The following is a 55,562-nucleotide window of genomic DNA, read 5'->3' as shown; positions in this document are numbered from 1 at the left end:
ATAAGACATGATTAAAACAATTTTTGAAAACAAAACTAAACTTTCCAACAAGGATCAACTCAATATGTAGAGATTGACTCTGATACCAAATTATGAGTAGTACGCAGTGAAATGTATTTATGAAAGTTTTAGATTTTGTAGAAATAGATCTGTGTCATTTTCACCTTTACTTATTTTAGCAATTAAACAGTTAATCACATGCAAGTAAAATAAAGCAAAGTAAAGTTAGAGATCACACCAGGATTTTAGCGAGAAAACCCCAGTTGATAAAATACGTCAACTGTTATGGGAAAAACCTCGTAGACTTGTGCAGTCCAAAGTAAACCAATCCACTATGCTTAAAACAAGGTATACCGAGCTTTGACTCTAGATCACACCCTATCATTCTACAACACACCAACCGCTGACGATCCTTTGGCTTTGCGACTCCCCGTCCAACAGTAACTTGACCTCAGGCTTACACTTAATATTTGTAGAAGAGTAGCAGGTAGATCAGACAGTACTCCGCGAATGCTCCAACCCTTTCAAAGTGTGACTACGTTTACTTCTGTCCTTCAATTGTCTGAATGATATGGAAGAAGATCTGCTTTGTCTGATCGATATTAATACAACTGTATGATCATGATCAGGATTCGAACACCACAACTCTAAACTCTGTGTTTATGTGTATGTGTTCTACAAAGATATCAGAAAAATTAACTCTGATTTTCTACAAAAATAATCTTCCTAAGGCTTTGAATAATATCTGAATAATAATGTAAAAGCCGTGAATAAACCAATGTATATGACATGGTTTATATAGAGTATATAATGTTAAATCCCTCTGAAAATAAGGAAGAATTCGTGCATGGGATTTGGTACAATTCTAGATCAACTGGGAAACAATTCAGAAAAAAGAAACTGCAATTGTAGAGTAATTAGGACATCTTGAATCGATCCAAAGAAGCTAAACCGGTTTAAGTTTGGCAGTGACTCAAACTTAAACATCTTGAACCGTTTCTAGGAAGCTGAACCGGTTCAATGTTGGCAGACCTGAATTTAGAATTCTTTCATCCTTGTTTCATTCTACGCTGATGTACGACGAACATGGTAAGTGTAGAATGTCTAACCTTGTTCACACCCCTTCTTAAAATGGTGTCCTTACCCTTTTCTTCACAAAATTTTCAAGTATGGTAAGTTTGAACTCCTTCCCAGTTTTGTAGTCCCTGTCGAACTTGATGACTTGTAGAACAAGTAATTTAAATTACAATCCAATTTGAACTTGTTATGCCTACGATAATTGTCAAAAATACATTAATATCTCACTATATATATATTTATATATATATATATATATATATATATATATATATTTAAGAAAGTTTAGTATCATGAGTCGTGACAGAGCATTTGAATTTTAACAGGCTGAGCTAGTGAAAGGTGAAGTGCTTCATCAATTTTATGTTTCATGCGAGAAGTTAATGTTGATGAGGAGATAGCTCGGAAGCACATTAGAAGCATAATAAAGAGTGCATGGAAGAAAATAAATAATGAATGTGTTCCAAAAGCTGAGTCACTGAAACCATTTTTAAAGTACACTACAAACACGGCACGAGTGGCGAATTTCATCTACTAAAATGGAGATGGATTTGGTGTTCAAGACTGTGAAACTCGGGATCAAGTCCTGTCTCTACTCATTAAACCTTTCCCACTCCAACATGTCTAGAGGCGGTGTTTAATTCTCAGTTAAAACCAGTCCATTGCATGAGTTTTCGTCATTGCAGGGTTTGTCATACCTTAGCCTTAGGAGAGACGGCTTTGTTTTAAACTTGCTACCTCCAACTCATGATGGAAGTCTTGGTGGAAGTCCCGCCTTGTATTAGATATAACATGCATATCTCCTAAAGCATTGAGTTTTCAGTGAGAAGCTATCTGTGAAGTTGTTGCATCATAGGGACCTTAACTTTGAATGAATGGGTGTTATATTTTCAAAGTAACAGTCTCTCATTCTCAAAGTAAAGGTATTGTATATGTAATTCAAATTATTCCCTTTGCCCCAAACTTTGTGGGATGTTTGGAGAATCTAACTTTTTATGACAGTAAATTTTTATTATTTTTTTATTGCACCGAGAAATGTGAATTTTTTAATTCATCATTGCTAAAAGATAAAGGAATACTCTGTAATTAGTATAGTTGTTTAACGAAGTCAATGTCAAAAAGGATAGTTTGGTAATACTAAAAAAATAGTTTATCCATTTTTGGAATGAGACAAGTATGGTGGGACATTATAAAATAAAAAGATGGACAAAATTTTTGGGATGAATGGAGTATAAAACTTTTGATGATACGAGACCTTATGATTATGAAAAAGAAATGGAAAAGAGAGTACCGAAAATAAAAGTCAAAGTTTTTCCATTTGGGGTATGAGAAATACCATGTTCTTGATCCATAGAGAGATGGGTTTTTAAGGTAGAGAAAGGAAGTGCAAAGGAGGCGGTGGATACCCAGCGGGCTTTGGAAGAGGAATGTAGTGAAATGTGGGCAGACAATTTGCTGATCGATTCACCAGTGAGGACAATCTGCAGATCGCTACCGGAATTGATAAGGTTGCCGGAATCCATGGAGCCCATAGATCGGTGTGGGTAGGTGTGGTGGCGGTGAGGGAGGCTGAGGTATGGTGGGAGCGGCGGCCGACGACCTTTGCGCCTGCTAGTGCTGGTGGTGTTGTTGTAATGTGTATAACATATATATATATATATATATATATATATATATATATATATATATATATGTTAACAGATAAGGAGAGAGATGCATAGATGGTGTGATAGGAAGAGAAGAAGAGAAAAAATGAATAAGGGGCTATTGCGTCATTTTGCAAAATCTAATATTTTGTAATATATCTGAATTTAATATTGAGGGGTAATTTTGTCTTTTCATATGATTTAAGGCATTGTTTGGATGGAATTTCATAAAGAGGGTGTCATTGTCTAAAAAATGGATAAGTTTCATTTATGTATTCTTTTGGCAACCCTCAGGGACGCTTAGTGTTCTTTACCCTTATGAAAAAGATATGGTAAACAGAGTACCAAAAATAAAAGCCGAACAAGGTATCCTTTTGGCAAACCTCAGGGACAGTTAGTGTTCTTTACCCTTATGAAAAAGATATGGTAAACAGAGTACCAAAAATAAAAGCCGAACAAGGCGCTCCCATGACCGTTCTACTTAAAAAGCAAGGGAAAGTTAAGTTTAGCTCTTCCTCTCAGCGCTATGTTCTTGTGAACAATTCCATTTTACAGTATTTGTGGAATGTACTTTTTAGACTATAATGTCAACTACTCAACAAAGTGAGAGCATGAATACTTTTTATTTATTTATGAGGTTGTTCACTCAAAGATCACCTTTAGGGTCAGTTTGGTAGAGTGGAAATGGGAGGAAAGGGAAAGGAAGGTGATGGAGGGTGTTTAAAAAATTGTGTTTGACTAAAATGGGTAGAAGGAAAGGAAAGGAGAGGGAAGGCTTTGGAGGGTTATGTATAGCCTTGTACAATGATTTTTTTATCCTCTCAAAAATGGGAGAAAATGGAAGGAAAGTGAAGGCAGTGGCTGATGGAGGAGTTATGATGCCAATTTTACCCTCAAGATTACACAAGTTTATAAAACAATATACATACAAGTTAGTAGTTGCAGAGAGAATGAGAGACGGCGGCCAGCGGTTGAAGCTTGCGAACCGCGAACCCGAACTGGAACAACGATGATGGAAACTGAAAGATATGGGTTTTGATTTTTTGAAAAACTTCTGATTCTTGTAGTGCAGAGAGAAAGAGAGAGAGATGGAGGTGAGATTGGGCAGGCTGAAATGATTTGCCCTAATTTTTTTTCTTTTCTTGTGGCCCATTTGTATAGGAGACTATATATATATATATATATATATATATATAGATGGAGGCGAGATTCGGCAGGCTGAAATGATTTGCCCTATTTTTTTTTTTTCATTTTCTTATGCAGGTATGAGACTATATATATATATATATATATATATATATAATTCAAATTACATAGAAAGTAATAATAGTTTAACTGAATAAGATAATTCAAATTAATAATAGTTTAACTGAAATAATAATTCAAATTACAATACTGGAATGGAAATTACAAATGGAAGTTAACTTACAAAATTACTGATAGATATTGGATGTGTACAACATACTGGTGCTGTATTGCCATCCGGAATGATAAAAATAATACAAAGGAAATAAATATTACAATGGAAAATATCTCGAAACCGGAATTCTCTCTCTGAATCGAGCCTGCCTATCCAATGGGAGGGTTTTCGAATTTATAGCCAAGCTTCTGGACCATTGAAGGACTATTGGAGACAACTTCCCCGATTCTGCTGCATAACTTTTGGCTTTAGAAGATGCTTCTGACTTTCCTGATTGAGATGTTTCTGCTTTTTACAGTAGATGAATAGTGTTCACTGTTCCTGTCTTTTTATGCCGACAGCGGCGACACTGTAGATGAATAGTGTTTTGTCGAGGGACTGTAGAAATAGTGATTCTGCCGACGGGTACTGTAGCAAATAATAATTCTGACAAACACAATAAGAGGTTAAAATTATCCTTCCCTTCCCTTTCCTTCATTAATCAACCAAACACAATAGGAGGTTAAAATTATCCTTCCCTTCCATTTCCTTCATAACTAATGTTATTCTTCCCTTTCAAATCCACCGTACCAAACATTGCCTTAAGTATTATGACAATGCCTTAAAAACCAAGGTTGAGAAAGAAAGTAAAGCATGTTTTTGCATCTTTCAATTCATCCAATTCAACAATAATGATATTTTCATTGAAATGGAGTTGCAGAAAATTTACACCAACAATATTTTTAAGCTATTTAAGATAGAGTTGAGGTATTTGATTTATTGTAATGTCTCTAATGTTAAAAATATAAGGGCTAATGGAAAGTGTATTAGGAAAGATGGCATATGTTAGACCCTCAATGATATGGAAAGAAAAGCAGAAAAAATGAGTTTGATAAAAACTGTTTTATTTTGCACATTACTAAAACGTCACGTAAATAATAGTCAAAATTAAAAACATCAATTAATTTGTTTTGAGTTTATTTGGCCAAACTGGGCCGTCCACTCAATTTTGCAACATGGACTTTATCGATGGGTGGTCCGGACATTAATCCTATCGTCCTATCGTTGTCATGGTACTATGTACAGTAATAATGACTTTATGTGTCAACCAACTCATATGAACTCAAAATCCCACGGGTAATGGAGTGGTCCTCACTTCCTCTTCCAGTTTCGGAATTTTGGCTTCAAAAAAAATTGAATAAAAAAACAAGAGAAAAATAATTGATGTGGTTCTGAATAGACGCACAACCACATCAATTATTTTCCTCTAAAAATCATAGACAATTAGTTATAAGTATTTAAAGTGATATATATAACTTATTAGACCAGTCACATCACATGCAACCATCCATTTCATACTTTTTATTACTGATAGTTGCACAATGTTAATATTATTCTTATTCGTGAATAACACGAGATATTTTGATCATTCAATTTTATTTTATTATTTTATTTTGGATTGAATGAAATTCGTGGCTCGGGCACCATATGGTTATGATTAGCATGAATTTCTTTGAAAAAAATTATAGAAAATAACCATGTTTTGAACATCGTCAAGCTTACTAAAAAAAAAAAAGGTATGCAAGTTCGTAAAACCGTTCTAAAAATTATATATATATATATATATATATATATATATATATATATGAAAAGTTATGAAAAAATTAGGTGGTTATGAAAAGTAAATTTTCCTCAAAAAATTTCTTTTCCTACTAACCAAACTTCTAAAATATTCACAAAATTTCTATTTTCTTACTTGAAGATAGCATTTTTTATTTTTATTTTAAAAATTTAAGCAAATACAAATCCCCTCAATATTGCCCACTCGAACACTCAATGCTCTTTGGAGAGAAGATATCATGTTATTTTGAATTAATGCATGTCCATTGTTATTTGAATTTTTTTTAACTGAAATGACAAGGTTGAGAAATGTTAGGACCACAAATTTCTTTTATGGATCTTCTTTGTTTGTAATTTGTTACTTGGTAAGATATTTGCATGATTTCCAAACGATCTTTTAATAGTTGATAAATTTATAGGGATTTATTTCACCACAAATAATTGAAAATGTTTAGACTTTTGAACAGCATTTCTCATTTGTAACAATTGAGTTTTTTCTCCCACAAAACCTAGTGAATTCTTAAACGTAGTGGATTTTCAGACCAACTTGGTCACGAGTACGGCATTTGTGGAAGAAATTTTCCGGAGAACACATCAAACCACCAGACCTCATTAGGATCATGTGTGTTCTTCTAACATTTTATAATCTTGTCCGCGCTTAATTTTCTTAGAATGTCGTGTTGTTCATCTTATTTGTTAGGCCGCCTAGTTGAATCAACTTGTACTTCTCTTTAACCAAACCCAAAAAATAAAAAATAAAAATAAAAAAGAAAAACACTTTTACTTCTAATTTCTTGAATTGAAATATGTATCATTTTTATAACTGGCACACAACCGGACTCCGTAAAATATTTTTTCTGAAAAATAAAATATTTTTTTGTTTTTACTCTTTGAGTGTTTGACAAAGATTTATATATAGGTTGAGGTTGAATTTATCGGTTAGGGAATGTAAAATAACTTGTCAAAATTTGAAGAATAAGTTATTTTTGTTAAATTTTAATTTTAATTTTTTGTTTTTTACATCCAAACAAGAGTTGGAAAGAAGAAAAAGAAATATGCAAGCTGCTGGTGCTTCTTAATTTTATTTTTGCATTCTAACTATCTCTATAACTATTTGAATTTTGATTACGGATCTCAGGTACATGGTGACCTACCACGCTTGGTTCTGCATCTTCATGATGATGATCTCTCTGTCCGTCATGCTTGTCGGGTGAATGATTAGCATCAGCTAATTCTCTTCTTAATTTGAAATTTCTTTGGAAAACTCGTAAAGATGAATTTTCTCTGTTAATTTGACAGAAAACCCTAAAAAGGATTTCCCCACTGTTGGAATCAGAAGGAACATTTGCCCTCTACAGCACACACTCTTTTAATTCTGACCACCGGTATGGATTAAATATCTGAAATTCTCAATGTTTTCCATGTTTCGGGACCTTTAGCCTTTCTTATGGTGACAAAATTACACTAGAGTTCCTTTTGTGTTTTTTTAGAAGCGACTATGAAGACTTCGTCAGGGAACTCATATGGCCTCCAGGGTTGACACATACATGGCTTCTGCTATTCAGATTTAATCTCCCGACTTTCCCTTGTGTTTCAACTATTAGCTTGTCCACGTCTCAAGACTTTGTCATCTGCTTATTATGTGCAGTGAAGAATCAATGTTACTCCAAAAGGCTTTTTCCCCAATACCAAAAACTATATAAATCTGTTTGTTAGTTAGTTAGTTTTTTTTTTTTTTTTTTTTTTTTTTTTTTTTTTTCCTTGACTTCCATATTCATTTGCTGAATCCTGGGACTCCATGTTTTTCCTGATAGCCTCAACTCACATTTTTCTTTTTTGACCTTTTCTTCAACTCATTACTGTCCTATAATTTTTGGACTTGCACGCGATTGTAGGCAACTAGGGGGTTGTCAAATCAGTAAACTCCCAAAGGGTAGTTCATGTTTGTTGGCCTGTTGGGACATGACTATATATGTTTGTGTTTGTAATTTTAGCATATTGGATGTGTGTGTGTGTGTGTCTATGCACCTTTGTTGAAGTTTGTTTAGTTGTATACTATGTTGCATGGACTTCGGATGCGAGTATCTGGTGTGTCCAAGTTTAAACCTCCTGGGATCCCAAATCTTAAGACACAGGGAAATGTGTCCAAAAGTTGGATATGGGTATTGAAACATGTACTAAGCATATAAATACATTGTGTGTTATGTAAATAATGTAATGTTCGATGTGGTTGTTCGTTAAGAATATACTAACTATTGAGTTAAATTGACTGCCATGTGGTAGGGGGGAAAAAAAGTTTCTATCTATATCATAGATAGGAAACTCCTCTGCTATCAAATTTGAGCTTTTGTTTCTTCAATCATCACGTGTAAAGGACCAGGGTGTTCAATTTGGGTTCGTGTAATCGTGTGCCAGACACATAGCCCATACCTTTACCCATTGCCATGTTTTGTCTACGTGAAGGGAGATAGGAGAGTTTATGTAATGCAGGTTGGGTAAAGTCGTCATGCCGCAATGATTCATAAATTCCAAATCAACATGGCATTGTGCCCTTATTCTTTTGCCCACTCTGTGGACTTTAATTTGTTTTGATACAGTTGTTGTCGGTTTCTGTTGCACATACCTGAACCATCGATTGACTTTCACCCATTTTGTGCTGTTGAATTGCCTTGATCTCCAATTTCCTAAGAATGGGCTCATGTGTAATCTTAACCTTTTGTTGTCTTGTCACTCTTTGATATGAACATATTTCTCCTAGATTGGACTCATTTAGTTTCTTGACAGGTCAGCACTATTTGGTATTTAGAGTCAGTTTAGCTGGCCTTGATAAGCATGATTTCATCTTAAAAAGTGATACCTTCTCTAAATACTTCTTAGTCCGGATCCCTTGCAACCTTGCGGTTCCTGGTAACGTGCTGCATTGGCCTCAGAATCATCGAAAACGTCAGTTCCCGCAGCCAACCTTTATCATTTTATTTTGTCTTGCTTGGGGGGCTTGAAGTTTATTATGCCAAACCTATCAAGAGAGCACCAAATGCTGACAGTGACCAAGTTTACTGACTTTTTGGTGGATGTGGAGCCAACGAGTTTAGCCGTAACGATCAGAATTTCATCATTGAACTGTCCCTGATTTACACATTATTACATCTATTCTTCCAACTCACCTTTATCTTGCAAACTATAGGTTCAAATTTCACAATGTAGAAGAAGGGAAGAAAAATTCAGTGTTTTCTAGGTTATGTTCAAAAAAATTGGATTTTGATAATAAACATGAAAACTGAGTTTGGTTGTGTTTATAATAATGCAGGCTTTTGATGCTCCTTGGCCAGTTATTCAAGCAAATGCGATTTACTTCTCCAGTAGCTTGCTCTCTCTCTCAGATGATCAACGGATCTCTGTTCTTTATTGTAATCAGGTCTTGCTCAGATGCACGCAATGTCGGTTATATGTGTTTATTTATTGCCAAAGCAAATGCATTAAAATAAAATAACTTGTTTTCTCTTTAGTTGTTTGGTATTTTGGTGGGAAAGATGAGTCGCTCTCCGGAAGCAATTGTCAGAGCAACTTGCTTTTCAGCCCTGGGCCTGCTACTAAAATCCACCAATTCTCTGTCATGGAGATCTGCTGGGCTTGATCGTGTTGACTAATCTAATCTAGGCTCACAACATCAGCTTTGTAAATTAGGTTAGAGTATCTAATCTAGATTCTAGGTTGCTTCAAACTTGTGTTTGAAGAATCTATTCTAGAATCTAGGTTTTTATTTTCGTAAACTGATGCTGTGAGCCTAAAGCTGTAACGATTATTGTTGTAAATTGAAGTTGTGATCGGCGTGTAATTGGTCTATTGGATCTGTACTTTCGACAGAAGCGAATATTGTTGTACATTCACTTATAGTTTTCAATAATGGAAGTTAATTAGTATATATATATATATATATTTTTTTTTTATGAGAGGAGAAGATGCATATTTATGTCACTGGTATCTGGTGCTGGAGGGATTAAAATAGACAAGGCCAAAAATATCACAAGAAATGCAAAAATGACGCACACACTGACACGTTGAAGCTCTAAGGAGCATTGTCTCGAGACGTCAAAATTTCAAGGTTGAGATTTTTAATTGAAAAGGCCGGTTGGAGTCCCACTTCTCATTCTCTTTGATTTTCAGTTTTAGCATACCCACTAACCACATACACAAAATTTCTGAAACGGAGCCTATTGTGATTCATAGATTGATGAGCCAAAAAACATTTCACTCTAACCTAAATATATCCTCTATCTAGTACCATAACTATACAAATAAAACTCTTATAAAACATACAATAAATTATAGTTCTTTTATGCTCAGAATATATCCCTTAAATAGTGAAGTGGAAAAGAGCTGTGGACTATAAATTTTTGAACCAATTGACATCACGCAATTACTCGTAGTTGACTCGAATCACATGTGTCTGACTAAGAAAAGCAGTAAACAAACTTCTACAACATTAATTATTGTTATTATTAGTATTAAATAAATTGCGATGAGCCTAAAAGAGTATTAAAATGTTTTAACATAATTTGGATTTATCGAATGCCAACGAAAGAGAGACGTGTAAAGCTTCCCTATACATTTAAAGGCATGTCATTTCTACAAAAATTCTAAAGAGACAATTACCCAAACCTCACTTTCTTTGAATAAAAAACACTCTGCTCATGTATGCTCTTACGTCACTCCCTTCTGCTAAATTTGGTATAAACAGAAACCCTCTTCATTCACAACCAACCCTTTTGCAATGGCTTCACAACCACACCATCTTCACTTTGTTTTGATACCCTTAATGGCCCAAGGCCACCTTATTCCCATGGTAGACATGGCTAAGTTATTAGCCCAACGAGGCATTGTTGTCACCATTGTCACCACACCCCTCAATGCTATCAGGTTCAATGCCATCACCGATCGCGCAATCGAATCCGGGCTCCCCATCCGGGTTCTCCAACTTCGGTTTCCATCCGCGGAGGCCGGCTTGCCGGAGGGATGTGAGAGCATGGATACAGTCCCCTCTCAAAACTTGTTTAAGAATTTCTTCGAGGCGCTTGAAATGTTGCAGCAACCTCTAGAACAAGTGTTTGAAGAGTTGCAGCCCAGACCGAGTTGCATAATAGCCGATAAGCATCTTGTCTGGGCAGCTGATACAGCTAAAAAGTTTGGGATACCACGGATTAGTTTCGATGGGATGAGTTGCTTCACTCTCTTGTGTACACACAATTTACACATTTCCAAGGCTCATGAGGGTGTCCCTGGGTCTCATGATCTGTTTGTCGTGCCCGGTTTGCCTGATCATATCGAGTTCACTAGAGCACAGCTGCCCGGACAATTCAATCCAGGCGCATTTAATATAAACGATATTCGGAAACGAATAAGAGAAGCCGAAACGGGAGCACTTGGAGTGGTGGTTAATAGTTTTGAGGAGTTGGAAGCAAGATATGTTAGTGAGTATCGGAAGGTGAATAAGGTATGGTGTATTGGGCCATTGTCATTATGCAACACACAGGAGTTGGATAAGGCTCAGAGAGGAAACAAGGCCTCAATCGATGAGAGCCAGTGCTTGAAGTGGCTGGACAAATGGAAGCCGAGCTCTGTAGTTTATGCATGTCTCGGAAGCCTAACTAATGTTGCAGCTCCACAGCTAGTAGAGCTCGGTTTAGCCTTGGAAGCATCCAACTGTCCCTTTATTTGGGTGATAAGAGGAGGGGATAGAACGAAAGAGCTAGAGAAGTGGATGAAAGAAGGGTTTGAGGAGAGAACAAAAGGGAGGGGCCTTTTGATCCGAGGTTGGGCTCCACAAGTATTGATCTTGTCACATCCTGCCATTGGCGCATTCTTGACACACTGTGGTTGGAATTCGACGCTGGAAGGAGTATGCAGCGGCGTGCCAATGATAACATGGCCCTTCTTTGGAGAGCAGTTCTTGAATGAGAAGTTTGTTGTAGAGGTATTGGAGATTGGTGTTAGTGTTGGGGCTAAGGCTGTTGTGCACGTGGGTGAAGAACACAAGTGTGGAGTGTTGGTGAAGAGGGAGGAAATTAGGAAGGGTGTGGAGAGAGTAATTGGTGAAGGAAAAGAAGGGGAAGAGAGAAGGAAAAAAGCAAAAGAGCTTGGGGAGATGGCAAACAGGGCAATAGAAGAAGGGGGATCATCTCAGCTCAACATCACAATGCTAATCCAGGACATAATTCAACAAGCAAAAAATTGGTCATCTTGTTAGTTTTGTGGCTCTGTTTTGCTTCAAATACTTAGCTTGAGTAGTTTGAACTTTTTTTTTTTTTTCTTTTTCTTTTTATTTTTTTCAAACCCAAAAAAGCTCAAATGCAAATAGAGGGAAATAATCAGTAAGCATATCTAGGATGAGATCCAGTAAACACTTATTGTCATCCACTTGTATTCCTTAGTCTAATGAACCTTTTTGATTCATATAATACTGGTCCTAAAAGAACACAAGAAGAGAGTAATGTTACTTCCACTTGTGAAAGTTGATGTTGTGGATTGCGGATTGTAGTTGTGATCACTTGTTATTGGTGCACTGGTAACTGCAGTTTCTCTAATTTGAGACCTGATATATGGTGATGTTGGGATTTATATGCCCGGTATAGTAAATTTTTATTTGGATTAAAGTGACATATGTTTCTAACATATCTTAAATATTTATATTTTATACAATTGATGAATTCAATGTATTATATTTCGATTCATTATGGAATTAATAGTGTTCACTTAATTACAAGAGATATTTATATATGTATGTGATGTCGATCGATACATGAATATAAATAGTAATTATAAATTGTTCATAGTTAGTAATTATGGATGAACATTTAATTAACTAAGACTTGAACCGAGTTCATGATAGTTTGAGATATATTGCGAGAGCCGTCATATGCAATTGCTCTCCATAACAGTCATGATTTTTGACTCTCAAGCATGAGAGAAGTATAGACTATTTTATTAATTAATAATTACTTTGATTTGTTCTGCGGATACTTCGGGATCCATAGTTAATAGTTAGAAAGTTATATTATCAATATTTGTATCACTGTTACTTCTATTTCTTTTGTATTAATTTTGGTTGATTACAAATTAAATTCGAAGGCTTTCATATGTTTTAAGCAAAAATGTTTTCTATATATTTATTTCGTAAATTATTATTTTTTTGTCAAACAAACTTTTATTGTGATCAAGCCGGAAATAATCAAAGGTAACAAAATAATTATATTAATTATGTTGTCAGATTGATGGATTTATAATCCGATAAATAATTATGCATAGAGGGGTCAAAGTGCAACATTGACTTAGAAGTTATTTACTATTTAATTGGAGTACAATTAATTTCTTTTAGTGGAATAGAAATTAATTTATGAATTAATTGAATTGGGTTCATGGTTTAATGGACCAAACCAATTATTTATAGTAGCTAAGAAAATAGCAAGCCCAAAGGATTCTCACCCCTAGCCCAAGTTGATATTGGAGTCCTATTAGAATTGAGATATGTGAATTAGAGATTGAGAAGAATTTATTGTTTCCTTTTCTTATCTTTATATTGCCTATATATACATGGGTCCATGTAGATTTTAAAGTAGACTTTTGGAAAAAAACAAAAAAATATATTTTCTCTCTCTAGTTTTAGGGTTTGCTTTCTCTTCTAAATGAGGCTACCACAAGCCTTGCCTCAAAGGTCATTTATTGAGGTATATTGGTGATTCCTAAAAGGAAGATTACTATCAATAAGAAGGAGAAAGGATCTTACTAAAGGATCTATAATAAGTGAGAACATTCACTTTAGATGAAAGATTTAAAGGTTTACTCAAACATTTGATGTAAGTATTCAATCTGTTAATTGAATGATAAATCATATTTTATTTTTATATAAAATTTGTCTCTATGTAATGAATCAAGATCTATATATAAAAATCCCTTAAAAAGTTTTTAAAACTTGCACGTTTCCTAACATATTTTTTATTTATTTTAAGTCATTTAAAGGCGACGGGACTATTTTTCGAATTTTCGGAAGTCAAGACAATTTTTGGGTTCGGGAACTTCTTCTGGTTTTCTCGTTTTAGGTGAGGGGTATTGTAGTCATTTCACATGCATATGTATATATTTGTGTATCTATTTTGGTGGGAGATATTTTAGGAACCTTATTGGTATTGAAATGAATGTAAATGGGTAAAAGAGTAACTAACCAAAAAGTTACAATCACACACAGTTTAACAAGTGGCATGCCATGGACCACAAGTCATATGTTGACCAACACATCTTTTTCCTCTTCCTCCACTGCGGCCGAATCTCTCTCTCACTCTAAAGTTTTAATTTCTCTCTCTATATCCATATGTATCTATATTACATATTGCTTCTAAGCCATTTTTAAGAGGTTTAAACTATGATTTTGGTAATAATCATGAAAGGAAAATTGCAGACCATGAAGAGGACTTTCATTTAAGACCAATATTACAAGGGGTTAAGGATTTTGAAAATTTTGAGGCCTTAAGGCTTGTTTAGTTTGGCTAGTTTCTTTGAGGTTGGGGTTGTCTAAATTGTATAGTCCTAAGTCCTCGTAAGTGATTATTGTGTTTCCCTTATAAGCATGCTGAATTTTTACATAAATTGGTTGAAATGGATTATAGGTTTCATCTATGATTATTGCTTGTTAAGTTATTGTTTAAATTGAAATCAAAGTTATCAATGTGTTGCTTAGTTGTTAAAGAGGACTTCTTGTTAAATTGTTGCTAAAGTAAAGTCATTATTCAGATTGTAATTGTGTAGAATGATGGAAAATGTGTTAATGTTCACTTATCTTATTATTCTCTTTTGTGTTATGTGTCATGCTTACTTAACTTGAGGAAACACCATTTAGGTATCCTCTACTGAGCGGTAGTGCTCAACCCTCCTATCTTAAACATTTTCAGGGTTTTAGGAGCGGCGAAGTGGATGGGATGCCTTCACATGCTTATACGTAGTTAGGAAGTTTATAATTTGAAGTCCATGTATCCATGTTCAATGTAATTGGATTTATCTTGATATATAATGATGTAATTCAATCTCATTATGATATATGAATGTTATCTTATCAACTTAAGCATGTTTATGGTTGTTTGGGATAAGGATTTCATCATATCAAAAGTTTCAAATTCTAACCATGTGATGCCAAGTTGTTCAGGCCTTTAAACAATGAGAAAATCGTATTTTTGGGCCATTTCGATCGACCGGTAAGCCATTTCGGTCGACCGGTGTCATTTGGAATTGAAACCAATAGCTTCGGACACTCCAGAGCCACAATCGGTCGATTGGAGTGTCATTTCGATCGACCGATGGGTCATTTCGGTCGACCGGAATGGCATGTAGTGTCTGCTAAAATGAAAACTGAGACAGCTTTTAATCTCCGACTTCAAATGATTATATCTCACTCATTTTAACTTTAAATTAGGTCAAATTTGAGTCTAACTTCAAGGATTTTAAGTCAGCTTCCTAATGAAATTAATTTCACGCAAAAATTCCATTCACAGAGATAGTTATGACATTTTTAGTATGAACTACTCCAGAATTCTTTGAAAACGAAGAGGGTAATTGTGTGAATTCCTCATTCTCATGTCCAAGACTGTCATAGGTTGTTTGCACATTGAATAAATAAAAAAAATTAACGGGCCAGTGGTCTAACGGTATCAGCCTATTACTTCCTAAAGAGATGTCAAAAATTCAAATCTCATAAGAAACATGTATGTGTGAGTACCAATTAAAAAAATAAATAAATAAATTATTTTTTTTTTTCAATTTGAATCCACGTATGTGACCGGCGATTTTATACTAAGAATTCTATTTAAAGTCAAGTCAAAATCAGATTGTTAAGATTTTTGTATTTTTATGTAACTGTCATGTCCGTGATTTGATACTACGGAGTAATAATTTTTTGTCATTTTCAAAAAATATTTTGAGGGTAGCTAAATTTTGAGGGGTTTATTTCCCGCCACATAGAACACCTCGATCGAACCCCACCACCTGAGTACTAGGGGACAATGAGCATGCGCTGCTTGTTTGAGAACCACAAACTTCTTGTTTCTTGAATTGATCATGAAAGGCACACCAATGGTGTAATTTTTTTGAATCTGACTCCATGTACATCATGACCACATTCATTAAACATAAAATATCTTGATGCTACCTATACTAAAAGTTACCGACCAACCGTCAAACCTTTGTAGCAATGAGTTTGTCGATCAATACACTCCTGGGTTTCTTTTTTCTTCGTTTCTGAAGAAGATGAAATAGAAGTTATGAACATTCATGAATGAACAATATATAATTTTAAACTTGAAAATATTATTATTATTATTATTATTATTTAGATAGAGTGAAAAAATAAAAATAAAAATTTTACACTTTTCAAATTGTGCAAATAAAGACAATTTTAGACAGCATATGGGAGAGGTGGTGGTGATCAATTCTTCTCATCAAGGAGAAGAGGCTTTACTCATGAGTCAGTTGTTTAGTGGGCCTGGGGAGGACAGGCCCAGGATTCCGAAAAAGGCAAGAGGCAAATAAAGCTTAAAAAACAGAGCCTAAAGGATAATATAGTAATAGGTCCTATTGTACAAGCCCAGCCCAATATGACCTTTGTCTATATAAACATGACCAATGCATGTGTCAAGGCATAGTCTCTCACCGCTGCTAAAACATATCATGGATTGCACAAATGTAGCAGTGGCTGGTGATGACCAAGTGGTTCAGTGCCAGGCTGAAGACTTCAGGGCACATCAAAGCTCCGAAAGGCGATCCGCAAACTACAAGCCAAACATTTGGAATATGAACTCCTTCGGTCTCTCAAGAGTCAATACACTCTGAGATTGCCAACTTAATTCTTGGATGTTATCATATATCTATATCTATATATATATATATATAACATTTATTTGTACATTTAATGGGGAAAAAAAATTATTTGTATAACTTTCATTATTATAAACGTTTCCAATAGTGTTGTACGAGTACGTCTCAAGCAATTCGATAAGATGCCACTGTTTAAGGACCAGACTGGAGACAAGCATAACTTTTTGACATTATTTTCGTGCAAGGTGAATGCTAGCTCTTGGAACTCTTTCCTCATGCCCGAGCATGTGGGTTGGTTTTAAGAACGTAGTTAATTAATTGATTAAATGAACTTCGATCATAAGATAATAACAATTTTCTTTGTTATTGAAGGATGAAAAATATGGTACACACATGGAGAAGCAGAAAGAGGAAGTCAAGATCATGTTTGTGGAAGCACTGGACCAAGTGGCTACGTTGGAGCTAATAGACAGAATCGAAAAACTTGGTCTGTCTTACCTATTTGAGAAGGAAATCAAGGAAGCCCTAGACACCATAGCATCCATGAAGAACAATAGTTGTGGTGTAGAAGACAACCTCTATGCTTCTGCACTGTGCTTTAGGCTCCTTAGGCAACATGGCTACAGCGTTTCTCAAGGTGAACAAAATGAATTCACTTCTTAATTTACACTTCACAGTAAAGATATATCTCTTAGAATCTTCCTAAGTAAGTATATAACATTAAAGCACATGTTTTGAAACTCAGATATGATAAGAGGCTTCATGGACGACAAGGGTACATTCATGAAAGGAACACATGCGCAATTTGATGTTAAAGCAATGCTCGAGCTTTTTGACGCCACGAATCTAGGCTTCGAAGGTGAAAACATATTGGATGATGCTAATGCTTTATCTAGTGAAGTTATCACAAAATTGAGCCATGCAGTAGAGCTTCCATTGAACTGGAGAGTGCAGTGGTACAACTTGAGGAGGCAGATAATTGCGCTTGAGAAAGAGGATAACACAAACCCCATTTTACTTGAATTGGCAAAATTTAACTTCAACATGGTTCAAGCCATACACCAAAAAAATCTTGGCGTGACAGCTAGGTAATGACAAAAGAACCTCACATGCATGTAATTATCCGGTACAACTGCACACAACCACAAACACACATACACGCACAAAACAAAAACAAAAACAAAAGTAAGAGATTAATATCTTGATATTAATATTTCATTCAGGTGGTGGAAGAATCTTGGTCTGGCAGAAAATCTGAAGTTTACTAGGGACCGAGTGGTTGAAAGTTATCAATGGGCAGTGGGAGTTGCTTTCGAAGCTCAGTTTGGAAATTTTAGAAAATGGTTAACCAAAGCCATTACTTTTATCATAGTTATGTAAGCAATTACATTTCAAATAGGATTCATGGCTCCAATACATAAATTTAATAGAGAAAGACATACCCGATATAAAAACTATGTTTGAAGAGAACACTAGAGCGGAAACATTCTTCAACTTTTTACCTTTACTGCAATATTAAATGATGGATTTCAAACCTTTCTATCGCATATTTATAGAGGGCTGGGACCGTTCCATAATCGTTGTGAGAGTAAAAGATATGTTGATTCCATCAACCAACACACTTTTTACAAATAGACATGTTGGTTCCATCAACAAACACACCTCTTGATTACACACACACACATATATATATGTGACTATTTATTCTAAAGGTGGAACCTTTCTTACATATATGGTCAGTGATTAATATTATTTAATTATTGTTTGACTATTATTCGCTTATATTCTCCCACTTAGTCTAACAATAATTAATTCTAATCATTTCAAGATCAAAATAATCATTAAGTGTACTACAAAAGTTAATCCATATATTTATAAAAAAAACACCTCTATCATTCAGTTTGGAATACCTTCGAGTCTACTAATATGGGATCATGGACATCATTATATCATCAATGATATAAGACACCAATGGTCACTGATACTAACAAACTCAACTCCAACGTCACGTATATATTGCATGTGTATCTATTCAATACAATATTCATGCCATGCATCGGTCCTACCGTGGCTCAATAAGGACACACTATGTCTCAAAACAGGATACTTAAGTCACAAATTTTCCACATATGTGCACTAATATGGAAAATCTAGTAAATGAGGATAATAACTGTGATTACAAAATAAAATTGTCTTTACCTAAGCCAAATACAACCTCCCACTAACTAAGTAAATTAATATTGTCAAAGAGAAATTTGTATGCTTACTATACAACAGTAGCGGCAAACCCTTAGTTATGGGATCAACAATTTTTTGTTGGGTATCAATGTGCTCAATCAGACATTAACTAGTTCTGTATCCTCTAGTTCACAACAAGGTATTAACGGTTATAATTTAGACCAACTTGAACTCTTGTTGTTTCTTTAATACAAGACTGTAGCGGTATTGACCTAAAGTCCAAAACTGATATTTTATAAAGCATGAAATGTGGCCTTATAATATGCAAATAAACTCCACTTCTATCACTTATCATAATGGTAAAACAATACTTGAAGTGAATTTGTATACTGTTCTGACAACCAGCAAAGTCAGTTTTCACCACTCCTAGAAAGATATGGTTCTTAATTATTTGCAGATACCTTATAAATTTCTTTGTCGCGTACTATAAATCCAAACCAAGATCATTGTGATATTTGCTTAACTAGCAAATGTTATATTATAATTAACCATATGCAAAACCTGAGCATACATTAGGTTCCCAAAGGCGTAGAAAATGTCTTTTACCTAATACTACTATAGATATTTTCTTGGTAATTAGATTATCAAATTTCTCAACTTTTACAATGGGTACAATTCTATCTCTATAGTGTTATATGTCAAATACTTTCAGAACTTTATCAAAGTAGGTTTTTTAAATGTGGCAATTCAAAATTTCCCGAGATTTATTTAGGTGAAACTTAATGCCAATAAGAAGGCTTCACCAACACCTTCATCTCAAATGTTTGAGAAGTTAAATTGTTTAATCTCGTGTACAATAATGTCACTGTCATCCACATTTAACACTAAAGATGAATTTTACTCGTACTGACTTTGAGAATAACTAAGGTTGCACATTTACAGTTTAATTGATGGGAAGGTCAACTAAACTTTCCAGAGTTAATTAAATAATGCCTCAAAATAATTCACTCTGAATGAGATCAACATAACATATAATTATCTTTCCTTTGGACCAAAATTATCATATATTAGTCTCTCATTGGTAATATGACTTTCACCTTTGAAGCTAATTAATCATAGAAAACACAATAACAACTTATACTCCTTCGGGCGTAGTGAGTCATCATTGTGTCTTCTATACTAATTACCTCAATCCGCTTAGTTGGACAAACTCAATGACCCACCTTTGGGCTTGATCAAATCTTGTCTTTACTAAATGCCAACACAATCCTTTAACTTTAACAAAATAATAATTTTGTCACTAATTACAAATATCATTAAATTTTTCATGAATATGCCACTTTGGTGACAAAACACTCGATCAAACTTAACGACACTTGTGCTTAAGATTGCAAAATGATTCAATTTTCCCGAATGAATCAAAATACCATATACATATTACGCAACAATTTATAACATGAGACATATGCATAATTATGTATATAATTTCAATAACATGTATAATTTCATAAACTTATATGCTATGAAACTTTAAATTAATCATTAATTATGCCATGTATATTATCAAATATATAAAATATTCAACCAGTGATGATAACTTAAGAAAAGTGACATATTTATGAAAATTAATATTTAAGCGACAAAATAAGATCCAAAATTTTCAAAATTTACACATGTTATAAATATTAAATTAGCGACCCTTATTGATAGAGTAAATGAGGGTGCATGCAACACATGACTCTGGGTGGAGAGATATAACTATTGGTTTAAATTCAAAAGACATGCATGTTGGTTTAATCCCAAAAGACATGACTATTAATTGCGACTCAAAAGACATGATATACATGTGTATATATATAACGAATCAACGTTAGTAACCCAAACTAAAACATGTAACGGTACGTTGAAACATATAATCCTTCACAATCAGTATATTAACTGCATGTTGTTGTTGTCATGCACACTCCAATTGAGTTTATAGCAAGACAATTTAGTTTATAACAAAACACCTCTATAATACCAGACGCATAACTCTTAGTGTATAGACTACAAAGCCTACGTAGCATCTGTAGGTGTAGAGATATTTCTGTTGGTTCAAATCCAAAAAGACTGTTGGTTCAAATCCAAAAGATACGTGTGTTGGTTCAAATCCAAAAGATACGTGTGTTGGATCAAATCCAAAAGACATGACTAGTAATTTGAACTCCAAAAGTTATGACTTTTGAGAATATTTGTAACCCAAACATGAAGCATGCAATGGTACGTTGAATATGATTAACAGCCTACAACTGTCTTAAACAATCATACACGACTCTGCATGTGATTAACAGACAACCTATGAAATATTAACGAATGAGAAATATTCATTTTAGCGGATATAAACACCAGTAACCAAAGCGTTGGTGTGCCAAGAACACCAAAAAATATTATTGTACCATAAATATTAATGACATTCACGTTGTTGTCCAATACATTTTTAAAACAACTGTGACACTCTAATAGAGATTTGAATATGACACAAAATGACATTCACGTTACGTTGTATGGGGGTACTGTTTCATTTAGAACAGTCATAAACGGTCGTGACTCAGGATATTATGGAGGGATAGCCCCCCACAACTGAAATATTAAAACCGATACATGAATGATTGAGATTTATTTTGCTGTCTAATGGGGTATGGATACCCAAAGAAAATGTCACATTCACACATTACTGTGTAACATTACGGTCTAATGTTACATGTATTGACACCCAAACCAAATTGCTAGTATAACATGATGTACATGGTGATATTAATTGCAAGCATGTTTCATTTACAACAAATATATATGTACACGTATAAGAGACAAAGTAACCACATATGTAGTGTAAGTTTACCCACATATACGTAACCTTGTTCCAATCTGGTGGCAATAATTTGATTATCACTTTTCTATACTACTTTTCAATAATTTATCCAATTGTGTGTATATATATAAGGGGCAATGAAATAATTGGTTTACTTACATGATACAGAAAAAGTCTTTCACATAAACTATATAAGAGAAACTATATAAGTAAATATATATAATTTCTTAATAACTAAATATAGTATCCTTCATCATCTCAAACATATATTATACATAAATCACAATATTTTTTTGTTTGAAATAGATTAAATTTATGAAGTAGAGTCTATGTAAGCTCTGATACCACATGTAAGCAATTACATTCCAAATAGGATTCATGACTCCAATACATAAATTTAATAGAGGAAGACATACCCGATATAGAAACTATGTTTGAAGAGAACACTAGTGCGGAAACATTCTTCAACTCTCTACTTTTACTGCGATACTGAATGATGGATTTCAAACCTTTCTATCGCATATTTATAGAGGGCTGGAACCATTCCATAATCGTTGTGAGAGTAAAAGATATGTTGATTCCATCAACCAACACACCCTTTACAAACAGACATGTTGGTTCCATCGACAAACACACCTCTTGATTACATATATATATATATGTGTGTGTGTGTGTGTGTGTGTGTGACTGTTTATTCTAAAGGTATAACCTTTCTTACATATATGATCAATGATTAATATTATTTAATTATTGTTTGACTATTATTTGCTTACAAGTTATTGATGATGTGATGTCTATGGTTCATTGGAAGAACTAGAGTGCTTCACTAATGCAGTAGATATGTCAGTATCTACAGACGAATATTGATTACAATAAATCAACAACCCTAGTTTTCTTAAAACTGAAAATTTGAAAACTGTACAAAAATCTATATTTGACAGTTTTTGAAAATTGCTTTTCAAAAACTCAACTATAAAAAGGCATGCTTTCAGAATATCGTCTTTTATAATTTCTCTTAAAATAATTTTCTATTTTCTGTATGGCAAACCAAGCAAGCTAATACCATTTTCTGTATCTGCATGGAAGAAAATAAATAATGAATGTGTTCCAAAAGCTGAGTCACTAAAACCATTTTTAAAGTACATTACAAACACTGCCCGAGTGGTGAATTTCATCTACCAAAATGGAGATGGATTTGGTGTTCAAGACCGCGGAACTCGGGATCAAGTCCTGTCTCTACTCATTGAACCTCTCCCACTCCAACATGTCTAGAGGTGCTTCTCAGTTAAAACCAGTCTCAAGAATATTATGGAATATAAAAGGGCTAGTCCATTGCATGAGTTTTCGTCATTGCAGGGTTTGTCATACCTTAGCGACAGGAGAGACGGCTTTGTTTGAAACTTGCTACCTCCAACTCATGGTGGAAGTCTTGATGGAAGTCCCGCCTTGTATTAGATATAACATGTATATCTCCTAAAGCATTGAGTTCTCGGTGAGAAGCTATCTGTGAAGTTGTTGCATCATGGGGACCTCTACTTTGAATAAATGGGTGTTATATTTTCGAAGTAACAGTGCCTCATTCTCAAAGTGAAAGTATTGTACATGTAATTCAAAGTACTCTCTGTGCCCCCAAAATTTGTGAGAGAATCTAACTTTTTATCATAGTGAATTTTTAATATTTTTTTACTGTTTTGATAAACATGAATTTTCAAATTCATCATTCTTAAAAGATAATACTTTGTAATTATTACAGTTGTTTAATGAAGTCAATGTGACATTGACTTCATTAAACAACTGTACTAATTACAAACAACTGTACTAATTACAAAGGATAGTTTACATGCACCAAAAAACGTGGGACATTTCAAAATAAATCCTTATGATTATACCAGAAAACGTGGGACATTTCATAAAAAATAGTACATCCATTTTTGGAATGATATAAGTATCGTGGGACATTTCAAAATAAAACCTTATGATTATACCAATGAGTCAATGGTCTAGCGATATTAGGCTTTAACTCTTCAAAAAAAGATCAAAGGTTCAAACCTCCAATGAGACGTGTGTGTGAGTATCAACTAAAAAAAAACTTATGATTAAGAAAAATAAATAGTAAAGAAAGTACCAAAAATAAAAGCCGAACAAGGCGCTCCCATGACCGTTCTGCTTAAAATGCAAAGGAAAGTAAAGTTCGGCTCTTCCTCTCGGTGCTATGTTCTTGTGAACAATTCCAGTTTATAGTGTTTGTGAAATGTACTTTTTGGACTATAATGTTAACTAGGAAATCCAACAAGGTGAAAGCATGAATAATTTTTATTTATTTATGAGCACGTTCACTCGAATACCACCTTTAAGTAATTTGTTGAATATTATGACAATGCCTTAAAAACTATATATGGTTGAGAAAGAAAGTAAAGCAAGTTTTTGCATCTTTCAATTCATCCAATTCAATAATAAATGTTATTTCCATTGAAATGGAGTTGCAGAAAATTCACGCCAACAATATTTTTAAGCTATTTCAAGATAGAGTTCAGGTATTTGATTTACTGTAATGTCTTTAATGTTAAAAAAAATAAGGGCTAATGAAAAGCGTATTAGGAAAGATGGCATATGTTAGACTCTCAATGATATTGAAAGAAAAGTAGAAAAAAGGGTTTGATAAAAATTATTTTCTTTTGTACAATAAATAGTAATCAAAATTCGAAACACCAAGGGTGTGTTTAGTAACGTTTTTCGTTTTTTATTTTTACAATTTTAAGAAAGTAAAAGCATAATTTTGTTTTCTTGAGTAAAAATAGAAAACAAAAATGATGTTTATTAACGGTTGTTGTTGCCACAAATTTGAAAACATAAAATAATAATTGTGTTTAGTACAACATATGTGTAACAAAATGTACATAATATTCTTTAAATTTTTTATTTTATTTTTTATTTTTTTCATTTCTATTTTATTTTTTTCATGGCAAGAATTTTAAGAGTTAGTGATTAGAGGGGGAGGGTAGATGACTTAAACACGAACTCTCGGATACATGGAGCAATCCAACCACTCAAGTACGACACTTGCTTCTATTAATATCATAAAGCCATAAATCTAAAAAATCTAATTTAAAATTATAAATCTTAAAAATACCCAATACATCATAAGTACAAAATTATATATACCAAGACAAAAACATACCCACCAATTATGTATATAAATACATGTATATGCTTGATGTATACATTTATTATGTGACATATAATATATTTAACATATGATAATTTATTATGAATAAAAAATATTAAATAATATATCTTATATGAATTTTATTTGAAATGAATAGTGCATGTATAGTAATATTAGTGAAAACGTTTCTCTGATACAATGCCGAAAATATAAGAAATATCATTTTAATGTTTTCTTTTTTCTTCACAAAAATTGAAAACGTTTTTTGTTATAGAAAAATAAATATATTTTATTGAACTCAATTTTTATTTTCATTTTATCTTTTTAAAAATTGACAACAAAAAATAAAAAATGTTTTTCATTACTAAACGGGGCCCAATTTAATTTGTTTTGAGTTTACTTGGCCAAACTTGGTTCATCCAATTTAATTTGTTTTTCCAATTTAATTATATTGAACTCGATTTTTATTTTCGTTTTATCTTTTTAAAAATTGACAACAAAAAAAAAAAAAAAAAAAAAAAATTGTTTTTCATTACTAAACGGGGCCCAATTTAATTTGTTTTTTGTTATAGAAAAACAAATATATTTTATTGAACTCTATTTTTATTTTCGTTTTATCTTTTTAAAAATTGACAACAAAAAATAAAAATATTTTTCATTACTAAACGGGCCCAATTTAATTTGTTTTGAGTTTACTTGGCCAAACTCGGTTCGTCCACTCAATTTTGCAACATGGACTTTATCGATGTGTGGTCTGGACATTAATCTTATAGTCATATTGTTGTCATAGTACTATGTACAGTAACAATGACTTTAATGTGTCATATTCAACCAATTCATATGAACCCAAAATCCCACAGCTAATGGAGTGGTCCTCACTTCCTCTTCCAGATTCGGAAATTTGGCTTTTGATAGGTCTCTTTCGTTTTTGGATTTTTTTTTTTTCAATTTTATTTATTATTATTATTATTTTTGGCACATTTTTCTGTGGTGCCAAAAAAAAAAAAAAAAAAGCAAAACAAGATAAAAATAATTGATGCAGTTTTGAATAGACACACAACCACATCAATTATTTTCCTCTAAAATTTAGACAATAAGTTATAAATATTTAAAGTGATATCTATAACTTATTAGACCAGTCACGTTACACGCAACCATCCAATTCACACTTTCTATTTCGCATAGTTGCATAATGTTAATATTATTCTTAGTCGTGAATAACACGAGATATTTTGATCATTCAATTTTTTTTTTTTTTTTTTTTTTTATTTTGGATTGTATGAAATTGGTACCAATTGGTTATGATTAGCATGAATTTCTTTGAAAAAAATTATAGAAAATAACCATGTTTCGAATACCATCAAGCTTACTAAAATAAAAGAAAGGTACGTAAGTTCGTAAAACCTTTTTAATATATATATATATATATATATATATATATATATATATATATATATATTTATAAAAAAAATTTATGAAAAAATTAAGTAGCTATGAAAAGTAAATTTCCCTCAAAAAGTTTCTTTTCCGGATACTTGTCACAAACAACACATCAAACCCCATCACCAAACCTCATTAAGATCTTGTTTGTACTTCTAACATTTTGTAATCTTGTTCATGCTTAATTTTCTTAGAATGTCGGGTTGTTCATCTTATTAATTATAACGTGTAGTTGAATCCCACCACCTAGCATTAGGGTACAATGAACACACTTGAACCCCATCACCAGCATTAGGGTACAATAAGCATACACTTCTTATTCGAGAACCACAAACTTGTACTTCTAGTTTCTTGAATTGGAATATGTATCATTTTCATAACTGGCACACAACCTTGAGGAATTAATGGTAGATTTTTTTTTAATTTGAATCCACGTATATGACCACATTGGTGATTTTATAATAGGCAAAAGTGCAAACAATCCCCTTGAACTATTACAAATTCGCATTTTAACCTTTGGATTACAAAAATAAACAAATTAGTACCACAACTATCCAAATCGTGCAAATTAATCCCTAAAACACAATCCTGGCCACTTTCCGGCCCACAAGGTGGGCACGTGACTGTCTTTTTCTTTTAATTCCAAAATTGCCCTGGAATATTACCGTTGTAGCCCTTTGCCTATATGTAAGTATATATACGTGTGTGTGTGTGTGTGGCTACTGTTACTGCTCAGGCAACCTCGCCACTTCAGTGCCGCCATTAAAGCATTGGAAATTGGGGGTTCCATGAAGGTGGTGGTTTGGGCAAAGAATTGGGATGGAATCGAATACAAGCTTGTCGGAGGAAGCCAGACGGCAACTCCTCCACGTGAAGCGGCGTAGTCTAGCCATGATTACGATGGTCGGCTTCAGCGATCGAGTGATTCAGCACACTCGCTCCCTCCAACAAATTTAATGAAGGCACATGAATCTGGATTTAAATTGACCAAAGAAAAAAAAATACAGAAATAAACAGAAAACAAAATCCACAAGTGATAAAAGAAAGTTGGGAACTTTACCTTAAATACAACACTATTTCTTACATCAACTGAAGATTTAATGGCGCTGCCATGCATCTACCAAGAACTTTAACCTTGGAAGAATTTACTAGTGCGATGAGGCATTTTGCCAACTCCATAGGAAGATGACCAATCTAAATTATGAAATGCATAGATGGTGTGAATTAACAAATTAGTACCTATCTCGCATTTTTAATACTATCCCACACACACACAAAATGAACATTTTAGAAAACATTAGTATACTACAACAAAGGGCAAAATAAAAGAAAATTGAAAATGGAGATTACCTCACCGGATCGTTTAGTTGAGAAGCGAACAATCCCCGATGTTGTAGCAGCAGCTTTTACACTCACCCACTGTGAACTGTGTCTACTTCGACCCATGATTAGATTGAGCTTCTTCTGATTCGTTTGGCCTGTCCGGTTCAATCTGGATCTTTGCACATTCATTATTGGAGAAACTTTAGTCTCAGTTGATTGAAGACTATCTGAACCCACTATTTCTCCGTTTTCAGGCACCTTCTCAATAATCATATCAGGTTCCTCCTTCAAATTCACATCCGGCTTCGACTCTATAATCGATTGAGCTTCTTCTGATTCTTTTGGCCTCTTCTGCTCAATCTGGGTCTTGAGATATTCATCATCGGACATAACTTTGGTCCACTCACGATCTCGTCCACTTCAACTCTCTTGATCACCTGATCTAAATTATCTCCCTATATCTATATATATGTCGATATATATAAATTTGTCTCGCTGTACCAGTCGGCCAAACCAGGAATCCTTGCCTGAAATTGCACATCGCCGATTTAGTCCTTGCCGCTAATTCAGTCTCGCCATCACCATCATCGTTCTTCACCGAATTCTCAGCAATCAACAAGCTCTGTTTCGCAGCCTCTGATACGATGGAGACCATCCTCTGAAGCCGACCAAATTTGCCGACAAATAGAGAGGGTTACAACACTTAGGCAACGTTTGGGGGCATGAAGGGTATTTCACGCTTTTTATTTATTTTAGTATTTTTTTTTTCTTAATTACAATGGGTAGTTTTGTAAATATACTATGAAGTCGGCCGGAAAGTGGCTGAAATTGTTTTTCAGGAGGTTAATTTGCACGATTTGGATACTTGTGGTACTGACTTGTTCATTTTTGTAGTCCAAAAAGATAAAATGTCGATTTGTGATAAGTCAGGGTTATTTGCACTTTTGCCTTTATAATAAGAATTCATATTTAAAGTGGAGTCAGAATCAGATTGTTAAGATTTTTTATTTTTATGTATTTATCATGTTCGTGATTTGATACTAATAATTTTTTTTTTTTTTTTTTCATTTAAAAAAAATATTTTGAGGGGATATTTCCCCCATATAGAACACCTCGATGGAACCCCACCACCTGAGTACTAGAGGACAATGAGCATGCGCTGCTTGTTTGAGAACCACAAATTTTGTACTTAATAGTTTCTTGAAATCATGAAAGGCATAAACCCCCCCCCCCCCCCCCCCCCCCCCTTTTTTTTTTTTTTTTTTAATTCAACCAATTTCTAAAAATATTTCATATGTGATAGAATAGTCTTCTCTCTTCTTTTACTTTATGTTAATTGAAACCTAGGTGATATATTAAATTACCAAACAAAAACATTTATATTATTTTCATAATAACCCCTAACAAGTTAAATTTATTAACAATATAATAAGATGTACGTATAAAGTTTTGAGTCCTTTCCAAATTAGAGTACAAAAGAAAATTATTGAATTTACAAATTTTGAGTAATTTTATTTCAAGTTAAATGGATATAATTTCAGTGTGTAATACATATATATATATGCTAGGAAAAGGCACGTGCTATGCATGTGATAAATATTTTGTAACTTATAAAATTTTTATCTTCATATTGATTAATAAAAATTTATTTTACAATAATAAATAAATACTGAAATATTTTAAAATTGGTGATAGAGTTTAAGTTTCGTAAATTAATAAATTCTTTTATGATTTATATTAATACTGAAATATGTATATTTTATTTTTTATTAAATAATAATTTTTTATTTTAATAGTGAAATATTTGAGTTTTGCAAAGTAACAAATTTTTTTAGGTAATTTGAATTTTATTAGGCAATTTGTAATTTGAATTTTATTAGATAATTTGAAATTTAGTATAATTTTTAATTTACAATAGAAATTCAATTATATTAATTTTTAGTTAAATTTTAAAATAGAAATTCAATTATACTAATTATACATTAGATTGAAATTGATATAAAAATTTATTATATGGAGTTTGTGGTTTTTGGAAGACCCTAGGTTATATTTTATCTTCTTTAAATATGTAATTTGAGGTAGAATTTTATAAAAATTATTTTATTTTATTAAGATATATCTTTATAAAATTAGATTTTCTTTTATTAAAAAACTCATAAAAAATAGATAAATACAAGGGTTATATACTTATATGTGATAGAGTTCTCTTTTTGTATTAATTAATAAATATTTTTTATATTAAAAAATAAATACTGAAATGTTCAAATTCTTTAACATTTATATTTTATTTATATGTATTATTATATTATTATATATTTTCTTTAAATATATCCTTGTCTAATGTTATAGAAATTGTTTTATTTTTTTTTAAATATATCCTTATTTAATTAGATTTTATTTTATTAGAAAACTCATAATAAATAGATAAATACAGATTATATGTGATAGAGTTTTAAAGAAAATAAAATACTTAATTTGTGGTAAAGTTTTGATAATTTATGTTAGAGTTTTATAAAAACTATTTAAATATATATCTTTATTTAATGTGATAGAGTTTCATTGCAAATAAAATAGGTAATTTGTGGTAGAATTTTATATAAATTATTTATTTTCTTTAAATATACATGTCCTTGTCTAATTAGATTTTTTTATATTAAAAAACTCATAATAAAAGATAATTTGTGGTAGAGTTTTAGAAAAATTATTTTATTTTTTATACCAATTATTAAATATTTTTTATATTAATAATTCTTGTCTAGTTATATTATATTTTATTAAAAAATTCGTAATAAATACATAAATATGTAATTTTTATTATAATTTTATATAAACTCTTTTAAAAAAATATTTTAATTTCTTTAAATATATCATTGTCTAATTAGATTTCCTTCATCAAAAAACTCACAATAAATAGATAAAAACAAGTTATATGTGATAGGGTTTTAAAGAAAATAAAATAGATAATTTGTGGTACAGTTTTATAGAAATTATTATATTTTCTGCAAATCTATTTATAATAAATAAATAAATAGGTAATTTGTGTTACAGTTTAATAGAAATTCTTTAAAAAACACTTTTTATATCAATTAATAAATATTTTTTTATATTAATAATTCTTGTCTAATTAGATTTCATTTTATTAAAAAAACTCATAATAAATAGATAAATAGATAATTTGTGTTAAAGTTTTATTGAAACTCTTTTCAAACCTCTTTTTATATTAATTAATAAATATTCTTTTATCTTAATAATGCTTGTCTAATTAGATTTTCTTTTATTAAAAAAACTCATAATAAATAGATAAATAGGTAATTTGTGATATAGTTTTATAAAACTTTTTAAAAAACTCTTTTTAGACCAACTAATAAATAATTATTTATATTAATAATACTTGTCTAATTAGATCTTCTTTTATTAAAAAAACACTTAATAAATATATAAATAGAAAATTTGTTTTAAAATTTTTTAGAAACTCTTTAAATATTATATCTTTGCCTACTATGATAGAGTTTTATTAAAAATATAATTTGTGATTTGTGACAGAGTTTTTTAAAAATTATTTTATTTTCTTTAAATATAACATTCTTTAATTAAGTTTAATTTTATTAAGAAACTCATAATAAAAGTTAATTTGTGATAGAGTTTTAGAAAATTTATTTTATTTTATATATCAATTAATAAATATTTTTTATATTAATAATTCTAGTCTAATTAGATTTTCTTTTATTAAAAAATTCATAATAATAAATAGGTTAATTTGAATTTTATTAGGTAGATTTTAGAGTTTTATAGAAGTTTTTTTTCTATAAAAACTCTTCTCATATCAATTAATGAATTTTTATATAAATAAATAAATACTGAAATACTGAAACTCTTTCCACATTTAATAAATATTTTTTAAATAAATAAATAAATACTGAAACTTTAGATTTACTTTTATTAAAAAATACATAATAATAAATAGATAAATAGGTTAATTTGAATTTTATTAGGTAGATTTTAGAGTTTTATTAAGTTTTTTTTTCTTTTATTTATTTATTTTTATAAAAATTCTTTTCATATCAATTAATAAATATTTTTTATATAAATAAATAAATACTGAAATACTGAAACTCTTTACACATTTAATATTTTATTTTCTTTAAATATATCCTTGTCTAATTAAATTTAATTTTATTAGGAAACTCATAATAAAAGTTAATTTGTGGTAGAGTTTTAAAAAATTATTTTATTTTATATATCAATTAATAAGTATTTTTTATATTAATAATTCTTGTCCAATTCAATTTTCTTTTATTAAAAAATTCATAATAATAAATAGATAAATAGGTTAATTTAAATTTTATTATATAGATTTTGGAGATTTTTTTTTTTTTTAAATACTTTTCATATCAATTAATAAATATATTTTTTTATAAATAGATACTTAAATACTGAAACTCTTTGCACAGTTAATAGTAGAGAACAAAAGGGAGGGGCCTTTTGATCCGAGGTTGGGCTCCACAAGTATTGATCTTGTCACATCCTGCCATTGGCGCATTCTTGACACACTGTGGTTGGAATTCGACGCTGGAAGGAGTATGCAGCGGCGTGCCAATGATAACATGGCCCTTCTTTGGAGAGCAGTTCTTGAATGAGAAGTTTGTTGTAGAGGTATTGGAGATTGGTGTTAGTGTTGGGGCTAAGGCTGTTGTGCACGTGGGTGAAGAACACAAGTGTGGAGTGTTGGTGAAGAGGGAGGAAATTAGGAAGGGTGTGGAGAGAGTAATTGGTGAAGGAAAAGAAGGAGAAGAGAGAAGGAAAAAAGCAAAAGAGCTTGGGGAGATGGCAAACAGGGCAATAGAAGAAGGGGGATCATCTCAGCTCAACATCACAATGCTAATCCAGGACATAATTCAACAAGCAAAAAATTGGTCATCTTGTTAGTTTTGTGGCTCTGTTTTGCTTCAAATACTTAGCTTGAGTAGTTTGAACTTTTTTTTTTTTTTCTTTTTCTTTTTATTTTTTTCAAACCCAAAAATGCTCAAATGAAAATAGAGGGAAATAATCAGTAAGCATATCTAGGATGAGATCCAGTAAACACTTATTGTCATCCACTTGTATTCCTTAGTCTAATGAACCTTTTTGATTCATATAATACTGGTCCTAAAAGAACACAAGAAGAGAGTAATGTTACTTCCACTTGTGAAAGTTGATGTTGTGGATTGCGGATTGTAGTTGTGATCACTTGTTATTGGTGCACTGGTAACTGCAGTTTCTCTAATTTGAGACCTGATATATGGTGATGTTGGGATTTATATGCCCGGCATAGTAAATTTTTATTTGGATTAAAGTGACATATGTTCCTAACATATCTGAAATATTTATATTTTATACAATTGATGAATTCAATGTATTATATTTCGATTCATTATGGAATTAATAGTGTTTACTTAATTACAAGAGATATTTATATATGTATGTGATGTCGATCGATACATGAATATAAATAGTAATCATAAATTGTTCATAGTTGGTAATTATGGATGAACATTTAATTAACTAAGACTTGAACCGAGTCCATGACAGGTTGAGATATATTGCGAGAGCCGTCATATGCAATTGCTCTCCGTAACAGTCATGATTTTTGACTCTCAAGCATGAGAGAAGTATAGACTCTTTTATTAATTAATAATTACTTTGATTTGTTCTGCGGATACTTCGGGATCCATAGTTAATAGTTAGAAAGTTATATTATCAATATTTGCATCACTGTTACTTCTATTTCTTTTGTATTAATTGTAACGACCCTAACTGATGCCAAGAGTTTTACAAAAAATTCAGCATAACCTCCCCGAAAAATAGGCCTACCATACCCTGTTTAAATTCATTTTTGACCTATCATGGCTCAATTTCCGAATTCACGGCAACAGTATATAATCATACACAATCAAATAACACCGATTATTACTTTAACTAAAATTATCCTTCCCATTCATCAACAAGGTTACATGACAAAGTTTTGCAAAATATACATATATACCTTTATACTTTTAGTGCTTTGCAAAAATAATGGGAAATATACAAAAGACACAAAAGTGAGCTTCTAGTATCGCTCAAGCTTGAGGTGGGTTGTCATTCACCGGTTCTTTTCCAAGACCTGAAAAAAATGTATAAATAGTAGGGTGAGCTATATGCTCAATAGGTGACACTTAAGACACAAATCTTGTGTCCTTGTGAATTCAAGCAAAGCATAGGCCAATGGGAGATAGGGATCATACAACGTAGGGGATCAAATACAACATACAAGTCAATTCCAAGTATAAACAATGCAATGCAATGAAATGAAATGCAATGCATGTCAATGACACTCCCCATTTTTATTCTCAAAACCATCACTTTCAAACGTTAATACAACCCGCCCTTAGGTAACCCCGCCGCGACACGAGAGGAGGATTGGCTAGTGTCCCTGACCCTTGGTAACCCCGCGGCGTCATTATGGGGCCCAGCTAGCTCAACCACACTAGGGCGACTCCCTAGTCCCCTCTAGGCTATATTAACCTCCGGCCCGTTGGTAACCCCGCAGCGACCGGGTTTCGCATAAAACCATTTTATCAAAAACACTTCCCTGAAATTCCCCATATTTATTTCAAGAACAATTTCTCCCATTTCATGCAAACCCAATGGTATGTGCATGCATATATGTTCCATACATTCAATGTCATGGCATTTAAAATTTTCCATCATAAAATTAAACATTCAACATGTTCAACATCTCCCAAGTAATTATTAACACATTAAGATACAACAAAATACATTTAAGCATGTGCATGTATATATATATATGAGCTCAACATCATGAATTGGGAAATTTGGCGCAATTTAAATAAGCATACTCTCATACATCAATTTCAGCATGCTAGCACATAGTAAACATAGTAAATCAACAACTAAATATAATTTGTACATGAACCAACCATATTCAAGATCGTGAAAACCCTCTAGACATCATTAATACCATCATAGATATAATTAACTCTAAATTAAGCATATTTAATACAACATGGAGATAAAATTCACAATAGAACAAGACTATAGTGGATTAAGATGCCCCTACCTCAAAATAGGCAAAACCCTAGAAATGGGTTTAAATTTTTGAGTTCCAAGGAAGGTAGCTAAACTGGAATTGCTGGTACTAGAACGTAGAGCTCGTCACACTCGTCGTTTTGCCTCAAACGGCACCTAAATCCGGCAAGTAATGAAGATGGAATCAAGGATTGAAGTTGAAAAAGAAAAAAGAAAAGAAAAAAAGCAGAAGCAGCGAGAGAGAGAGATATGAGCTGCCGAGAGAGAAAACAAATTGGAATTAAATGGGTCTGCAATGACCCTTATAACTCAAGTGGGCCCCACAGTTGAAAAGTCAAAAACTTTACATTCTCCCCAACTTTAAAAAAGATTTCGTCCCCGAAATCAAGACATACCTGGAGAAGAAAACAATTCTGGGTACTTGGACCGAACCTCCTGTTCGAGCTCCCAAGTAGCCTCCTCGACTCCGTGGTGTCTCCAAAGGACTTTCACCATTGGTATTGTCTTGTTCCTCAACACCTTCTGTTGTGTGTCAAGAATCTGAACTGGTCCTTCCTCGTAGGAAACATCCTCATCAATGTCTACATCAACCCAACTCAAAATGTGAGATGGATCTGGCTTGTACTTCCGTAACATCGATACATGGAAAACATTGTGGACCCTATCCAACTGTGGTGGCAAAGCAAGCCTGTAGGCAACCTCTCCTACTCGGTCCAAAATCTCAAACGGTCCAATAAATCGTGGCGACAACTTGCAACTTTTCCTGAATCTCATCAATCCCTTCCGTGGAGAAACCCGTAGAAAAACATGGTCTCCCACCTCAAAGGATAACGGTCGTCTCCGCTTATCCGCATAGCTCTTCTGTCGACTCTGAGCTGTAAGTAACCTCTGTCTTATCAACTTAATCTTCTCAGTAGTCTCGAGTACAATGTCGGGTCCTAAGGCGGCTGTCTTACCTACCTCAGTCTAACAAACAGGAGACCTATAAGGTCTACCATACAAGGCCTCAAATGGAGCCATCTGGATGCTCGCCTGATAACTGTTGTTGTATGCAAACTCAATAAGTGGAAGGTGATCATCCCAACTACCTCCCAAATCAAGTACACATGCCCGAAGCATATCCTCCAAAATCTGGATAGTACGCTCTGACTGACCGTCTGTCTGTGGATGGAATGCCGTACTAAGATGCAACGCTGAACCAAACGCTGCTTGAAGTCCTTTCCAGAACTTCGAAGTGAACTTGGCATCCCTATCTGACACAATGGTTACAGGAACTCTATGCAACCTTACAATCTCCTTCACATAAAGAACACCAAGCTTCTCTGCATCATCTGTTGCCTTAATAGGCAAAAAGTGAGCCGTTTTGGTCAATCTATCAATGATAACCCATACGGCCTCATTGCCCCTCCTTGACCTTGGAAAACCTGTCACAAAATCCATAGCAATATGCTCCCATTTCCATTGCGCTACAGGTAATGGTTGCAACAAACCTGCTGGCCTCTGATGCTCGGCCTTCACCTGCTGACAGGTAAGGCATCTAGCCACAAACTGTGCAACATCTTTCTTCATCCCGTTCCACCAATACTGACGTCTTAAATTGTGATACATCTTGGTACCACCTGGATGAACTGCAAAACGGGAAGTATGAAACTCCCGTAAGACGTCCTCACGACAAACCGTAGGAACCACTAACAAACCCCTGAACCGTAGACCCCCATCTGCATGCAAGGCCCAATCTTTCATTGTCTTACCACTGGAGATCAAAGCGTGAATGGCATTTAAGTCTGGGTCCTGTCTCTGTGACTCAATCACTCGTACAACAAGAGTAGGCTGAGCCACAAGACTAAATAAGAATGCCGACTTACTGCAACCATCATCATCACAACACTGTAATCCTATCTCTGCCAGATCTTCAAGCATCTTCCACTTCCGAATAGCTAAACTGGCCAAAGTTCCACGAGATTTTCGGCTTAAGGCATCAGCTACAACATTTGCCTTGCCCGGATGATACTGCAAATCAAAGTTGTAATCTTCCAAGTACTCAACCCATCATCTCTGTCTGTTGTTCAAGTCCTTTTGGGAGAAAAGGTACTTGAGACTTTTGTGATCTGAAAATACCTCGAATCTCTCACCATACAAGTAGTGTCTCCAACATTTCAAGGCAAACACAACTGCCGCTAACTCCAGATCATGAGTAGGGTAGTTAAGCTCGTGAGTCTTCAACTGTCGAGACTCATAAGCCACTACTCTACCATCCTGCATCAACACACATCCCAACCCGTCACGTGAAGCATCACAATAGATCACATAACCCAAGCCACGCTCAGGTATCACCAACACTGGAGCTGTAGTCAATCTCGTCTTCAACTCCTGAAAAGATGAATCAAAGGCCTCATTCCAGACAAACTTGACCCCTTTTCGGGTCAAACGGGTCATAGGAGCTGCCAAACGGGAGAAATCCTTCACAAATCTCCGATAGTAACCCGCTAAACCAAGAAAACTGCGGATCTCAAACACATTCTTGGGTCGCTCCCAAGTCAAAACTGCTTCAACCTTTGATGGATCAACTGATACTCCACCTTCTGAAACAACATGCCCCAAAAACTTCACCTCCTGTAGCCAAAACTCACATTTCTCGTATTTGGCATACAATCGGTGTTCCCGCAAAATCTGTAAAACAATACTCAAATGGACCTCGTGATCTTCCCGAGTCCGTGAGTACACAAGAATGTCATCCACGAAAACTACCACAAACTGGTCCAAGTAATCGTGAAAGACGCGGTTCATCAAGTCCATGAATGTCGCTGGCGTATTAGTCAAGCCAAAAGGCATAACAAGGAACTCATAGTGTCCATACCGTGTACAGAATGCTATCTTCAGGATATCCTCATCCCTAACCCGCAACTGATAATAGCCAGACCTCAAGTCAATCTTCGAGAAACAACTTGCTCCCCTCAACTGATCAAATAAATCATTTATCCTTGACAAAGGATACTTATTCTTGATGGTGGCGTGATTCAACTTCCGATAATCAATGCACAACCTCAACGAACCATCTTTCTTCTTAGCAAACAAGACCGGTGCGCCCCACGGTGACACACTCGGTCGGATGAAACATTTCATCCTCAAATCATCAAGCTGCTTCTTCAATTCTTCCAATTCAACTGGTGCCATACGATACGGTGCCATAGAAATTGCGCGGTACCTGACATTAACTCAATAGAGAACTCCACTTCTTGGTGTGGAGGCAACTCTGTCAAATCTTCTGGAAAAACATCCAAGAAGTCACAAACAATCGCCGGATAAACTTCTCCCACGACATCATCTTCTTCGGCTAGAAGACTAGCTAAGAAATAATCACCATGACTTCGTCCACGAACTCCATAAAACGATGAAATGTGGGAATCACTCCGATCTCCCACGAAAAAGAAATAGTCTCCCTCGGGAGTGCAAACTGTAACTCTTCCTCTGTAACAGTCGATCGTAGCATGAAATGAAGCCAACCAATCCATTCCGAGAATGACATCAAAGCTAGTCATCTCTAGGAGGATAAGGTCAAACACAAAGGTCCGCCCGACTATCACAATGGAGCAATCCCGCACAACTCGGCTCAATGACACTGAAACCCCAACTGGCTTATCAACACATAACGCCCGATCCATGAAACTAACCTCTAACCTCGATGCAAGTACAAATGATGATGAAATGAAAGAATGAGATGCACTAGAGTCAAATAAAACACGGGCCCAACAACCAAACACTAGAAATATACCTCGAAGGACTGACGGTCCAGAAGATGCATCAGTCTATGCCAGTGCAAAAACATGTCCCTGTGGTACCTGTGCCTGAGGACTGCCAACCTGAACACCTGACTGCTGCACTGACATAGTAGGAGTATCCCTCATAACTGATCGTGAACCCTGTGAATACATAGTAGGCTGTGGTGGTGGTGGTCTGAAACCTGACTGAACTGTAGCCGATTGTGACGGCCTCTGCTGTGACCCTCTGCCACTAATGGTGCCTGCTCTCTGACTCGGACAATCACGAATCAAGTGACCCTGCTGGCCACACCTATAACAAGCCTTCGGAGCTGACGAAACTGAAAACGATCTCATCGGACAACTGGACTTGTAATGTCCGGGCTGCTGACACTGATAACAAACAACTGCACTCCTGTCAGATCCAGCTGGCATAGGATTGGTAGGAGCAGGTCTTGTAGACTGTTGCCCCTGAAATTGAGATGGCCTACCCCTGTTCCTTTTCCAAGAAGATCTCTCTGAGGATGGCCCTGCACCCCTCTTTTGCTTCAATTGCTCTCTTCTTGCATCCTTCTCTCTATTGTCAGCCTCCAGCATCAAAGCCCTTTCCACTGCTTCAGAGTAAACCTTAATAAACTGTGCCGTGATCAACTGCCTCATTCGATCATTAAGACCCGAGACAAACTTCCGAGTCTTGTTAGCTTCATCTCTCACCACTTCTGGAGCAAAACGGGAGAGTGAGGTGAACTTGTTCTCATACTCCGCCACTAACATGCTCCCTTGAATAAGATTATGAAACTGGTCTTGTAACTCCCATCTTTTGGAAAGCGGAAAGTACTTTTCATAGAACAGTTCCTTGAACCTGTCCCAACTCATCTCTTCAATCTTGTACTGGTTAGTGATCGACTTCCACCAAACCTTGGCATCTATAACAAAGTTGTAAGTTGCTAGGATGATCTTGAAGTGATCCTCTGTCACATCCATTGAAGTCAACTGAGTTTCGACTTGATCCATGTAGTTGTCGGCTACCATTGGATCCGCACCGCCCTCAAACATAACCGGCATCAGCTGAGAAAACCCCTTGATGATCTGGAGACGCTTCTGAGCTGGAGTCTCCTCAACTCGAACTGTAGGTTGTGGTACCAACTGCGGCTGAGCAACAATAGTTGCTCTCACGACATTTTGCAACAAACGATTAAACTCCAGTGCCACAGAACCTTCACCCACTTCTACGGGTACGGGTGTTTCAACATTCTCTCTTCTTGGGGGAACAGCTCTTGGGGGAATCAAGTCCCTAAGAAGCATATTCTCATCAACTGGCTCTGCCGGATTGGAGCTAGAGCTCTCACCAACATCACCCCTTGTTGGTCTAGGGCCAACTTCTCTAGGTTCCTCACGCCGTGACATCGTGCTATAAAACGAGAAAATGATTCAGAAACATGACACTAAGGTCCACTGTGGACGACTCAACAAGAATTAATACCGTACAACACTTAGCATGCAAGACTATGCAAGAAACATTTTAACATAAACAAGTAAGCAAGTAAACACATAGGCAGTTAAGCATGCTTATTTAAATAAGATACCACGTAGCAAGTAGTCAAGTAAGCAACACAAACAACATTCCATGCGACTCTATGTAGGCCTCTACCCGTCGTCCTAAAGGTTTTTGAACCTTGGCTCTGATACCAAATTTGTAACGGCCCTAGCTGATGCCAAGAGTTTTACAAAAAATTCGGCATAACCTCCCCTAAAAATAGGCCTACCATACCCTGTTTAAATTCATTTTTGACCTATCATGGCTCAATTTCCGAATTCACGGTAACAGTATATGATCATACACAATCAAATAACACCGATAATTACTTTAACTAAAATTATCCTTCCCATTCATCAACAAGGTTACATGACAAAGTTTTGCAAAATATACATATATACCTTTATACTTTTAGTGCTTTGCAAAAATAATGGGAAATATACAAAAGACACAAAAGTGAGCTTCTAGTATCGCTCAAGCTTGAGGTGGGTTGTCGTTCACCGGTTCTTTTCCAAGACCTGAAAAAAATGTATAAATAGTAGGGTGAGCTATATGCTCAGTAGGTGACACTTAAGACACAAATCTTGTGTCCTTGTGAATTCAAGCAAAGCATAGGCCAATGGGAGATAGGGATCATACAACGTAGGGGATCAAATACAACATACAAGTCAATTCCAAGTATAAACAATGCAATGCAATGAAATGAAATGCAATGCATGTCAATGACACTCCCCATTTTTATTCTCAAAACCATCACTTTCAAACGTTAATACAGCCCGCCCTTTGGTAACCCCGCCGCGACACGAGAGGGGGATTGGCTAGTGTCCCTGACCCTTGGTAACCCCGCGGCGTCATTATGGGGCCCAGCTAGCTCAACCACACTAGGGCGACTCCCTAGTCCCCTCTAGGCTATATTAACCTCCGGCCCGTTGGTAACCCCGCAGCGACCGGGTTTCGCATAAAACCATTTTATCAAAAACACTTCCCTGAAATTCCCCATATTTATTTCAAGAACAATTTCTCCCATTTCATGTAAACCCAATGGTATGTGCATGCATATATGTTCCATACATTCAATGTCATGGCATTTAAAATTTTCCATCATAAAATTAAACATTCAACATGTTCAACATCTCCCAAGTAATTATTAACACATTAAGATACAACAAAATACATTTAAGCATGTGCATGTATATATATATATGAGCTCAATATCATGAATTGGGAAATTTGGCGCAATTTAAATAAGCATACTCTCATACATCAATTTCAGCATGCTAGCACATAGTAAACATAGTAAATCAACAACTAAATATAATTTGTACATGAACTAACCATATTCAAGATCGTGAAAACCCTCTAGACATCATTAATACCATCATAGATATAATTAACTCTAAATTAAGCATATTTAATACAACATAGAGATAAAATTCACAATAGAACAAGACTAGAGTGGATTAAGATGCCCCTACCTCAAAATAAGCAAAACCCTAGAAATGGGTTTAAATTTTTGAGCTCCAAGGAAGGTAGCAAAACTGGAATTGCTGGTACTAGAACGTAGAGCTCGTCACACTCGTCGTTTTGCCTCAAATGGCACTTAAATCCGGCAAGTAATGAAGATGGAATCAAGGATTGAAGTTGAAAAAGAAAAAAGAAAAGAAAAAAAGCAGAAGCAGCGAGAGAGAGAGATATGAGCTGCCGAGAGAGAAAACAAATTGGAATTAAATCGGTCTGCAATGACCCTTATAACTCAAGTGGGCCCCACAGTTGAAAAGTCAAAAACTTTACATTAATTTTTGTTGATCACAAATTAAATTCGAAGGCCTTCATATGTTTTAGACAAAAATGTTTTCTATATATTTATTTAGTAAATTGTTATTTTTTTTGTCAAACAAACTTTTATTGTGATCAAGCCGGAAATAATCAAAGGTAACAAAATAATTATATTAATTATGTTGTCAGATTGATGGATTTATAATCCGATAAATAATTATGCATAGAGGGGTCAAAGTGCAACATTGACTTAGAAGTTATTTACTATTTAATTGGAGTGCAATTAATTTCTTTTAGTGAAATAGAAATTAATTTATGAATTAATCGAATTGGGTTCATGGTTTAATGGACCAAACCAATTATTTATAGTAGCTAAGAAAATAGCAAGCCCAAAGGATTCTCACCCCTAGCCCAAGTTGATATTGGAGTCCTATTAGAATTGAGTTATGTGAATTAGAGATTGAGAAGGATTTATTGTTTCCTTTTCTTATCTTTATATTGCCTATATATACATGGGTCCATGTAGATTTTAAAGTAGACTTTTGGAAAAAAACAAAAAAATATATTTTCTCTCTAGTTTTAGGGTTTGCCCTCTCTTCTAAATGAGGCTACCACAAGCCTTGCCTCCAAGGTCATTTATTGAGGTATATTGGTGATTCCTAAAGGGAAGATTACTATCAATAAGAAGGAAAAAGAATCTTTCTAAGGGATCTATAATAAGTGAGAACATTCACTTTAGATGAAAGATTTAAAGGTTTACTCAAACATTTGAAGTATTCAATCTGTTAATTGAATGATACATCATATTTTATTTTTATATAAAATTTGTCTCTATGTAATGAATCAAGATCTATATATAAAAATCCCTTAAAAAGTTTTTAAAACTTGCACGTTTCCCAACATATTTTTTATTTATTTTAAGTTATTTAGAGGCGACGGGACTATTTTTTGAATTTTCGGAAGTCAAGACAATTTTTGGGTTCGGGAACTTCTTCTGGTTTTCTCGTTTTAGGTGAGGGGTATTGTAGTCATTTCACATGCATATGTATATATTTGTGTATCTATTTTGGTGGGAGATATTTTAGGAACCTTATTGGTATTGAAATGAATGTAAATGGGTAAAAGAGTAACTAACCAAAAAGTTACAATCACACACATTTTAACAAGTGGCATGCCATGGACCACAAGTCATATGTTGACCAACACATCTTTTTCCTCTTCCTCCACTGCGGCCGAATCTCTCTCTCACGCTAAAGTTTTAATTTCTCTCTCTATATCCATATGTATCTATATTACATATTGCTTCTAAGCCATTTTTAGGAGGTTTAAACTATGATTTTGGTAATAATCATGAAAGGAAAATTGCAGACCATGAAGAGGACTTTCATTTAAGACCAATATTACAAGGGGTTAAGGATTTTGAAAATTTGGAGGCCTTAAGGCTTGTTTGGTTTGGCTAGTTTCTTTGAGGTTGGGGTTGCCTAACTTGTATAGTCCTAAGTCTTCGTAAGTGATTATTGTGTTTCCCTTATAAGCATGCTGAATTTTTACATAAATTGGTTGAATTGGATTATAGGTTTCGTCTATGATTTTTGCTTGTTAAGTTATTGTTTAAATTGAAATCAAAGTTATCAATGTGTTGCTTAGTTGTTAAAGAGGACTTCTTGTTAAATTGTTGCTAAAGTAAAGTCATTATTCAGATTGTAATTGTGTAGAATGATGGAAAATGTGTTAATGCTCACTTATCTTATTATTCTCTTTTGTGTTATGTGTCATGCTTACTTAACTTGAGGAAACACCATTTAGGTATCCTCTACTGAGCGGTAGTGCTCAACCATTTTATCTTAAACATTTTCAGGGTTTTAGGAGCGGCGAAGTGGATGGGATGCCTTCACATGCTTATACGTAGTTAGGAAGTTTATAATTTGAAGTCCATGTATCCATGTTCAATGTAATTGGATTTATCTTGATATATAATGACGTAATTCAATTTCATTATGATATATGAATGTTATCTTATCAACGTAAGCATGTTTATGGTTATTTGGGATAAGGATTTCATCATATCAAAAGTTTCAAATTCTAACCATGTGATGCCAAGTTGTTCAGGCCTTTAAACAATGAGAAAATCGTATTTTTGGGCCATTTCGATCGACCGGTAAGCCATTTCGGTCGACCGGTGTCATTTGGAATTGAAACCAATAGCTTCGAACACTCCAGAGCCACAATCGGTCGATTGGAGTGTCATTTCGATCGACCGATGGGTCATTTCGGTCGACCGGAATGGCATATAGTGTCTGCCAAAATGAAAACTGAGACAGCTTTTAATCTCCGACTTCAAATGATTATATCTCACTCATTTTAACTTTAAATTAGGTCAAATTTGAGTCTAACTTCAAGGATTTTAAGTCAGCTTCCTAATGAAATTAATTTCACACAAAAATTCCATTCACAGAGATAGTTATGACATTTTTAGTATGAACTACTCCAGAATTCTTTGAAAACGAAGAGGGTAATTGTGTGAATTCCTCATTCTCATGTCCAAGACTGTCATAGGTTGTTTGCACATTGAATAAATAAAAAAAATTAACGGGCCAGTGGTCTAGCGGTATCAGCCTTTTACTTCCTAAAGAGAGGTCAAAGATTCAAGTCTCATAAGAAACATGTATGTGTGAGTACTAATTAAAAAAATAAATAAATAAATAATTTTTTTTTTTCAATTTGAATCCACGTATATGACCGGCGATTTTATACTAAGAATTCTATTTAAAGTCAAGTCAAAATCAGATTGTTAAGATTTTTTTATTTTTATGTAACTGTCATGTCCGTGATTTGATACTACGGAGTAATAATTTTTTGTCATTTTCAAAAAATATTTTGAGGGTAGCTAAATTTTGAGGGGTTTATTTCCCCCCACATAGAACACCTCGATCGAACCCCACCACCTGAGTACTAGGGGACAATGATCATGCGCTGCTTGTTTGAGAACCACAATCTTCTTGTTTCTTGAATTGATCATGAAAGGCACACCAATGGGTGTAATTTTTTTGAATCTGACTCCATGTACATCATGACCACATTCATTAAACATAAAATATCTTGATGCTACCTATACTAAAAGTTGCCGACCAACCGTCAAACCTTTGTAGCAATGAGTTTGTCGATCAATACACTCCTGGGTTTCTTTTTTATTCTTTTCTGAAGAAGACGAAATAGAAGTTATGAACATTCATGAATGAACAATATATAATTTTAAACTTGAAAATATTATTATTATTATTATTATTATTATTTAGATAGAGTGAAAAAATAAAAATAAAAATTTACACTTTTCAAATTGTGCAAATAAAGACAATTTTAGACAGCATATGGGAGAGGTGGTGGTGATCAATTCTTCTCATCAAGGAGAAGAGGCTTTACTCATGAGTCAGTTGTTTAGTGGGCCTGGGGAGGACAGGCCCAGGATTCCGAAAAAGGCAAGAGGAAAATAAAGCTTAAAAAATAGAGCCTAAAGGATAATATAGTAATAGGTCCTATTGTACAAGCCCAGCCCAATATGACCTTTGCCTATATAAACATGACCAATGCATGTGTCAAGGCATAGTCTCTCACCGCTGCTAAAACATATCATGGATTGCACAAATGTAGCAGTGGCTGGTGATGACCAAGTGGTTCAGTGCCAGGCTGAAGACTTCAGGGCACATCAAAGCTCCGAAAGGCGATCCGCAAACTACAAGCCAAACATTTGGAATATGAACTCCTTCGGTCTCTCAATAGTCAATACACTCTGAGATTGCCAACTTAATTCTTGGATGTTATCATATATCTATATCTATATATATATATATATATATAACATTTATTTGTACATTTAATGGGGAAAAAAATTTATTTGCATAACTTTCATTATTATAAACGTTTCCAATAGTGTTGTACAAGTATGTCTCAACAATTCGATAAGATGCCACTGTTTAAGGGCCAGACTGGAGACAAGCATAACTTTTGACATTATTTTCGTGCAAGGTGAATGCTAGCTCTTGGAACTCTTTCCTCATGCCCGAGCATGTGGGTTGGTTTTAAGAACGTAGTTAATTAAATGAACTTCGATCATAAGATAATAACAATTTTCTTTGTTATGGAAGGATGAAAAATATGGTACACACATGGAGAAGCAGAAAGAGGAAGTCAAGATCATGTTTGTGGAAGCACTGGACCAAGTGGCTAAGTTGGAGCTAATAGACAGAATCGAAAAACTTGGTCTGTCTTACCTATTTGAGAAGGAAATCAAGGAAGCCCTAGACACCATAGCATCCATGAAGAACAATAGTTGTGGTGTAGAAGACAACCTCTATGCTACTGCACTGTGCTTTAGGCTCCTTAGGCAACATGGCTACAGCGTTTCTCAAGGTGAACAAAATGAATTCACTTCTTAATTTACACTTTACAGTAAAGATGTATCTCTTAGAATCTTCCTAAGTAAGTATATAACATTAAAGCACATGTTTTGAAACTCAGATATGATAAGAGGCTTCATGGACGACAAGGGTACATTCATGAAAGGAACACATGCGCAATTTGATGTTAAAGCACTGCTCGAGCTTTTTGACGCCACGAATCTAGGCTTCGAAGGTGAAAACATATTGGATGATGCTAATGCTTTATCTAGTGAAGTTATCACAAAATTGAGCCATGCAGTAGAGCTTCCATTGAACTGGAGAGTGCAGTGGTACAACTTGAGGAGGCAGATAATTGCGCTTGAGAAAGAGGATAACACAAACCCCATTTTACTTGAATTGGCAAAATTTAACTTCAACATGGTTCAAGCCATACACCAAAAAAATCTTGGCGTGACAGCTAGGTAATGACAAAAGAACCTCACATGCATGTAATTATCCGGTACAACTGCACACAACCACAAACACACATACACACACAAAACAAAAACAAAAACAAAAGTAAGAGATTAATATCTTGATATTAATATTTCATTCAGGTGGTGGAAGAATCTTGGTCTGGCAGAAAATCTGAAGTTTACTAGGGACCGAGTGGTTGAAAGTTATCTATGGGCAGTGGGAGTTGCTTTCGAAGCTGAGTTCGGAAATTTTAGAAAATGGTTAACCAAAGCCATTACTTTTATCATAGTAATGTAAGCAATTACATTTCAAATAGGATTCATGGCTCCAATACATAAATTTAATAGAGAAAGACATACCCGACATAAAAACTATATTTGAAGAGAACAATAGAGCGAAAACATTCTTCAACTTTTTACCTTTACTGCGATATTAAATGATGGATTTCAAACCTTCTATCACATATTTATAGAGGGCTGGGACCGTTCCATAATCGTTGTGAGAGTAAAAGATATATTGATTCCATCAACCAACACACTTTTTACAAATAGACATGTTGGTTCTATCAACAAACACACCTCTTGATTACACACACACACATATATATATATGTGACTGTTTATTCTAAAGGTGTAACCTTTCTTACATATATGGTCAATGATTAATATTATTTAATTATTGTTTGACTATTATTTGTTTATATTCTCCCACTTAGTCTAACAATAATTAATTCTGATCATTTCAAGATCAAAATAATCATTAAGTGTACTACAAAAGTTAATCCATATATTTATAAAAAAAACACCTCTATCATTCAGTTTGGAATACCTTCGAGTCTACTAATATGGGATCATGGACATCATTATATCATCAATGATATAAGACACCAATGGTCACTGATACTAACAAACTCAACTCCAACGTCACGTATATATTGCATGTGTATCTATTCAATACAATATTCATGCTATGCATCGATCCTACCGTGGCTCAATAAGGACACACTATGTCTCAAAACAGGATACTTAAGTCACAAATTTTCCACACATGTGCACTAATATGGAAAATCTAGTAAATGAGGATAATAACTGTGATTACAAAATAAAATTGTCTTTACCTAAGCCAAATACAACCTCCCACTAACTAAGTAAATTAATATTGTCAAAGAGAAATTTGTATGCTTACTATACAACAGTAGCGGCAAACCCTTAGTTATAGGATCATTAATTTTTTGTTGGGTATCAATGTGCTCAATCAGACATTAACTAGTTCTGTATCCTCTATTTCACAACAAGGTATTAACGGTTATAATTTAGACCAACTTGAACTCTTGTTGTTTCTTTAATACAAGACTGTAGCGGTATTGACCTAAAGTCCAAAACTGATATTTTATAAAGCATGAAATGTGGCCTTATAATATGCAAATAAACTCCACTTCTATCACTTATCATAATAGTAAAACAATACTTGAAGTGAATTTGTATACTGTTCTGACAACCAGCAAAGTCAGTTTTCACCACTCCTAAAAAGATATAGTTCTTAATTATTTGCAGATACCTTATAAATTTCTTTGTCGCGTACTATAAATCCAAACCAAGATCATTGTGATATTTGCTTAACTAGCAAATGCTATATTATAATTAACCATATGCAAAACCTGAGCATACATTAGGTTTCCAAAGGCGTAGAAAATGTCTTTTACCTAATACTACTATAGATATTTTCTTGGTAATTAGATTACCAAATTTCTCAACTTTTACAATGGGTACAATTCTATCTCTATAGTGTTATATGTTAAATACTTTCAGAACTTTATCAAAGTAGGTTCTTTAAATGTGGCAATTCAAAATTTCACGAGATTTATTTAGGTGAAACTTAATGCCAATAAGGAGGCTTCACCAACACCTTCATCTCAAATGTTTGAGAAGTTAAATTATTTAATCTCATGTACAATAATGTCATTGTCATCCACATTTAACACTAAAGATGAATTTTACTCGTACTGACTTTGAGAATAACTAAGGTCGCACATTTACAGTTTAATTGATGGGAAGGTCAACTAAACTTTCCAGAGTTAATTAAATAATGCCTCAAAATAATTCACTCTGAATGAGATCAACATAACGTATAATTATCTTTCCTTTGGACCAAAATTATCATATATTAGTCTCCCATTGGTAATATGACTTTCACCTTTGAAGCTAATTAATCATAGAAAACACAATAACAACTTATACTCCTTCGGGCGTAGTGAGTCATCATTGTGTCTTCTATACTAATTACCTCAATCCGCTTAGTTGGACAAACTCAATGACCCACCTTTGGGCTTGATCAAATCTTGTCTTTACTAAATGCCAACACAATCCTTTAACTTTAACAAAATAATAATTTTGTCACTAATTACAAATATCATTAAATTTTTCATGAGTGTGCCACTTTGGTGACAAAACACTCGATCAAACTTAACGACACTTGTGCTTAAGATTGCAAAATGATTCAATTTTCCCGAATGAATCAAAATACCATATACATATTACGCAACAACTTATAACATGAGACATATGCATAATTATGTATATAATTTCAATAACATGTATAATTTCATAAACTTATATGTTATGAAACTTTAAATTAATCATTAACTATGTCATGTATATCATCAAATATATAAAATATTCAACCAGTGATGATAACTTAAGAAAAATGACATATTTATGAAAATTAATATTTAAGCGACAAAATAAGATCCAAAATTTTCAAAATTTACACATGTTACAAATATTAAATTAACGACCCTTATTGATAGAGTAAATGAGGGTGCATGCAACACATGACTCTGGGTGGAGAGATATAACTATTGGTTTAAATTCAAAAGACATGCATGTTGGTTTAATCCCAAAAGACATGACTATTAATTGCGACTCAAAAGACATGATATACATGTATATATATAACGAATCAACATTAGTAACCCAAACTAAAACATGTAACGGTACATTGAAACATATAATCCTTCACAATCAGTATATTAACTGCATGTTGTTGTTGTCATGCACACTCCAATTGAGTTTATAGCAAGACAATTTAGTTTATAACAAAACACCTCTATAATACCAGACGCATAACTCTTAGTGTATAGACTACAAAGCCTACGTAGCATCTGTAGGTGTAGAGATATTTCTGTTGGTTCAAATCCAAAAAGACTGTTGGTTCAAATCCAAAAGATACATGTGTTGGATCAAATCCAAAAGACATGACTAGTAATTTGAACTCCAAAAGTTATGACTTTTGAGAACATTTGTAACCCAAACATAAAGCATGCAATGGTACATTGAATGTGATTAACAGCCTACAGACCACCTATGAAATATTAACGAATGAGAAATATTCATTTTGGTGGATATAAACACCAGTAACCAAAGCGTTGGTGTGCCAAGAACACCAAAAAATATTATTGTACCATAAATATTAATGACATTCACGTTGTTGTCCAATACATTTTTAAAACAACTGTAACACTCTAATAGAGATTTGAATATGACACAAAATGACATTCACGTTACGTTGTATGGGGGTACTGTTTCATTTAGAACAGTCATAAACGGTCGTGACTCAAGATATTATGGAGGGATAACCCCTCACAACCGAAATATTAAAACCGATACATGAATGATTGAGATTTATTTTGCTGTCTAATGTGGTATGTATGGATACCCAAAGAAAATGTCACATTCACACATTACTGTGTGACATTACGGTCTAATGTTACATGTATTGACACCCAAACCAAATTGCTAGTATAACATGATGTACATGGTGATATTAATTGCAAGCATGTTTCATTTACAACAAATATATATGTACACGTATAAGAGACAAAGTAACCACATATGTAGTGTAAGTTTACCCACATATCCGTAACCTTGTTCCAATCTGGTGGCAATAATTTGATTATCACTTTTCTATACTACTTTTCAATAATTTATCCAATTGTGTGTATAAATATAAGGGGCAATGAAATAATTGGTTTACTTACATGATACAGAAAAAGTCTTTCACAGAAACTATATAAGTAAATATATATAATTTCTTAATAAATAAATATAGTATCCTTCATCATCTCAAACATATATTATACATAAATCACAATATATTTTTGTTTGAAATAGATTAAATTTATGAAGTAGAGTCTATGTAAGCTCTGATACCACATGTAAGCAATTACATTCCAAATAGGATTCATGGCTCCAATACATAAATTTAATAGAGGAAGACATACCCGATATAGAAACTATGTTTGAAGAGAACACTAGAGCGGAAACTTCTTCAACTCTCTACCTTTACTGCGATACTGAATGATGGATTTCAAACCTTTCTATCACATATTTATAGATGGTTGGAACCATTCCATAATCGTTGTGAGAGTAAAAGATATGTTGATTCCATCAACCAACACACCCTTTACAAACAGACATGTTGGTTCCATCAACAAACACACCTCTTGATTACATATATATATATGTGTGTGTGTGTGTGTGTGTGTGTGTGTGACTGTTTATTCTAAAGGTATAACCTTTCTTATATATATGGTCAATGATTAATATTATTTAATTATTGTTTGACTATTATTTGCTTACAAGTTATTGATGATGTGATGTCTATGGTTCATTGGAAGAACTAGAGTGCTTCACTAATGCAGTAGATATGTCAGATTACAATAAATCAACAACCCTAGTTTTCTTAAAACTGAAAATTTGAAAACTGTACAAAAATCTATATTTGACAGTTTTTGAAAACTGCTTTTCAAACTCAACTATAAAAAGGCATGCTTTCAGAATATCGTCTTTTATAATTTCTATTAAAATAATTTTCTACTTTCTGTATGGCAAACCAAGCAAGCTAATACCATTTTCTGTATCTGCATGGAAGAAAATAAATAATGAATGTGTTCCAAAAGCTGAGTCACTAAAACCATTTTTAAAGTACATTACAAACACTGCCCGAGTGGTGAATTTCATCTACCAAAATGGAGATGGATTTGGTGTTCAAGACCGCGGAACTCGGGATCAAGTCCTGTCTCTACTCATTGAACCTCTCCCACTCCAACATGTCTAGAGGTGCTTCTCAGTTAAAACCAGTCTCAAGAATATTATGGAATATAAAAGGGCTAGTCCATTGCATGAGTTTTCGTCATTGCATGGTTTGTCATACCTTAGCGACAGGAGAGACGGCTTTGTTTGAAACTTGCTACCTCCAACTCATGGTGGAAGTCTTGATGGAAGTCCCGCCTTGTATTAGATAAAACATGTATATCTCCTAAAGCATTGAGTTCTCAGTGAGAAGCTATCTGTGAAGTTGTTGCATCATGGGGACCTCTACTTTGAATAAATGGGTGTTATATTTTCAAAGTAACAGTGCCTCATTCTCAAAGTGAAAGTATTGTACATGTAATTCAAAGTACTCTCTGTGCCCCCAAAATTTGTGAGAGAATCTAACTTTTTATCATAGTGAATTTTTAATATTTTTTTTATTGTTTTGATAAACATGAATTTTCAAATTCATCATTGTTAAAAGATAATACTTTGTAATTAGACATTGACTTCATTAAACAACTGTACTAATTACAAACAACTGTACTAATTACAAAGGATAGTTTACATGCACCAAAAAACGTGGGACATTTCAAAATAAAACCTTATGATTATACCAGAAAACGTGGGACATTTCATAAAAAATAGTACATCTATTTTTGGAATGATATAAGTATCGTGGGACATTTCAAAATAAAACCTTATGATTATACCAATGAGTCAATGGTCTAGCGATATTAGGCTCTAACTCCTCAAAAAAGGATCAAAGATTCAAACCTCCAATAAGACGTGTGTGTGAGTATCAACTAAAAAAAACTTATGATTAAGAAAAATAAATAGTAAAGAAAGTACCAAAAATAAAAGCCGAACAAGGCGCTCCCATGACCGTTCTGCTTAAAATGCAAAGGAAAGTAAAGTTCGGCTCTTCCTCTCGGTGCTATGTTCTTGTGAACAATTCCAGTTTATAGTGTTTGTGAAATGTACTTTTTGGACTATAATGTTAACTAGGAAATCCAACAAGGTGAAAGCATGAATAATTTTTATTTATTTATGAGCACGTTCACTCGAATACCACTTTTAAGTAATTTGTTGAATATTATGACAATGCCTTAAAAACTATATATGGTTGAGAAAGAAAGTAAAGCAAGTTTTTGCATCTTTCAATTCATCCAATTCAATAATAAATGTTATTTCCATTGAAATGGAGTTGCAGAAAATTCACGCCAACAATATTTTTAAGCTATTTCAAGATAGAGTTGAGGTATTTGATTTACTGTAATATCTTTAATGTTAAAAAAAAATAAGGGCTAATGAAAAGTGTATTAGGAAAGATGGCATATGTTAGACTCTCAATGATATTGAAAGAAAAGTAGAAAAAAGGGTTTGATAAAAATTATTTTCTTTTGTACAATAAATAGTAATCAAAATTCGAAACACCAAGGGTGTGTTTAGTAACGTTTTTCGTTTTTTATTTTTTATTTTTATAATTTTAAGAAAGTAAAAGCATAATTTTGTTTTCTTGAGTAAAAATAGAAAACAAAAATGATGTTTATTAACGGTTGTTGTTGCCACAAATTTGAAAACATAAAATAATAATTGTGTTTAGTACAACATATGTGTAACAAAATGTACATAATATTCTTTAAATTTTTTATTTTATTTTTTATTTTTTTCATTTCTATTTTATTTTTTTCATAGCAAGAATTTTAAGAGTTAGTGATTAGAGGGGGAGGGTAGATGACTTAAACAGGAACTCTCGGATACATGGAGCAATTCAACCACTCAAGTACGACACTTGCTTCCATTAATATCATAAAGCCATAAATCTAAAAAATCTAATTTAAAATTATAAATCTTAAAAATACCCAATACATCATAAGTACAAAATTATATATACCAAGACAAAAATATTCCCACCAATTATGTATATAAATACATGTATATGCTTGATGTATACATTTATTATGTGACATATAATATATTTAGCATATGATAATTTATTATGAATAAAAAATATTAAATAATATATCTTATATGAATTTTATTTGAAATGAATAGTGCATGTATAGTAATATTAGTGAAAACGTTTCTCTGATACAATGTCGAAAACATAAGAAACATCATTTTAATGTTTTCTTTTTTCTTCACAAAAATTGAAAACGTTTTTTGTTATAGAAAAACAAATATATTTTATTGAACTCAATTTTTATTTTCGTTTTATCTTTTTAAAAATTGACAACAAAAAATAAAAAATGTTTTTCATTACTAAACGGGGCCCAATTTAATTTGTTTTGAGTTTACTTGGCCAAACTTGGTTCGTCCAATTTAATTTGTTTTTCCAATTTAATTGTATTGAACTCGATTTTTATTTTCGTTTTATCTTTTTAAAAATTGAAAACAAAAAAAAAAAAAAATGTTTTTCATTACTAAACAGGGCCCAATTTAATTTGTTTTTTGTTATAGAAAAACAAATATATTTTATTGAACTCTATTTTTATTTTTGTTTTATCTTTTTAAAATTGACAACAAAAAATAAAAAATGTTTTTCATTACTAAACGGGGCCCAATTTAATTTGTTTTGAGTTTACTTGGCCAAACTCGGTTCGTCCACCCAATTTTGCAACATGGACTTTATCGATGTGTGGTCTGGACATTAATCTTATAGTCATATTGTTGTCATAGTACTATGTACAGTAACAATGACTTTAATGTGTCATATTCAACCAATTCATATGAACCCAAAATCCCACAGCTAATGGAGTGGTCCTCACTTCCTCTTCCAGATTCGGAAATTTGGCTTTTGATAGGTCTCTTTCGTTTTTGGATTTTTTTTTTTTCAATTTTATTTATTATTATTATTATTTTTGGCATATTTTTCTGTGGTGCCAAAAAAAAAAAAAAAAAAAAAGCAAAACAAGATAAAAATAATTGATGTGGTTTTGAATAGACACACAACCACATCAATTATTTTCCTCTAAAATTTAGACAATAAGTTATAAATATTTAAAGTGATATCTATAACTTATTAGACCAGTCACGTTACACGCAACCATCCATTTCACACTTTCTATTTTGCATAGTTGCATAATGTTAATATTATTCTTAGTCGTGAATAACACGAGATATTTTGATCATTCAATTTTTTTTTATTTTTTTATTTTTTATTTTGGATTGTATGAAATTGGTACCAATTGGTTATGATTAGCATGAATTTCTTTGAAAAAAATTATAGAAAATAACCATGTTTCGAATACCATCAAGCTTACTAAAATAAAAGAACGGTACGTAAGTTCGTAAAACCTTTTTAATATATATATATATATATATATATATATATATATATATATATTTATTTATTTATTTATAAAAAAAATTTATGAAAAAATTAAGTAGCTATGAAAAGTAAATTTCCCTCAAAAAGTTTCTTTTCCGGATACTTGTCACAAACAACACATCAAACCCCATCACCAAACCTCATTAAGATCTTGTTTGTACTTCTAACATTTTGTAATCTTGTTCGTGCTTAATTTTCTTAGAATGTCGGGTTGTTCATCTTATTAATTATAACATGTAGTTGAATCCCACCACCTAGCATTAGGGTACAATGAACACACTTGAACCCCATCACCAGCATTAGGGTACAATAAGCATACACTTCTTATTCGAGAACCACAAACTTGTACTTCTAGTTTCTTGAATTGGAATATGTATCATTTTCATAACTGGCACACAACCTTGAGGAATTAATGGTAGATTTTTTTTGAATTTGAATCCACGTATATGACCACATTGGTGATTTTATAATAGGCAAAAGTGCAAACAATCCCCCTGAACTATTACAAATTGGCATTTTAACCTCTGGATTACAAAAATAAACAAATTAGTCCCACAACTATCCAAATCGTGCAAATTAATCTCTAAAACACAATCCC

At 33.4% G+C, this 55,562-nt stretch overlaps 5 protein-coding genes and 3 long non-coding RNA genes across 9 annotated transcripts; 5 read left to right on the top strand and 3 right to left on the bottom strand.

The window, feature by feature from the left end:
* The first annotated feature begins 6,200 nt into the window (after positions 1 to 6,200).
* LOC132307361 (uncharacterized) lies at positions 6,201 to 9,656 on the top strand. Of its 2 annotated transcripts, XR_009482220.1 has the most exons (4): positions 6,201 to 6,952; positions 7,042 to 7,127; positions 9,050 to 9,157; positions 9,249 to 9,656. It is a non-coding gene; the product is annotated as an uncharacterized LOC132307361 (long non-coding RNA). The 2 variants fall into 2 exon arrangements; XR_009482219.1 differs by having other exon boundaries at positions 9,050 to 9,656.
* A 649-nt stretch (positions 9,657 to 10,305) lies between these two features.
* On the top strand, positions 10,306 to 12,048 carry LOC132307340 (UDP-glycosyltransferase 73C11-like). Its single transcript, XM_059805071.1, has one exon. The coding sequence runs from the start codon at positions 10,514 to 10,516 to the stop codon at positions 11,984 to 11,986; it is 1,473 nt and encodes a 490-aa protein (XP_059661054.1). The 5' UTR covers positions 10,306 to 10,513; the 3' UTR covers positions 11,987 to 12,048.
* Positions 12,049 to 16,326: 4,278 nt separating this feature from the next.
* On the top strand, positions 16,327 to 18,279 carry LOC132307350 (alpha-farnesene synthase-like). Its single transcript, XM_059805081.1, has 4 exons — positions 16,327 to 16,841; positions 16,969 to 17,233; positions 17,342 to 17,684; positions 17,820 to 18,279. The coding sequence occupies exons 1-4, from the start codon at positions 16,779 to 16,781 to the stop codon at positions 17,974 to 17,976; spliced, it is 828 nt and encodes a 275-aa protein (XP_059661064.1). The 5' UTR covers positions 16,327 to 16,778; the 3' UTR covers positions 17,977 to 18,279.
* Positions 18,280 to 31,994: 13,715 nt separating this feature from the next.
* Positions 31,995 to 32,543, top strand: LOC132307335 (anthocyanidin 3-O-glucosyltransferase 4-like). Its single transcript, XM_059805061.1, has one exon. It carries the CDS (start codon positions 32,148 to 32,150, stop codon positions 32,475 to 32,477), a length of 330 nt encoding a protein of 109 aa, XP_059661044.1. The 5' UTR covers positions 31,995 to 32,147; the 3' UTR covers positions 32,478 to 32,543.
* Positions 32,544 to 33,494: 951 nt separating this feature from the next.
* Positions 33,495 to 35,042, bottom strand: LOC132307891 (uncharacterized). Its single transcript, XR_009482350.1, has 2 exons — positions 34,648 to 35,042; positions 33,495 to 33,690 (listed from the first exon to the last, which is right to left on the bottom strand). It is a non-coding gene; the product is annotated as an uncharacterized LOC132307891 (long non-coding RNA).
* A 3,334-nt stretch (positions 35,043 to 38,376) lies between these two features.
* LOC132277997 (uncharacterized) lies at positions 38,377 to 39,034 on the bottom strand. The gene is made up of 2 exons (XM_059779834.1): positions 38,619 to 39,034; positions 38,377 to 38,491 (listed from the first exon to the last, which is right to left on the bottom strand). The coding sequence occupies exons 1-2, from the start codon at positions 39,032 to 39,034 to the stop codon at positions 38,377 to 38,379; spliced, it is 531 nt and encodes a 176-aa protein (XP_059635817.1).
* A 1,181-nt stretch (positions 39,035 to 40,215) lies between these two features.
* On the bottom strand, positions 40,216 to 41,714 carry LOC132307827 (uncharacterized). Its single transcript, XR_009482332.1, has 2 exons — positions 41,387 to 41,714; positions 40,216 to 40,429 (listed from the first exon to the last, which is right to left on the bottom strand). It is a non-coding gene; the product is annotated as an uncharacterized LOC132307827 (long non-coding RNA).
* Positions 41,715 to 45,276: 3,562 nt separating this feature from the next.
* LOC132307325 (alpha-farnesene synthase-like) lies at positions 45,277 to 47,216 on the top strand. Its single transcript, XM_059805050.1, has 4 exons — positions 45,277 to 45,710; positions 45,830 to 46,094; positions 46,203 to 46,545; positions 46,681 to 47,216. Exons 2-4 carry the CDS (start codon positions 45,851 to 45,853, stop codon positions 46,835 to 46,837), a joined length of 744 nt encoding a protein of 247 aa, XP_059661033.1. The 5' UTR covers positions 45,277 to 45,710; positions 45,830 to 45,850; the 3' UTR covers positions 46,838 to 47,216.
* The last annotated feature ends 8,346 nt before the right edge of the window (positions 47,217 to 55,562 follow it).

Source organism: Cornus florida, unplaced genomic scaffold (genome assembly GCF_030987335.1).
Source record: "Cornus florida cultivar Cherokee Brave unplaced genomic scaffold, ASM3098733v1 CherokeeBrave_3.0.0_Hap2_Chr01, whole genome shotgun sequence".
Taxonomy (NCBI): Eukaryota; Viridiplantae; Streptophyta; class Magnoliopsida; order Cornales; family Cornaceae; genus Cornus; species Cornus florida.
The sequence above is the reverse complement of the archived record's forward strand: the minus strand, read 5'-3'. Positions and strand labels throughout refer to the sequence as shown.

What these genes read in the sequence shown, in the direction of transcription:
- LOC132307340 (XM_059805071.1), top strand. Translation starts at nt 10,514, where the DNA reads ATGGCTTCACAACCACACCATCTTCACTTTGTTTTGATACCCTTAATG.
- LOC132307350 (XM_059805081.1), top strand. Translation starts at nt 16,779, where the DNA reads ATGCCACTGTTTAAGGACCAGACTGGAGACAAGCATAACTTTTTGACA. An exon ending in TGGCTACAGCGTTTCTCAAG is followed by an intron (nt 17,234 to 17,341) that starts GTGAACAAAATG and finishes TTTGAAACTCAG; the next exon opens with ATATGATAAGAGGCTTCATG. An exon ending in AATCTTGGCGTGACAGCTAG is followed by an intron (nt 17,685 to 17,819) that starts GTAATGACAAAA and finishes TATTTCATTCAG; the next exon opens with GTGGTGGAAGAATCTTGGTC.
- LOC132307335 (XM_059805061.1), top strand. Translation starts at nt 32,148, where the DNA reads ATGATAACATGGCCCTTCTTTGGAGAGCAGTTCTTGAATGAGAAGTTT.
- LOC132277997 (XM_059779834.1), bottom strand. Translation starts at nt 39,034, where the DNA reads ATGAGGCAGTTGATCACGGCACAGTTTATTAAGGTTTACTCTGAAGCA. An exon ending in GGCACCATTAGTGGCAGAGG is followed by an intron (nt 38,492 to 38,618) that starts GTCACAGCAGAG and finishes ATGTCAGTGCAG; the next exon opens with CAGTCAGGTGTTCAGGTTGG.
- LOC132307325 (XM_059805050.1), top strand. Translation starts at nt 45,851, where the DNA reads ATGGAGAAGCAGAAAGAGGAAGTCAAGATCATGTTTGTGGAAGCACTG. An exon ending in TGGCTACAGCGTTTCTCAAG is followed by an intron (nt 46,095 to 46,202) that starts GTGAACAAAATG and finishes TTTGAAACTCAG; the next exon opens with ATATGATAAGAGGCTTCATG. An exon ending in AATCTTGGCGTGACAGCTAG is followed by an intron (nt 46,546 to 46,680) that starts GTAATGACAAAA and finishes TATTTCATTCAG; the next exon opens with GTGGTGGAAGAATCTTGGTC.